General features: G+C 39.5%; 1 pseudogene; it reads right to left on the reverse strand.

The window, feature by feature from the left end:
• Positions 1 to 31,268: 31,268 nt before the first annotated feature.
• Positions 31,269 to 55,635, reverse strand: LOC129050527 (WASP homolog-associated protein with actin, membranes and microtubules-like; annotated as a pseudogene).
• Positions 55,636 to 61,727: the final 6,092 nt, after the last annotated feature.

Here is a 61,727-nt window from a genome sequence, read left to right on the forward strand (position 1 = left end):
CATTTTGTATATTCCAGAGGGTAGGGCTGCCCCTGTGTCCTACCTAGCAGAGGTTGGAGCTGGCACTTGAGAAGGAGGTTCTAATAATTATTTGTGGCTGGGAAACTTATTTATTGCTAGCATTGGACATAGGAAGGAGGCAGGGATGGGGTCGTGGCTTCCCAGTGGTGTGATCACAGATCACTGCAACTTCCAACTCTCAGGCTCAAGTGATCCTCCCGCCTCAGCCTCCCAGGTAGCTGGGAGTATAAGCATGCACTACTATGCCTGGCTAATTTTTAATTTTTTTGTAGAGAAAAGGTCTTGCTATGTTGCCTATGCTGGTCTTGAACTCCTGGCCTCAAGCGATTCTCCCATCTTGGCCTCCCAAAGCACTGGGATTACAGGCATGAGACATTGCTTCTGTCCATGAGGTTTTCTCTTTATTACTGTTTTGTTGTTGTTGTTTCATTTTGTTTCATTTTGTTTTTTGACAGAGTCTTGGTCTGTTGCCCAGGCTGGAGTGCAGTGGTGTGATCTCGGCTCACTGCAACCTCCACCCCCTGGTTCAAGCAATTCTCATGCCTCAGCCTCCCAAGTACCTGGGGTTACGGGCATGAGCCACTGCACCTGGCTAATTTTTGTAGTTTTAGTAGAAACAGAGTTTTGCCGTGTTGGCCAGATTGGTCTCCAACTCCTGCCTCAAGCAATCTGCCCTCTTCAGCCTCCCGAAGTACTGGGATTACAGGGGTGAGCCACTGCTCCTGGCTAAGATCCCATCTCTATTTAAATAAAAAAAGAAAATTCAGAATATGTGGAATATAGAACACCAAAGGCCAAAGTTATTTACCTCTCTGGGGTAATCACTGTAAACAATTTGAAATATATCCTTTCAAGTTCATACTTGCTATGCATATACATACATATACACACATACGTTGACATATTCCCTCTTCCCTGCTGTCATGCTATTAGAGTCTTCTTTTTTTTTGTAGAAATTGGACCAACTCTATGTTCTTTGCTGGCCCAAATTTCTACTATTCAGTGATGTGTTGCAAAGATGTGTTTAAGTCAATTTATGCAGCTCTTCAATATCATTTTAAAAGGTTATGATATATGATCATATGATCATATGAAGGTATTACAATTTATTCCAACAGTTCCCTTTTGCACATTTAATAATTTCCATTGATTTGCCAGGGAGAACATTCTCATGTCATGGCTAAATCCTTTTGTACAGCCATCCTTAATTATTTCCTTAAGATAAACTTTTAAATAAAGTTGCTAGATTAGTCTCATTTCTTAAAAAGTTGATTTTTGACAAAATGGGAGAAAATTTTCACAACCTACTCATCTGACAAAGGGCTAATATCCAGAATCTACAATGAACTCAAACAAATTTACAAGAAAAAAACAAACAACCCCATCAAAAAGTGAGTGAAGGATATGAACAGACACTTCTCAGAAGAAGACATTTATGCAGTCAAAAAACACATGAAAAAATGCTCATCATCACTGGCCATCTGAGAAATGCAAATCAAAACCTCAATGAGATACCATCTCACACCAGTTAGAATGGTGATCATTAAAAAGTCAGGAAACAACAGGTGCTGGAGAGGATGAAGAGAAATATGAACACTTTTACACTGTTCTTGGGACTGTAAACTAGTTCAACCCTTGTGGAAGTCAGTGTGGTGACTCCTCAGGGATCTAGAACTAGAAATACCATGTGACCCAGCCATCCCATTACTGGGTATATACCCAAAGGACTATAAATCATGCTGCTATAAAGACACATGCACACGTATGTTTATTGCGGCACTATTCACAATAGCAAAGACTTGGAACCAACCCAAATGTCTAACGATGATAGACTGGATTAAGAAAATGTGGCACATATATACCATGGGATACTATGCAGCCATAAAAAGGATGAGTTCATGTCCTTTGTAGGGACATGGATGAAACTGGAAACCATTATTCTCAGCAAAGTATCGCAAGGACGAAAAACCAAACACCGCATGTTCTCACTCATAGGTGGGAACTGAACAATGAGAACACATGGACACATGAACGGGAACATCACACACTGGGGCCTGTTGTGGGGTGGGGGGAGGGGGGAGAGATAGCCTGAGGAGATATGCCTAATGTAAATGACAAGTTAATGGGTGCAGCACACCAGCATGGCACATGTATACATATGTAACTAACCTGCACATTGTGCACATGTACCCTAAAACTTACAGTATAATAATAAAATTTTTTTAAAAAGTTTTTTTGTAGTTTATATGTAACACTGTAGTTTTATATGTACTTGCAAATAGCTATAGTACCAGTAAAAAATGTGATAAAATTAAACTCTTCCACGTATGCCAAAAATACTTTGATTTAGCACTTCATTAAGTGCATGATTACAGTCTCTATATCTTTTGATTTACCTTTCTACCTTTACAATTTTCAGCCCAGATACTTAGAGGTCACATAGTAAATTAAGGTTTTCTTTCTTTAAATAATTTCCATCTTTCTAAATTTGGTGAGTCACAGTAAGTTATTTTTGGGTTGTTGAAATCTGTGGCTTTGTTCTAAATTTGAGCCCAGAAATCATGCCACTTACAAAATATGCTTTGTCTTCCAACATCAGAGTGTCTGGTAGAAGGTGACTGTTCTTGGAATTTAAAAAATCTTAACAGGACAAGAAAAGAATCTAGACACTTTTTCTGTTTCTGATAATATGGCTGAGTAGGTAGACATACTGGATAGTCCTTGCAAAGACATATTTGAACTTGCCAAAAAAAAAAAAAAAAAAAATCCAGAGTCTCTAAGAATGAAGATGAAGTGAAAATCAGAAGGGCTACTGAGAGAATAATGGGGAAGCAGCCCCAGTTACAAGGGACGTGTGCATGTGTTCAATAAAAAGTTTCAGACGTAAAAAAAGTTGAGAAAAATAATATAATTGCCCTACAGATACACATCATCAACAATTTTTCATTCATGGCATGGACAGTTTTTTTGTTTTTGTTATTTTTTGTTGTTGTTTGTTTGTTTTTAAAGGTGGGATTTTGCTATGGTTGCCCAGGCTGGAGTGCAGTGGCGTGATCTTGGCTCACTGCAAATTCTGCCTCCCAGGTTCAAGTTATTCTCCTGCCTCAGCCTCCCGAGTAGCTGGGATTACAGGCACCCGGCACCACATCTGGCTAACTGTTGTATTTTTAGTAGAGATGATGTTTCACCACGTTGGCCAGGCTGGTCTTGAACTCCTGACCTCAAGTGATCCACCTGCCTCAGTCTCCCAAAGTGCTGGGATTACAGGCATGAGTCACCACACCTGGCCACAGCCAGTTTTGTTTCATTTATATTCCCACTTCATTTATATACAGTCCTTCTTCTTCTGAATTATTTTGAAGTAAAATCTGTACATCATATCATTTTTTAATTACCTTATATGTATCTGTAGAAGACAAGGAATTTTTAAAAATAAATATATTCACAATGCCATTAAATACCAAAAAATTAGTATTCTGAAAATAGCCACAAATCCAGAGTTCACATTTTCTTGACTTCCTCATAGGTGATTTTTCTTCTAGGTTTTCTATTTAATCAGATAACTGTTTGCTCATATTTACATTCCTTACTGAACAATGTCTAAACTTAAACTGACATAAAACGCAGATGATCTTCTGACCAAATGCTTAGCCTAAGAAAAAACTTCAAACTGCAGGACGAGTCCCTCCAAATATAGAAAGGACCAGTATTTTAATAGGTATGTTAACTAAAATGTAGCAATGTAAGGAGCAGAGCAGGAAGAACCTTTAAGTCCTAAACTTAGAAGTCAATTTCCTAGTCAGTTTTCGCGGTCCTTCCACAACAACCTCTGGCATCTGTTTTCTCTACAATGAAGGTAACAATAGTAGCTATTTCAGAGCAGGAAAAGGCTTAGAGCAGTGCTACAAGAGGGTCGTGGCTATATAAAGTTTAGCTATTTGTATATTGTAGCAAACCAACCTTTTTTTTTGTCAATAATATATTTCTTTTGGAAAACTAGCAGCCTTCTGTTTGGGGACACCTGCAGTTCCACTAAGTGAGCATTGGTGTCTGCTAACCTTTGCCTCTATTTCTCTCAATATATTGTGAAGCTGTTCCTGGATTTAGCAATTTTGTATACTTTCTTTTTCTTTATTATTATTTTCCTTTCCCTTTTCCTGAGACATGGTGCCGCTCTATTGCCCAGTTTGGACTGCAGCAGCGCCATGATGGCTCACTGCCACCTCCACCCCCACCCCTCTCCGGCTCAAGCAATCCTCCTACATCAGCCTTCAGAGTGGCTGGGACTAGCTGCGGGGTCCACCAGGCCTGGCTAATCTTTGTGATTTTTGTTTTGTTTTTCCGTTAAGGGTCTGGGTTTCAGGCCAGGTGCAGTGCCGCACGCCTGCCATCGCAACACCCCGGAAGGCCAAGGCCGGCGGATCACCCGAGGTTAGGAGCTGGAAACCAGCCCCACTAACATGGAGAAACCCCATCTCAACCAAAATAAATAAATAAATAAATAAGCCAGGCATCGTGGTTCACACCTGCAATCCCAGCCACTCAGGAGGCTGAAGCAGGAGAATCACCCTTCGCCCGGGAGGCGGAGGCCCGGGGAACCCAGATCAGGCCACTGCACTCCAGCCTGGGCAACAAGAGGGAAACTCCGCCTCAAAAACAAAACAAAACAAAAACGAACAAAACCAGGTTTCACCATGTTGCCCAGGCGGGTCTGGATCTCCTAGGCTCAAGCGATTTGCCATGCTCAGCCGTCCAAAGTCCTGGGATCACAAGCGTGAGCCATGACGCCAGGCCGATCTATTCCTGCCTGATTAAAAATTGGGCCCGGCGCGGTGGTTCACGCCTGCGATCCTAGCACCCCGGGAGGCCGAGGCCAGCGGATAACCTGAGGTCAGATTGAGGCCAGCCTGACCAACATGGAGAAACTCCATCTCTACCAAAAAAAAAAAAAAAAAATACAAAATACAAAATTAGCAGGGCATGGTGGCTCACGCCTGAAATCCCAGCCACTCCAGAGGCTGAGGCAGGAGAACCACCCAAACCTGGGAGGCCGAGGCTGCTGGGAGCCAGACCCTGCCACTGCACTGTAGCCTGGGCAACAAGAGCGAAACTCCCTCTCAAAAAAAAAAAAAAAAAAAAAGAGAGAGAGACTGGGTTTCAGCATGTTGCCCCAGCCGGCCTGGAACTCCTAGGCTCAAGCGATCGGCCACGCTGGGCCATCGGAAGTCCTGGGAATCACAAGGGTGAGCCGCCACACCAGGCGCATCTGTTCTTTTCTGATTAATAAATTGGGCCTGGCGCGGTGCCTCACTCCTGCAATCCCAGCACCCTGGGAGGCCGAGGCGGGCAGATCACCTGAGGTCAGGAGTTTGAGACCAGCGTGATCCACATGGAGAAACCCGTCTCTACCAAAAAAGAAAAAAAATAAAAAGCTGGGCATGGTGGCTCACGCCTGCAATCCCAGCACCCCGGGAGGCCGAAGCAGGCGGTTAACCTGAGGTCAGGAGTTTGAGATTGCCCTGAAGAAGGGAGAAACCCCGTCTGTACCAAAAAAAAAAAAAAAAAAAATTAGCCGGGCATGGTGGCTCACGCCTGCAATCCCAGCACCCCGGGAGGCCGAAGCAGGCGGTTAACCTGCGGTCAGGAGTTTGAGACTACCCTGACGAAGGGAGAAACCGCGTCTGTACAAAAAAAAAAAAAAAAAAATTAGCCAGGCATGGTGGCTCACACCTGCAATCCCAGCCGCTCCGGAGGCTGAGGCAGGAAAACAATCCAAACCCAAGAGGCAGAGGCCGCCGGGAGCTGAGACCGCACCACTGCACTCCAACCGGGCAACAAGAGTGAAACTGCCTCAGAAAAACAAAAAAGACCGGGTTTCACCATGTTGCCCCGGCCTGTCTGGAACTCCTAGGCTCAAGGGATTCCCCACACTATTCCTTTCTGATTTATAAATTGGGCCTTGGGCGCTGGCTCAAGCCTGCAATCCCAGCACCTCCGGATGCCCAAGGCGGGTGGATAACCTGAGGTCGGGAGTTTGAGACCAGCCTTATGAACATGGAGAAACCCCATCTCCAACAACAACAATGAAAACAAACAAAAAACAAAATGAGCTGGGCATGGTGGCTTAGGCGTGCAATCCCAGCCACTCGGGGGGCTGTGTCAGGAGAACCACCCAAACCCGGGAGGCGGAGGCCGGTTGAGCCAAGACCTCACCACTGCACTCCAGCCTGGGCAACAAGAGCGAATCTCCGCCTCAAAACAAAAAAAAGTGACCGGGTTTCACCATGTTGCCCAGGCAAGTATGGAACTCCTAGGCTCAAGCGATCTGCCGCGCTCAGCCATCCAAATTCCTGGGATCACAAGCCTGAGCCACCATGCCAGGCCGATCTATTCCTTTCTGATTAATAAACTGGGCTGGGCACGCTGGCGCACGCCTGCAATCCCAGCACCCCCGGAGGCCGAGGAGGCGGGCGGATAACCTGAGGTCAGGACTTTGAGACCAGCCTGATGAACATGGAGAAACCCTGTCTGTACCAAAAAAAAAAAAAAAAAAGAAGAGAGACCGGGTTTCACCATGTTGCCCAGGCCGGTGTAGAACTCCTAGGCTCAAGTGATCCCCCGCAATCCGCCGTCTGACATCCTGGGATCACAAACGTGAGCCACCAGCCAGGCCGATCTATTCCTTTCTGATTAATCAGTTGGGCCTTGCGCGCTGGCTCACGCCTGCAATCCCAGCAGCCCCGGAAGCCAAGGCGGGCGGATAACCTGAGGTCCTGAGTTTGAGACCAGCCTGACCAACAGGGAGAAACCCTGTGTGTACCAAAAAAAAAAAAGAAAACGAAAAAGAAAAAAGAAAATTAGCCGGGCATGGTGGCTCACACCTGCAATCTCAGCCATTAGGGAGGTTGAGGCAGAAGAACCACCCAAACCCAAGAGGTGGAGGTGGCGGGGAGCCAAGACTGCACCACTGCACTCCAGCCTGGGCAACAAGAGCTAAACTCCGCCTCAAAAAAAAAAAAAAAAAGAGACCAAGTTTCACCATGTTGCCCAGGCCTGTCTGGATCTCCTAGGCTCAAGCGATCTGCCGCGCTCCGCCATCCAAAGTCCCTGGATCACAAGCGTGAGCCACCACGCCAGGCCCATCTATTCCTCTCTGATTAATAAAGTGGGCCGGGCGTGGTGGCTCACAGCTGCAATCCTGTAGCGGGATTTTTAAGGAATTAGATAGACTCATGGGGTTTAGGAGGACATTATTAATTATTTAGGTGCACTGGCCCAGTCGGATTAACATTTAAAGGATTGAGTACTGAACCAAGAGTTATCTTTCAAGCATTATGTGGGGTGAGGGGGCAGATCTGTGCAGGGGGAAGCATATTATAGAAGCAAGAAACAAAGATACTTATTTAATTGAAACATACATTATATTATTTTTTACCATTTAAGGAAAAATATGTTTTGTGACTTGAGTTTATTTGCTTAGTGACCTTGTAGTTGCACAGTTAGGGAATTAGTCAGGCATGGTGGCTTACACTGCAATCCCAGCCATTCGGGGGGCTGTGGCAGGAGAACCACCCAAACCCGGGAGGCAGAGTTCCCGGAGCCGAGACCTCGCCACTGCATTCCAGCCTGGGCAACAAAAGCAGATCTCCCCCTTAAAAAAAAAAAATGTGACTGGGTTTCACCATGTTGTCCAGGCCGGTCTGGAACTCCTAGGCCCAACCGATCTGGCGCTTGATGTCTTTAACCTGTGATTGAAAGCATATTAAGATCTTGGGTGTATCAACAGTCCAGAGGTCAAGAAGGAAAATCCTGGGATGTGAAATATTCTGCAACAAGAAAAGCAATTGGAGAGGTGACCAAATTCACTGAAGCTGTTTTGCCCTCTTCTTTCTCCTCTCTCTGTCTCTTTCCTGGAAGTCCCCTAGTAAGAAGTAAAAGAGATAATGGCTTTGGAGTGCATGTTTTTCCTGGAATTGGAAGGAATTTTAACAAAGGAGCCTTTCACAAAGAAACCCCCCCACAACCCTGCTTTTCACTTGAAGTAGGACAAGATCGGTGCCCCCACCATCATTCTCCATGTGACCCCAGGTGGAGATGAGGGGTAGACGCTACTGATAAGCTCTTAGCAATTTCCCTATTTATGGACTCTGAAGCTCCTTAGCTTGACAACTGATGAATAAGTTTTCTTTTGTGGGATAAGAGTAGGTGAACTTTTCCCCCTGAATTCCCATCCTGGGGCCAGGGAAGAGAGCCTAGGATCCCTTCTCTTGGCCTTCACACTGTGGGAAAGAGTACCTAGAGTTAAAAGCCTGATAAATGCCCTCGAACAGCTTTGAAAATCACAAGGTCAGGAGATCAAGGCCAACCTGGCTAACACGGTGAAACCCCGTCTCTACTGAAAAAAAAAAAAAAAAAAAATTAGCGGGACATGGTGGCAGGTGCCTGTAGTCCCAGCTACTGGGGAGGCTGAGGCAGGAGAATGGTGTGAACCTGGGAGGCGGAGCTTACAGTGAGCCGAGATCATGCCACTGCACTCCAGCCTGGGTGACAGAGCAAGACTCCGTCTCAAAAAAAAAAAAAAAAAAAAAAGTGATTATTATATACTTTATTTCAAAGATGAAATGTATGACTATACAGCAAAATAAAATTGGGATAAAAAATAACCTGAAAATCAGGAAACAGGAGAAACAGTCTAAACATTTAGTTTTGTGGTCTTGCCTAATTATTTTTCTTATGGTCAATAAGGAATGATTTAAAATGACCTTATTCCTGAGCACCTGGAGACTTCTAAGAAGTTTTTAAGAATAATTTTATGTTGAAGAATCATACCACAAAATACTTCCAAGATATATGTGTTGTCATCCTAGTTACTATAAACCAGAGAAAAATGTTCTAATTACTCTTTTTAATGAATATGTACAAAAATGCTTCATTATAAATCTAGAATATAGGAATATGTTCAGTAATTGATTTTTGCAAAAAGTCTGTTATTATTATTTTTCCCTAAAGCAGGGAGAGAACTGTAGCTTCATGATCTGAGATATCAGGTAAGGAAGTCCTCCCCTATTCTTTCTTAAGGGATAAGCTCTTTATATTCCTCTCTCCAGTCTCTCAGAGATAGCATCAAATAAATCCCCTATGCTCTGTTGGCTCCATCCTCGGGGGCAAGCGCTATTTCACATCTTACTCTTAAATCACTTTTGAGAAATAGACATAGCTTCCACCAAAAAGGAGCCCTCCCAACAGACCTCTAATAACACCAAAGGGTTTCCATGTGTGCGCCCTTAAGCGAACATACACAAATGAAATGAATCTATAGATTGATAATGAAGCCAGTTTTTATAAGTGACACATGAATATCAGTCGTATTAGACACACTCCTGCTGAGTACTGTAACAAATCTCATTTTTACCACATACATGAATAGCTGTCCCATATATTCATAAAATATAAGAATTTTTTTCTTGATTAATAAACTTAATTTTTTTAGAGTAGTTTTAGGCTCACAGCAAAATTGAGTGGAAAGTAGAAGAGTTCCCATAAACTCCCTACTCCCCTTACACACACAGCTTCCCCCACTGTCAACATCCTGCACCAGAATGATGCATTTGTTATAATCGATGAACCTACACTGACACATCACTATCACCCAGGGTCCACAGTTTACATTAGGGTTCGATAAAATAATTTTTTACAAGTTAAATCCCCCAATAAACTTAACATTACTTCTCCGGGCCATACGTTTTTCTGCATCAGTACAATGGGATAAGAATATTTATTTGGAGCTGGGAGTGGTGGTGCATGCCTGTAGTCTCAGCTTCTCGGGAGGCTGAGGTAGGAGGATTGCTTAAGCCCAGGAGTTTGACACTGCAGTGAACCACGATTGTATCACTGCACTAAAGCCTGGGCAGCAGTGAGACCCTGTCTCAAACAAAATAGAACAAAGACAACAAAAAGGCAATATTTATTTGGAAGGTTTTGTGAGTATTATTTGGGATACATTATGAAAAGTGCTAGCACATTATGAATATTCAGTTATGGTTAGTTAACTTTATCATTAAGATCGTTATAACCTGTAGGAACTGACACTGCTACCCCAATCCTGTCTTTGAAGGAGCAAACCCATATGGGAGTAAAAATGACTGGCTCCCCTCCCTACCTTGAACCTGTCATCTGAGTCTACCTAATTATGAAACGAACAGGGTTTTAAGTTTTGAACCTATTCCCTGTCATGGTGGGTAGAAAATCAATCACTACACCCCTATTTATAGAACAATCAGAACAGAGGAAAAGACACGATTTTGAATTCCAGCCACACATTAATTGTGTGCCTTCAGGAAAATCACTTAAGCCTGTTAAAATTCATTTTATTCCACTGAATAATAATACATGAAAGCACTTTATATACTTGAATGAACTATGCTCATTTACAGGGTTCTGCGCGTGACATTGCATCCGTAAAACTGAGAAACCAACAAAGTGAGGGCAGAATGAAAAAAGAAAAAAACTTTCAGAATGTTCTTCCTTTCCTCAATGCCATGCAGTTTGTGCAGTCAGCTGATTGGCTGAAAATAGTCACTTTTGATGACTGATGCTTCCTGCTTATGTTTAGTTGGTTTAGGAAGCTCATTAGGGATGCTATCTTGGAGATGAGTCTGGTGGGTAGAATATCTGATGACTCTAAGGCAAATGTACTTCTTTCAGCTGGTAAATTAATTTCTCAATAGACTCAATTTGCTTTTTACCAACTGTCTGGCAATATCCGATATTTGCAATAGTCCTTCAAACACTTGCAATAAAATCTGGCTCACACATACAACCTGTTAGCGGTGAAAGAGAAACATTCATCACATTCAAAATTCTCCAAACATGAGAGCAGTTGAATGTGCTTTAAGACGGTATACATAATGATACATCTCTATTTTCCCCTTCCTCTTACAATCATTTACACAGATATATAAGAAGTAAATATGTGTTTAGAAAGTATTAGTCATCATAGATGTACCTCCAGTCATCTATTCAAATGTAATCATGGTAAAATATGCACTTGTACAATTTTATACTATCAATGAGTATAGGTAGGTGAAAATTAGTGTTGCCAGAAAAAATCCAAACCAGAAACAGAAAGTATAGAAAAATTATACGTTATGTCATTGATAAACCATTTTAAAATAATATATCATGTGTAGAATAAAAAATTCCATGAATATATACATGCAAATTATACATATATGTGAATTTAATTTTGTTAAAAGGCAATTGGCATCTGCAATTTCATGCAGTCTAAGTGAAACCCATAAAGAAATGTGTATGAAATAGAAAAGCGACAAAGCTCATAACATTTTAAAATTAGAAGTCAGATTCAAAACCCATCATGATCTATTTTAAATTTCTCTCTATAACATTTCAATTGAGACATAAAACACACTTTAATAACATGCCTCACTATTTCATTCACAGCATGACTTCCCTTTCCCCAATGCCCAAACCATGTTCCCATCTACACCCCACCCCACCCAACTCTCACCTCTTCCATTAGCATTATTACAAACATATTTTACAAATCTTATACCAAGCTTTTCCACTCTGTCTCTTTTAAATGTAGAAATATCTTGTATATAAACCCGAATACCACAAATCTTCACATTTATATTTTCTAAAGCAGTTAAACCTTTTTAGACAATTCTACCTAAAAAGCCAAATGCGCTTGACAATATGTCATGTTATGTTAAGTTGAGCAGATACAGAAGTCATTTCTGTCGGATTTCTTGTTGCTGTTTGCATTAAGTTGGAGCTTTCTGATCTCGGCTCTTGTTGTGCCAGTAATTTGAAACGTCACCTCTCTGTTGGCCTTTGGTTTATGCAATGCAGTCTGGCAATTAAAAGTCTCCACTGGGCGCGGTGGCTCACGCCTGTAATCCCAGCACTTTGGGAGGCCGAGGCGGGCGGATCACGAGGTCAGGAGATGGGAGACCATCCTGGCTAACACAGTGAAATCCAGTCTCTACTAAAAATACACAAATTAGTCCGGTGTGGCAGGCACCTGTAGTCCCAGCTACTCGCGAGGCTGAGGCAGGAGAATGGCATGAACCCGGGAGGTGCAGCTTGCAGTGAGCCGAGATCGCACCATTGCACTCCGGCCTGGGATACTGAGTGAGACTCCATCTCAAAAAAAAAAAGTCTCGTGAATTTGTACATAGAATATTGAAGTTAGAAGAGGCTTATCACTCTCTGGGCTCTAATACTGTCCAGAGGTTGTTTCTTGTTCCCATAAGAAAATCCTGTATGTCTCTCCATTACCATTCCTGATCCTTACCTCCAATTCAAAATGTGGCCAGTTCCACCTTCTAAGCCTTTATACCAAATTGACTGGGTAGGTTTATTATGAATCTGTGTCCTTGTCCAAACTCTACGTTAGACCTCCCAGGAGAGTTCAAACTAAAAACTAATGAGTAAGTGCAATATTACAATTGAAACAGGGGAGCAAACATAATTTCAAGTAGGACTCATAATAACTCTGGGACCAAAAGAGGAAGAGTGCACGCCAAATGTTCTCAATTCTGAAATGGCCCTTGTGAAATATCTATGTGAAAACACTTCAAGGACCTGAAAAAAAAAAATGGTGAAAAAGCGAACAACCTTCCTTGCAAAACAACTCCAGAGTTAATGCCAGAGCTTTCTATCAAAACATCCATGCTAAGTTCACCGGAAAGATTCAGAAGATCAATGACAGGAGTAAGGGAAAAAACAAGGACATTTTGTGAGTAGGAATGTATAATGACCCTGCAGCAGGAGAACCAGAGAGGGGAAAAAAGGAAATGGAGGGTATAAGTAAATTAATTGCCTGTAACATGTTTAATGAAATAAGTAGACGTGTGATGCAAATTTCTTAATAGTCAAACATTATGCAACATATGATGCATAAGAATTGTACTATCTCAAATTTTTCTTAATGTGAGATTTTCTCAATGCCACTTTCATTTACCTACACACACACAAATGGCACAAATCACATGTACATATACTTCCACGAAAATACATATGTGGGAGGGAGAGAAAGAGGGAGGATAACTTTAATCATGATACATTGCCAATATAAGAACTCCCTTTTGGCCGGGCGCGGTGGCTCACGCCTGTAATCCCAGCACTTTGGGAGGCCGAGGAGAGCGGATCCTGAGGTCAGGAGATGGAGACCATCCTGGCTAACACGGTGAAACCCCGTTTCTACTAAAATTACAAAAAAAAAATGAGCCGGGCGTGGTGGCGGGCGCCGGTAGTCCCAGCTACTCGGGAGGCTGAGGCAGGAGAATGGCGTGAACCCGGGAGGAGGAGCTTGCGGTGAGCCGAGATGGCGCCACTGCACTCGAGCCTGGGTGACAGAGCAAGACTCCGTCCCCCCAAAAAAGAAAAAAAAAAAAGAACTCCCTTTTTAGAAAGATCTTTTATTCAACTTACCAAAATTTTAATTGCCAACGGAACAGAAACCAGCACAAATAAGAACTTGTAACTTACCCAGGTACAAGTGAACTTCTATGACTGAAATTCAGGGGCATTCTAAGCAAGAATAATTCAATAGTAACTAATCTCATTATTTTTCATTTTTATTAAGTCATATTTATTATTCGTAGTGTGATTTCTCATCAAGGAGTTACTTAACATGCCAAAAGCCTGCATCTCTTTAACTAGGTCTTTATGCATAGGGAATGTTTAAATATCCACAAAAGTAATACATACTAACCAGTTTTCTAGATTTTAACATATATATTTGAAGATATGTTTTCCCCAAACGTACAGTTCTTTGTGGCCTGGATTGCCTCAGGAAACTGCCTCTGCCTGTTGTGGGTATCATGGCAAGTAAGGGCACTGGTAATTTACTGCTGAGAAAATGCCTAGCCGTTTGCCTACTTATGCCATGTCATCTTCCCGACACTACAGAGCACGGTAACCTCATTTCCAAAATCAAAGACAGAACAAATCTGAACAGCTACTGTTCCTGAGGCAAACAAGTGAGTAAATTCCAAAACATGCCATGGACTCACTGAAGATGAATTTCAGACAATTCTTTTTTTTTTTTTTTTTTTTTTTTGAGATGGAGTCTCGCTTTGTTGCCCAGGCTGGAGTGCAGTGGCGCGATCTCGGCTCACTGCAAGCTCCGCCTCCCGGGTTCACGCCATTCTCCTGCCTCAGCCTCCGGAGTGGCTGGGACTACAGGCGCCCACCACCACTCCCGGCTAATTTTTTTGTTTTTTTAGGAGAGACGGGGTTTCACCATGTTAGCCAGGATGGTCTCGATCTCCTGACATTGTGATCTGCCCACCTCGGCCTCCCAAAGTGCTGGGAGTACAGGCGTGAGGCCCCGCGCCCGGCCGGATTTTAGACAATTCTACATCGTCTGTTGAATCTGTCGTCTGTTGAATCAGCTTTCTATTAACCACACACTATAGAAGTGAAACCAACCTGTACTACCAAGAGTGTATTAATTTTGCATGCATTTCCTAGTAAACAATGTAGACAGTATTAATTTTTATGTTGCCAAGGTAATAGTTTTGTCCTTCAACTCATCTGCTAAATTTTGCCTCACCTGGCTCACTCAGAAGGAACAGAATTGACAGTATTAACTAGTCTCAGTTATCTCCACTGACAGAAAAAAAACGTCTATTTTCTACACGGACTGTGAGAATCAGCATTTTCTGTTATTAACTTAGATTTTTTTCTTGCCATTTCTCTTTATGATCCCAATGTATTGATGTATTTCTAACACTACAACAAGATTTGTGTCACTCAACTGCATGTGTTGTAATCATTATCTTTTAACCATTTATCTCCATGAAACTGATGTCATTGAAAGATAGAAAAGAGAAACAAAAAGCATAGAAGGGAGAGAGAGAGGGAGGAAGATTTTAGTCATGATACAATGCCAATGTAAGGGCTCCTTTTAAGAAAGATTTTTAAAAATTTCTTCATCAAAATTTCCATTGCCTCCTTGAATGAAATGTGAAGGATTGCAAATTCCTTTAAAACTTGGTTTTGGCAATGACTCTGGATTTCCTTCATTAGCCAGCTATGCAGAATTCATTTTCCAATGCTCTATTAAAAATAAAAGGCCGGGCACGGTGGCTCATGCTTGTAATCCCAGAACTTTGGGAGGCTGAGGCGGGTGGGTCACAAGGTCAGGAGATCGAGACCATCCTGGCTAACACTGTGAAACCCCGTCTCTACTAAAAATACAAAAAATTAGCCGGGTGTGGTGGCGGGCACCTGTAGCCCCAGCTACTTGGGAGGCTGAGGCAGGAGAAAGGTGTGAACCCAGGAGGCGGAGATTGCAGTGAGTCGAGATCGCACCACTGCACTCCAGCCTGGGCAACAGAGCAAGACTCCATCTCAAAAAAAAAAAAAAAAGAATGAAAGAAAATAAAATTAAAATTAAAAAGTGAAGATTCCCTTAATGTTTCCCAGTCTATTAAAGCTTTCCTTCCAAAAGGAGCTCATTCTGATCCCATTTAGTACAACACCCTCGTGTATGCCAGATGGCACAGGCATCATAGCTTCACAAACGTCATTCTGATTCTCACCTTTAAAATGAAATTCCCTTAATCTACCTTTCTTTACATAAACAACAAAATTGTAGATGAAGATATGCCAAATTAAAAGCCTCTTTTGCTAAATATTCTAGAAATAATTTGAGAAAAATGGGCACAATTTGAGACCTTAGTTGTCTTGGAAAGCGGGTAGGTGGGTATTTGACTATGATTCAGGTTGCTATTTCTCCTGTTAACTATTTAAATGTGTGACCTTAAAAGAAAATCATTCAGTCTTGTGGAGACTAATAAATGTCTCATCCAAAAAAAATGAACTTAAAATTTCTCCTATGTGTCTTATAGCTCAAAAATGTTCAATTCTGTTTCAAGCCATTCTAACATTTGGTTTATAAATAGGTATTACATCGTCAAGGCTTACTGCAGGCCTCTGTGATCTGTATTTCAATTTCATTCCTTTTTAGGCTAGATGTAATTTTGGGATTTTAAAAATGGAATTATATGTTGTTATGGGTTGAACTGTGTTTTTCCCGAAAATATATGCAAATGCCCTAACCCCCAATACTTTAGAATGTGACCTTATATAGAAAGAGTCTTTACAGAGGTTATCTAGTTAAAATGGAGTCATTAGGGTGGGTACTAATCCAATATTACTAGTGTTCTTATAAAAAGGGGAAAATTGAACACAAGAGGAACATGCACAGAGGGAAGATGATATGCAGACACTATATGGAAGACTGGGCTGACACATCTGTAAACTCAGAAATACCAGTGATTTCCAACAAACCACCAGAACCTGGGAGAGATGCAAGAGACATGGACAGCCTCCCTCATATCCTTCTGGAGGAAACTACCTTGACTACATCTTGTTTTCAGACTTCTAGCTTCCCCAACTGTGACACAATAAATGTTAGTTGTTTTAAGCCACCCAGTTTGTGGTACCTTGGAGAGCAGCTCCTACAAATGAATACATTGTTATAGACTAAAAAGTGCATAAATCATAAGTGTACAATTTTTATAATCTTTCAATATGGACTGAGTCATGTGACTACCATAAACAAGAGCCCCTCAGAAGCCTCTTTCATGCCTCATTAATTTTCTTCTACCAAATATAACACTCTTCTGACTTCCTCTACAATAGATTCATTTTTCCTGAGGAAATTTATATGAATGCAGGCATATTTGTGACACCACAGATGTAGCAGCAGTTCTTTAACTGCTGTATTTTATTCCACTCTATCAATGATCCATAAAATATTTTTACATTCTGCTCTTGGTGGACAATTGAACTGTTTTGAGTGTCTGCATATAAAAATAATATTGTAATGAAAGTCTTTTGGTGTAAAAAATTCCCAGTCGTATCTGTTGGGTATATACTTAAATGTGGAATGGTTGGGTCATAGATAGGTATCTGTAACACCAAACTGTGTTTTATTAATCCACTTATTTTTCTTTTAAATACTAATGTATAATTTACACATAACAGAGTGTACAGATCTTAAGTATACACCTTATTGAATTTTCACATAGCTTCATACACGTGGAACAACTCAGATAAAAAATATCTTACAGGCCGGGCGTGGTGGCTCATGCCTGTAATTCCAGCACTTTGGGAGGCCGAGGCGGGTGGATCACCTGAGTTTAGAAGTTCAAGACCAGCTTGGCCAATGTGATGAAACCCCGTCTCTACTAAAAATGCAAAAATTAGCTGGGTGTGGTGGCGGGCACCTGTAATCCCAGCTACTCGGGAGGCTGAGATAGAAGAATTACTTGAACCCAGGAGACGGAGGTTGCAGTGAGCTGAGATTGCGCCACTGCACTCCAGCCTGGGTGACAAGAGAGAGACTCCATCTCAAAAAAAAAAAAGAAAAAACTTACAAATACCCCATAAACCTTTTTCTTGCCATCTCAGTCAATAACCACAACCCAAAAAAAGATAACTCCTATACTGACCTCTATTTATATAGATTCATTCCATTAATGAATTAATGTTAATAGGCTGTTAATGAGCTTCATAAAAATAGTATCATGCAGTATATATGCTCCTGCGTATGGCTGATTTTATTCAACATTAGGTTTTAAACATTTATGAGATTCTTGTATATACCTATAGTTCATACCTTATAATTTTAATAGGGGTATTCCATTTTATGAATATATAACTTTTTGTGTTATTGGATGATTCATCTGTTTCTAATTTTGGGCTACTATAAATAATGCTAATTGAATATCTTATACATATCTTTTGTTAGACTGAAGTACTCATTGATCTTGAGTATATATACCCAGGAGTGGAATTGCTGGGTCAAACGGTACACAAACATTTAACTGTAGTAGATATTGCCAAAAGAATTTTCAAGATGGTTGTTCAGATTTACATTTACACAACAGTCTATAAGAGTGGTAGTTATTCCACATCTTCTGAAACAATCTTCTATATTAAAATTCTGGATTTAATCTTTAAAATCCTGGATTTAATATTTTTATATTTGTACTATCTTTTTTTATTCTTATTTCCTTTTTTTGGCTTTTATTTTATTTTATTTATTTATTTATTTGAGACAGAGTCTCACTCTGTTGCCCCCGCTGGAGTGCAGTGGTGCCATCTCAGCTCACTGCAGCCTCTGCCTCTTGGGTTCAAGTGATTCTCCTGCCTCAGCCTCCTGAGTAGCTGAGATTACAGGCATGTGCCACCACGCCTGGCTAATTTTTGTATTTTTAGTAGAGATGGGGTTTCACCATGTTGGTCAGGCTGCTCTGGAACTCTGACCTTGTGATCCACCCGCCTCAGACTCCCAAAGTGCTGGGATTACAGTCAGGAGCCACTTCACCCAGCCTTTTTCCCATTTTTAGAATAATTATTTATTTTTCATTTTATTAAAATACTTGTAATTCCTTTTTAGTACTTTAGTTACCCTACAAAATATAATATTTATTCTAGACTATTGTGGACTATCTTAAGTACCTTGGTTATCCTAGAAGATATAATATTTATTCTCGACTATTGTGGACTACTATTTCTGAAGTATGTTCGTACTTTTTCCACTTCTCCAACAATATAAGGACCTTAGAACAGTTCAACACTATTTAGCTACTCCCACTCTTTGTCATATATTTTATTCAACATTTAAACTTTGTAAAAGACAAGTTAATTATATTTATCCTTACTTCTCAGGTTTATTTTCATGGTGAATGTTCCTTATAAATTACTTTTCTTTAATATCTTTCAGATTTTTGTATCAATGATTACTGGCTTCCTACAAAAAAATTAAAGTGTTCTTTTTTTTGTATTATTTCCTGAAAATACTTGTGTAAGACTAGTCCAATTAGTTCCTTAAGTTTTGGTAAGGAGTCACCAGGTAATCCACATGTGATTGGAATTTTGTGTGTGTGTGTGTAAAATGTGTTAATCATAAATATAGTTTCTATAATACATAGAGAACTTACTCAGATCTTTAGAACTTCTTGTGCCAATATTTTAAGGCTTTTATTTCAGTTAATTTCATTGCTTCCTCTAATTGTATGCTTCTCTCTGGGATAATTTTTTTCTTAGCTGAAGAACTTTCCTTAGTATTTCTGTAGTTCAGTTCTCCTAGGCAAACATTCTCTCAACAATTACTTGTCTGAATATATTTTACTGCGCTTCACTTTTATGTGTTTTTTCACTGGTTATTACATTTTAGACTGGCAAATTTGCCCCTCAGCATGTTAAAATGCCATTTCATTGTCTCCAGCCTCTATTGTTTTTGTTGGAATACTTATTTTTGCTCTTTTACTTACTTTTGAGACTTTCGTTTTGGTTCAGCAGCTTATAATCTGGATAGGTAAAGTTTTATTTGTATTATGTTTCTTAGGTTTTGTTAAGTTTCTTGCAAGTAGGTTGATATTCTTTATCAATTTTACAAAATTTTTGACCAACAGCTCTTCCAATATTGCTTCTTCTCCATTCTCTCTCACTTGTCTTTATGTCCAATTCAGTTATAGTAGATGTTTTGACTGTGCCTCATGTCTTTTTTGTTCTGCTTTTTTAAATCTCATCAGTTGAGATTATTTCTATAGATCAATTTATATTTCTATGAATCTCTTTTCAGGTTGTTTTACTACATTTATTCTAAAGTAAACCTATTCAGTGACATAAATTCAATTATTATGTTTCTGTTTTAGAATATCTGTGCGACTTTTTATAGATATTTAAATCTTTGCTGCAATCTCCATCATTTCATCCAGTTTGCCTACTTTTATTATATTAGCAATGGTCATTCAAAATTTGTCTGCTAAATTCTGAACTGTGAATCAGTGGAGCTGTGCTTATTGTGCACTTGTGTTTTGATTAATAAAATTTTTGCCACTTCACATATCTAGACATTTTTTGTATCATGCTGGACATTGTGTATACAAGAATAATAAAGTATTCTGATAATAATAGTTTTAGAATGTATTCCCACTTTTCTCTATTAAGCAGATAGTATTGGGAGAAAGTCATTACCAATATAATCAGATATTGGAGCAGTCAGGATTCAGTTTTAGTTTCAGTAAGACTGGCATCTTTGGCTTATCTCTGTTTCTGAAGTATGTTCCTTTTGAGCTTTTGATTGAGAGCTGGTTGGAACTACTCATTAGTCTCAAAAAATGCTGTTGGAGATTAAATTTTAATTTCAGGGGTATTGGGCCTAGCCCTTTACCAATGCACCCTATTCAGATTCAAAATCTTAGAAATGTGTTGAACAAGGGAGTTAGCCATGCTTTTGAGGCAGGCTGTCTTCTTTGCAATGAGTTTGTCTCCCAGTTGCTGTGATACTCTTGAAGATTTTATTCTGTCTTTTGAAATCTTCTGGAATAACCCATCATTCTTGCATATAACACAATAATGCAATCAATATGCCTCAGGGAAAATATCTTTTGTGTGCCACTGCTTATTTTACCCCTAATCTACATCTGGGCCAGGCCCAATCCTCAGCCTTCACCCATAATTATAAAAGACACTCAGAGAAACGGTCAGTTCACGTTGGAAGCTTCACTAATCCATACATTTTTGTGGACCTATTTTGACCTATGCAACTTTCTTGGCATTCACTTTAAGTGCTTTATGCCTAATCAAATGGCCTTTCTTCAATATTTTTTCCAAAGCATCTCAATATTTATAAAATTATACATCACATGCAGTTTTTAAAGAACTAAAGAGATCCTTCAAACGTACATATAGAATAAAAAGTCATGTTATCTTTGTTTGCATGCTCATCTTGGGAAGGAATATACTACTCAAGATTACTTTTTTTTTTTTTTTTGAGATGGGGTCTCACTCTGTCACCAGGCTGGAGTGCAGTGGCACGATCTCAGCTCACTGCAACCTCTGCCTCCTGGGTTCAAGAGATTCACCTGCCTCAGCCTCTTGAGTAGCTGGGATTACAGGCACATGCCACCGCGTCCAACTATTTTTCTATTTTTAGTAGAGATGGGGTTTCACCATGTTGGCTAGGAAGGTCTCGATCTCCTGACCTCGTAATCTGCCTGCCTCGGCCTCCCAAAGTGATTGGATTACAGGCATGAACCACTGCGCCAGGATTGCTTCTTAAATTAAAAGCATGCTGGAATTGGTTCAACAAGGATTTAAGACGGCTGTTCTAAACAGGTTTTGCTAATGATATTCCGAGTCGTCTGACACAGTAATGAAAGTAAAAAGTTCTTGTTGGTATAATAATGATTCTGAGATATTAGTAATGCATATTATTGAGAAGCTGCCCTACAGGTATTTAGAAACCCTGGACAAGGGAGAAGCAGTAGATTTCAACCAACATATTCTGAGGAAGCAGCTTCAAATGTGACAGCATATCTTGTGTTTAGGTCAGTTGGTCTAAGGTAACTCATGTGTAAATCATAAAGCTTTAGAGATGGTCTTGGGGAGAAATGTGTAATAACATAGGTGTCAGGAAAACTACTATGAACCACTCTGTATAAAAGGTGCTGGGAGAGTAATTTACTTTGGCCTGTAAGGCTCAGGTTAACAGAGGGAAGAACAGCAAACAAACCCTGAGAACCATATAGGAGTGAATGACAGACAGGGATACTAGCATCTATTATCAAAGGACCCAGAGGAAATGGGAAAGAATAGAGAAGAGCTGAGTAAGTCAGTGTTCAGTAGGTTTTAAAAGAAGGTAACTATCAAAGGAGAGGAATATTGATCTCACAAACATCCTTTCACCTGGAGAGTAAAGATGGCATCAGAAGGAGCACAGGCAAATGGAAATCTTGGTCCCTCTAGCATTGTCTTATTTCTTCACAAAGTAAAATTTTGTTGAAGACTCAGATCAGCCCAATAATTTCCTGGCCTGGTGTACATTGTGAAAGATAATATTTCACAGTGTTCTATGGGTGTATTTGTGCTTTTTTCTTTAAAAATACAAAAAAAAGTTTTTAATTTTCACATGAGTAATTCATCATCATTATAAAATTTAAGCTAATATAGAAAACTTTGTGATTAAATAAAAACTTTACACATTTCAATGCTAAACATCCCTCATAGGGCTTTTATCACTGTTTACCCACCATTTGTTCATGTCCCTGCACCAGGCATGTGCCCTTAGACAGTTGAAACCTACTTAGATGTATCTGCTATTCTAGACCTATATCTGGTGTTTAGATGCTTAGTTCGGCTCTTCTAATTCAAGGAATATTAATCTTTAATGCATTGAATCCTGAGTACCATTATGTAAGTTTCTGCTTCTTGAACCCTATTTAGGAGACCCCTATTTAGTTCTATCAGGAGAGAATTTAAACAACAAAAGGAACCTGGTGATGTTTTTAAATCATTGATTTTTTTAAACCCCATATAATTTCAATTCATACTAAAAAAGTTAATATTCTAATTTATACATTAAGTACCAGTATCTTTTGATACATATATACAAGAGGCAGCATGAAAACCAGTGTTTACTTTTGGTGCAAACTGGCTTCCTTTTAGGGCTGCTCTCACCTGCTTTCACTCATGCATTCATCCAAGTGTTCGGTATCATACTGATTTTTAGCTGTTCCCTCCAGCTTTCCTAGAAGTATGCAATCACCGCTCCCTTCCATTATAATTCTTTCTCAAGCAATACTACTTTTCCTTCTGAGTAACTTATCCTTTCTAACCATTAGGAAAAAAATATGACCAGTTGATTAAACCACTTAAGAGTTGAGTGGAAAGGCTTATTCCTCCAAAATTGCACTTAAATATTAATGGAGGAGACTGTGAATTCACAGCCATCTAAGCACCACGACGGCCTCCTCTTCTATATTGTACCTTGCATTTAAGCAGTTTTCATCACATACACACAAATGCACACAGACGCATACCCACACGCACACTCCAACTTTTCCTTTCCATTTTTATTGTTAGTATCCTACTTGTTTAAGGCAGTAACACCCCATATGTTTTAATGAGTTTTTTTTCTTTCTCTCTACTCAAATCCATTTTATGATGTAGACCAGGGATTGAGAAGTGTTTCCTGTCCAGGGACAGATAGTAAATATTTTTGGCTTTGCAGGTGGCACAGTCTCTGTCAAAGCCATAGACATTATGTAATGAATGAGGATGGCTATATTCCAATAAAACTTTGTTTACATGAATGAGCTGCAGACTAGATTTGGCCCATCGGCAGTAGTTTGTTGAGGCTGGATCTACATAAACCCTACTGATTGCAGATTTTCTCACATTACTTATTACTTAAAAATAAAATCAATCATCTCATTTCTTCAACAAACTTAAATAACTTGTCCTAAGTGCAAGACATCTATTTAATTGTCCTGTGATTTCACTATAGAATAAGATGTTAAATTTAGGCTGACAATTGAGACACATTTTCCCATTGTCTTTTTCATATGCTTGCAATCTAGTGAAAATAAACTATTGACTTCTTTATATGTCTAATGAAATATTTTGCTTCCTTTCTAATGTTAATCTCTATATGTTACTATCCAAAGTCCAACTCACATATACCTTTCCTCAAATGCTAATTGGATGAATTTCTCCATTAGGAAAAATTTCACAACATTCTACTTTGCACTATACCATTTTGAGGGCATCACCATTTTGAGGGTTCATCTCGGTGTCTAGTACAGATAACATAATGTCTTACACATCACAGATGCTCAGAAAGTAATTGTTAATGCTTAAATAAAACAACTCTGCCAATGGTTTTCCTACTGACTTGAACTAAAAATCTTGTTCATTTACCGCTTCTCCCTCTCCTTTTCTCCCTTTCCCCCTGCCTTTCTCTCTCCCATCTCTCTATCCTCCTCTCACCCCCATCATTGGTAGGTCCTATAAAATCTTACTTTATAGAATCTCACATTTATCTTTTACATCATTCACACTGCTACCATCCAAATTCAGATCTTTCATACCTTTTCATTGGACTATTAAAATAGTCAAATTCCTTTCTGTCATTATCTCCATGCGAAACCATCTTTATTATTTATCTATTTATATGTAACATATCACCCCCAAACTTAGCATTTTAAAACACACATTATTTCAATTTTTGTTGGTGGGAATCCACATGTGGATTAACTGTGGCCTCTGACTCTCACTCTTTTAAAAGTCTGCAGTCACCTTAAGGCTGGACAGGGAATAATGTATTTGCAGACTCACTCACATAGTTGTTGGCTTTAGTTTTATGCCAGGTGTTGTGCTGTAAACTCCCTTGGTTCCTTGTCACGTGGGCCTCTCCACAAAGCATCACACAACATGGTAACTCTTTATCAAAGCAAGCAAGCGAGAGTGCAAGAGGGAATGCCAGCAAGAGTTGGGGGTGGCTAGCAAGGGGCAAGACATAGTTCCTTGTTACCTAACCAAGGAAGTAACACAGCATTACTTTTGTTGAATTCTGTTTCTTAGCAGCAAGGCACCAGGTCTAGCTCATACTCAAGAAGGGGAGATAATACAAGATATCGGGAGGTGGAATCAGAAACATGGGAGCTGTGTCAGAAGCCACCCATCCCACCATTCCAGATAGTTATCACTTTCTTCTATCATGTTATTTTTCTCTCCTTAGAACACGTAAATGACCTAGAGTAGCGGTCTCTACAGTTTTTTTTTATCCTGCTCTTCACTCCCAGAGTATATTAGTTGATGCAGCAGTTAGTCTCTCTTCATTATCACCAAACTCACACACAACTCGTGCATGCGGTAGATGCTCTGTGTGTGCGTAAGTCTGACTCTTCAGAATCCATGTTATTGACATGTGGGTGACTATTTTTATCCGTGAGCCATTCAATTTCCACTTTCCTCATTCTCAATGGTCAAAAGTGTTGATTGCTTTCTACTCTCTACTTATTGTCACCTGGCTTCTGTAACAATGTTCCTGCCTATACTTGTTTCCTTTTTGCAATGTCATTTTCTGCTTTCTTGTGTAATTTCAAGTAAAAAGAACTTTTTTAAAACAGTTTCTACTATGGGGTCCTCCTGAACAGTGTGACTTCTCTGCCCGAAACAGTTGTAACATCCAGCTCTTTTCAGTAATTCTTCCTAGTTGGAACTCAAAGAGCAACACAAGAGAACTAATTTTTTTTTTCATTCTGTCCAGAGTAAGATGGGAGGGCTGATAATTCTGGAAAACTATTGCAGGGATTGCTAAGATTTTATTGCATGAATACGTCTGTCTTTCTTCGGATGCCTTTTTTTTTTAAAGCACAAAGTTAACTGTAATAAGGATGGTTATTTATATTGTTTATTTATATGTACCTTTGAGATTTCAATTTTGTTAAATGAATATTTATTAAGTCCTTATGCACTAGAAAACAGAGAAACAAAACTGAAAACAAAAACCTAAATTAGGAGGATTTTTCAGTACTACTATAACTATATGCAAACTCAAAGCAGTTTTTTTGTGTTCAGTGGCGCTCTGAAATCCTCTTCTGGATACCTTGCCAAGTCCAGTATTGTGGAAGATGGCGTTATGGTCCAGATCACTGCAGAGAACATGGATTCCTTGAGGCAGGCACTGCTAGAGATGAGGGACTTCACCATCACCTGTGGGAAGGCAGACACGGAGGAACCCCAGGAGCACATCCACATCCAGTGGGTGGATGATGACAAAAACGTCAGCAAGGGTGTCCTAAGTCCTATAGATGGGAAGTCCATGGAGACTGTTAACAAATGTGAAGATATTCCATGGATCAGAATATAAAGCAAATGGAAAAGTCATCAGATGGACAGAGGTGTTTTTCCTAGAAAACGGTTCCCAGGATTTCCTAGAAATCCTAGTGCTGGGATTACAAGAAAACGGTTACCAGCACAATTGCCTCGGTGATCCTACAGATCACAGTAGATTGAGCATGTTGCCAAGGCTTTTTGCCTTGCTCCTGAAGCTTCTGAAGGAAGATGGAATGACCAAACTGGGACTACGTGTGACACTTGCCTCAGATCAGGTTGGCTATCAAGCAGGGAGCCATGGCCAGCCCCCTTCCTCACAGTACATGAATGATTTGGACAGAGCCTTGGTGCCCGTGATCCATGGAGGGGCCTGCCAGCTCAGTGAGGGCCCGGTCGTCATGGAACTCATTTTTTATATTCTGGAAGCCGGGCGCGGTGGCTCATGCCTGTAATCCCAGCACTTTGGGAGGCTGAGGCGGGTGGATCACAAGGTCAGGAGATGGAGACCATCCTGACTAACACGGTGAAATCCCGTCTCTACTAAAAAATACAAAAAATTAGTTGGGCGTGGGGGCGGGCGCCTGCAGTCTCAGCTACTCGGGAGGCTGAGGCAGGAGAATGGCGCGAACCCGGGAGGTGGAGCTTGCAGTGAGCCGAGATTGCGCCACTGCACTCCAGCCTGGGCGACTGAACAAGACACCGTCAAAAAAAAAAAAAAAAAAAAAGTTAGATTAAGCTTTTGTTAACACTATTAAATGGGGCGGGGGAAGGGTGGGAGTGGGGGTTTGGGGGATGGGTGGGAAAGGGTGGTTGCGGGGACAGATGTTTCATAATTCTAAGTCTTCTATGCATTGTCCACCAAGAAGATCTGGGCAGCTTCTCTTCCTGCACAACAGTTATGCTATCCTTACAGCTAATCCCCTTCTGTTACTGTTTAGACAGTAATTCCGCTCCTCTCTCAAGATTTACTTACGGTCATGTGCTCCGAAATGCTCAAATGGGCACAACCATCACCAAGGGTGGGATGGGAGAGCAGAGGGGAAATAAAATATGAAGCATCAGTTAAAAATAATAATACTAATAATTTGAAAAATGTTTAATGAAGACATAACTTTGTAGAAAAAGGTACACCTAAATAAGGTTATTCAAAATTAAGAATATATTTGGTAATATATGCTTTGAATTAATTTTTGATGTTTCTTATATATATATTTAAAAAGCAAATGTATGAATTTTAATCATTTTTTATTCATAGGAAATGTATAGGGGTTCATAAATTTTGTCACTATACTTCTCTGACCTTATATATTCAGTTTTGTCCCCTTGTTTACAATCTAACTGAGCTGCAAAGGTGTAACCATTAACCAGTCAAAGTGAACATTAAAAGGTCAGTGCATTATATATTTTAGCTGCTTCCCAAAAAAATGTGTAAGGCATTCAAATTTTGGCACATTTTTGCAAGTCCAAACTTGTAAAATAAATCTGTGATGACATAAATGAGACTCTGGCTCCCTGTAAAATTTGTAAAAAACATGAGAAGAAAGTTCAATTCCCTGTCTTTCCCTTTTTATTATATTTTAAAGTCAGTCTCCAAAATTCTAGTAAGTTGATATAGGAAGTACTCCAGTTATCAATGCCATAACAATCTTATAAATATTTCCCAGGCTGCAAGTTTCAAAATAAGAACTTTCTTCCTATTTACAAATTAGCACATGGACATACTTTGGAATTATTTGTGGTTATGAAATAACTTTTTATTTTTGCAAATATTTGTATCAATAACTTCTTTCCTGCCTCAGCCTCCCAAAGTAACTGGAATTACAGGTGCCCACCACCAAAACCAAAGTGTGTTTATTTATTTTTTATTTTTTTTTTATGTAGAGACAGGGTTTCTACATGTTGGCCAGGCTGGTCTCAAACTCCTGACTTCAGGTGATCCTGTCTTTCTCGGTCTCCCAAAGTGCTAGGATTACAAGCATGAGCCACCCCACCCAGCCAGTGTCAATAACTTCTATCATGACAATTATCTATTTTGGCCATCAGTTATTTGTAAATAAGTGATAAGACATTTTGCCCTCATATCTATTTGTGATCAAAGGAAAACCAGTATCAAAGAATATTTATTTTCTGCATGATCAATGTGATTGGAATATATATAGTGTCTATATTCTTTGTGTTATTAGTGTGAAAAATACTAAGCAAATTGTGTGTTTTAAATCATTTGTAAAAATTGTTTTTGTTGCCCATATATTTTAACCATCCTGAAGAGAAGGCTAAAAAAGATTTTTGCCTCTTTTTTTTTGAAATGGAGTCTTGCTCTGTCACCCAGGATGGAGCACAGTAGCGCAATCTCGGATCACTGCAGCTCCGCCTCCCAGGTTCATGACATTCTCCTGCCTCAGCCTCCTGAGTAGCTGGGACTACAGGTGCCCGCTGCCAGGCTAATTTTTTTGTATTTTTAGTAGAGGCGGGGTTTCACTGTGTTAGCCAGGATGGTCTTGATCTCCTGACCTCATGATCCACCCTCCTCGGCCTCCCAAAGCACTGGGATTACAGGCGTTAGGCCACCGCGCCCGGCCAGGTTTTTGCCTTTTTAAGAACGAATGTACGGAATAAAATTAGATGGCTAAAAATGTGGGGGTGGGGAGGGGAAGACTGGCCTATTGATTAGGAGAAGGCCAGGAGTAAAGTCTGCCGGTAACGTTAAAGATATGAAACCATAACCATTGTTACACAATTTTATCCACTGCATAACAGCAATGGATGCTGTTTCTGCGCTGAATGGAAGGTGAGGTCATAGCAAGAAAACTGCCTACAAGGCCTCGTTTACAGGGAAGTTTGGAGAAGCTGGAGAAACTCTGAGAAAAAGCATATATGATGGTTGGAATTAAACCATCTACAGAAAGTATGTTCTAAGGTGTTAGGATAAGCACCTAATTAAGCGCCAGCAGGCTGAAGCAAGCAGAGGCATAATTGGAGCTACGTGTTCACACCGCGCTGTGACTGAGAAGCTGAAGGCAGTATCTCTTCAGAAGTTTCAGGCATCCGGGCCTTTAAGAGGCCAAGAAGTCTGTGGCTGCTAAAAGCAAAAGGGCTAGCAGATTTTAAAAAATACATAAATAAATAAATAAAAATAAAAATAAAAAACATTGATTTTTAAAATCTAGAAAACGTCACTGCGAGCGCAAGGTAAATTGTCACTGCAAAGATAAAAGGCACCCTAATTTCCTAAGCTTCCTGTTCTCCACATACAATTTATTTTTTAAGATTTCTGGGCAAAAGTAATTACTGCTTGATCTGCATCTAAAACTATTTTAATTGCTGTATTTCTGTATACCATGTGATAAGTGGAACATTGCTGCTATCACTGGACGAATGTCACAGAGTCAGTAGATATGTGATTTGTTGCAAGTTGCTTCTAGCAAAGGCTGAAGTTTCTTTCTTCTCTGACCTTGATTATGATAACTGAATGAGGTAATTGGATGAAAATATCCTTACTTTCATTTCAACCTTAATTTTTTTCTTTAAAAATGTTATAAGCAAATACATTTGGCACTTTCATCACCTTTCAGCAATGTTTTCAGAAAATACACACTTTTCACTGGGCCATTATCCTATTTAAAAGGAGCCATGAATATCTTGTGAATGAGAGAAAAGGAGGTCAGGCACTAAGAAGATGTGATGACATTTGGAAGTCTGAAAGTGAATAGAATTGTCCTGACAGTCTAGCTAAGGAGAAGAGACTCACCACTCTGAGTACTCACAATGCCAACGTAGTGGCAGTTTTTCCAAAAATCACTATGGGTGATAAGAACTGGGAAGAGAAGCAGAAATCAAGAAGATTGAAAAGTTGCATATGGAAACAGCTATGTGGGTCAACCTTCCACATACTTCCCCTATCGCTTCCGTTGCCTATAGCCTTTGCCCAAAGGATAAAGTCACATAAATATTCTTGAGAACATGATTTGTCCAGAAAAGGCTCAGTGAGACATAGCTGAATGATAGTTAGATTTGACGGGTTAATTTAGCAATTACTTGTGTGACTTCTCATCAAAGAGCAGATGTGAGTTACAGCATCATCATAAATTATGGTGAACAGAGATGCAGACCTGAACCAGAACTTCCACCCAACCCCCACAAACGTGTCTCCCCACTGTGTGACTAAGTCCATTGTCTCTGGAACTGGTAGGAAAGTGTGAGTGGGATCATCAAATCAACTACAAGAAAATCGAACAAAGGATTCTGAAGAGTAGAACTGAGGTTACAACAGAAATGTATTCAATAATATGGAAAATAATTATGTCTTATCTTTTTAAAAGGAAGAAATACTAGTTTTACTTGGACATATGTGGTTGAAGGAGAGGGGCTGTGGGCATCTCTATCCTCCTCTTGAATGGCAAGGTATCAGTAACTGCTCAACAGAAGAACTAGTGGTCTTTTCAGAAACATTACTGTTGGGATTAAAAAGTATGCTAGTGGATAGGAAATAATATTACCACAATAATTTCAAGATGAATTGAAAAGGCAGATGTTGAAAGCTAAATTTCAAATTCATTTGAATATGAATTGATATTTACATAATCTGGAGTGAGGCAGAGCCTGCATAGAGCTGGACACCATAAGGGAAAGGACTATAGATTAACTAGATAAAATTTCATATCTCAAATTTTCCAAACAAAATTTTATCCTGTTTAGTAAACATCACTTAAACACAATTTTAACATTATAAATGGATCTGCACATATACATGTACAAATGTGTTATTTATGTAGAAAGAGTTAGTTAAAACAGATCAACAGCAAAACATGCATTTTTGTACATAAGTGATTAACAAGGGAGGGTAATGTGTTTCTTTTTTCAAAAATAGTCACTAGCCTGGGCACGGTGGCTCACACCTATAATCCTAGCACTTTGGGCAGAAGTGCTTGAATCCAGAAGTTTGAGATCAGCTTGGGCAACATAGCGAGACACCATCTCTACAAAAAATTTTTTTTTAAAAAGCCAGGCATGGTGGCACACACCTGTAGTCCCAGCTACTCAGGAGGCTGAAGCAGGAGGATTATGTGAGCTGGAGGTCCAGGCTGCAGTGATCAGTCATGCCACTGAATTCCAGCCTGGGTGACAGAGACTTCATCTCCAAAAACAAAAAATAGTCATTAAAAAGAAAGGCCCTGCTACAAAAGAAGAAAGGCAGTGGATTTGTCATAGAGTCTAACTTTTATGAAGAGTTTACTTACTGCTGCTTTTAAAGGGTATCTTACAGGCTGTAAATTAGCAGATGGAATAATGACTTGTACTTCCCTCTTATAAGTAATTAAAGCAGCTTATTTTTGTTCAGTGCTTTGACACCTGCATTTACTGTCTGATTAGACAACTTTTCTAGAATCTGCTATCTGCAAACCCTCTTCTCATATGCAGATCTACAACCTGTGAATATAACATTCCTGATTATATCATGACCACTCCCAGTGGGCTCTGCTGGTAGCTTGTTTTGTATAAATATAGATCCAGTGCTTTTTCCTCTTTATTCTTTTTACTGAGCGCTCTTATACATAGATGGTTGTGCAGAGATAACACACTGTCAATACAAAGATTTTCAGAATTTATTGGACAAAATGACACAAAACTAAAAATATCATTTACACATGAAATTCAAAGAAGGCATTATTTTTCCTTACAAAATTGTGGAAAAATTAATTCAGATAGTAACATAGAACTAGTTCTAAAACTAAAACGCTAGTGTGAATGTATATAGGAGATATGGTTTGACTGTGTCTCATCTTGATTTTTAGCTCCCACAATTCCCACATGTTGTGGCAGGGACACAGTGGGAGGTAACTGACTCATGGAGGTGAGTCTTTCTCATGCTGTTCCCATGAGAGTGAATGTCTCATGAGATCGGACGGTTTTATAAAGGGGAATTCCCCTGCACACATGCTCTCTCTTGCCTGCGACCATGTAAGAAGTGACTTTGCTCCTCATTCACCTTCTGCCATGATTGGGAGGCCTCCCCAGCCATGTGGAACTGTGAGTCAATTAAACCTCTTTACTTTGTAAATTACCAGTCTTGGGTATGTCTTTATTAGCAGTGTGAGAACAGAGTAATACAATAGGCAAAACGAAGGAGTTTATTTTAAACCTGCTTTAAATTATTTCGTGGTTAAAGTATTTAAAACTTTTTCTATTTTTAGGAAAACAATGAGAAAGCTAAGCACAGGTCTAACTTGTTATTCAACTAAAAATTATTTTAAAAATATTTGAGTATAGACTTCTGGCACCAGCCAAGACAAACCATGCTCACCAAGGCCTATTTTCCTTCTGATTGAAATTAAAACTCTGGACATAAAAAGCAACTATCAAGAACTCTTAAAAGTAAACAATAACAGATGGATTGAAAGCAAAATCAAAATACCAATAGTGACCTGTAACAGGGGTGGGTTTAATGGCTATTTTTTTTTCTAACCCAGGTGTGCAAAATTTCTACTCTTTTTAGCTAGAGAACCAAGAATGAAGCCTCTGTAAAATGGAGCACATGTAGAGTGTTGGGAGCAAGCCCCCCAAAATCTGGCTATAAACTGGCCATAAACAAAATCTCTGCAGCACTGTAACATGTTCATAATGGCCCTAACACCCACGCTGGAAGATTGTGAGTTTACAGGAATGAGGGCAAGGAACACCTGGCCCGCCCAGGGTGGAAAACCGCGTAAAGGCATTCTTAAGCCACACACCATAGCATGAGCGATCTGTGCCTTAAAGACATGCTCCTGCTGCAGTTAACTAGCCCAACCTATTCCTTTAATTCGGCCCATCCCTTTGTTTCCGTAAGGGATACTTTTAGTTAATTTAATATCTATATAAACAATGCTAATGACTGGCTTGCTGTTAATAAATACGTGGGTAAATCTCTGTTCAGGGCTGAGGTCTGAAGGCTGTGAGAGCCCTGATTTCCCACTTCACACCTCTATATTTCTGTGTGTATGTCTTTAATTCCTCTAGCACCGCTAGGTTAGGGTCTCGGCATAGCGAAATAATTCTTTTGTTTTTCTCTTTCTTCCCCACCCAGCCTTGCCTGGAAGCCAGCTCTGGTTCTGAAGCTGTTGTCATGATACTAGCTGTGTAGTGGCAGTAATGCACAGGCACTGAGAACTTCAAGAGAGACAATCTCTCTCATCATTACTCTTTAAAGAAAAAAAAAGGGGGTACAGACACTTATGAGAAAAGAAAAACACATGAAGACAAATATAAAAATACAATACTAAGATATCAAATCTAGCAATATTTAAAAACAATACTTTACAAACAAGTGATTTATACCATGAATGCAAGCCTGGTTCAACATTCAAAGCTCAACAGATATAAATTGCAACATTAGGTAGATGAAGAATAAATGCATCATTTCAGCAGATGCAGCAAAAGCATTTGACAAAATTCAATAGCTATTCTTTATAAAAACTCTCAGCAAAATGAGAAAAGGGAACTTAACCTGATAGAGGCCATCTACAAAACAAACAAACAAAAAACCAAAAATACCACTAAATTACCCTTAATGGTGACTCTCCGACTGATTTAAAAACTGGGTCCAAGGCAAGAAGTCAGCTCTTTTACCACTTATATTCAACTTTATACTGACAGTGCTAGCCAGATCAGTAATGTAGGGAAAAAAATCAGTAACATCCACATCAGAAAGGAAGAATTAAACCTGTTTCTATTTTCAGACAACAGTCTATGTAAAACTATTCAAAATAACCTATTAAAATGCTCAATATGTGAGTTTAGTAACGTGGTTATACACAAACTCAATAAATAAAATCAATCATATTTCTATCTATTACCAAACATTTGGAAATAGAAACATACAAAAAATTATTTAGAATGACATAAAAATAAAGTGTTTATGTATAATTTTATAAAAATATGTGCACAATTGGTATTTTTTTCCTGAATATAAGCAATTTATTCTGATTATTGATAACATTCACATTCAAACCTATAAATCTGAGAAATCACTATTCCATATGCACAGGAGGCCACAGTCAGTAGTCTAATAGTGCTGCTTACCAGAGTAGAGTAAACTTCTTTCAGAACCAGGGAACAATTCTAGATCACCCATGGTGAGAAATAAGTGCTCTTCTGTTAGGCCAGCGACACATCCGATGTGTCTTGACATCCCACGTATGGGGTGGTGTATGAAACTCTCATCTCTACTTCCTTCCCCAGTTTTAAGAGTCACCGCGTCACATAAAAGCTGCAGCATCAGCCAGGCGCGGTGGCTCACACCTGCAATCCCAACACCCTGGGAGGCCAAAGCAGGTGGATCATGAGGTCAGGAGTTCAAGACCAGCTTGGCCAACACGGTGAAACCCAGTCTCTACTAAATATACAAAAATTAGGTGGATGTGGTGGCACGTGCCTGTAATCCCAACTACTTGGGAGGCTGAGGCAGAGAATTGCTTGAACCCGGGAGGTGGAGGTTGCAGTGAGCCAAGATCGTGCCACTGCACTCCAGCCTGGGCAACAGAGTGAGACTCCACCTCAAAAAAAAAAAAAAAAAAAAAAGCCCGGGTGCAGTTGCTCACGCCTGTAATCCCAGCACTTTGGGAGGCCGAGGCAGGTGGATCATGAGGTCAGGAGATTGAGACCACCCTGGCTAACATGGTGAAACCCCGTCTCTACTAAAAAATACAAAAAATTAGCTGGGCATGGTGGCGGGTGCCCGTAGTTCCAGCCACTCGAGAGGCTAAGGCAGGAGAATGGCATGAACCCGGGAGGTGGAGCTTGCAGTGAGCCAAGATTGCACCACTGCACTCCAGCCTGGGCAACAGAGCGAGACTCCATCTCTCAAAAAAAAAAAAAAAAAAAAAAAATGCTGCAGCATCCCACAAAAGGCCCTGCTGATCTTCCGGAATGTTATGTGGCCCAACTACCAGCACCCTGTTAGTGTGCTTTTCAATAGGTCTTAGCCTCACCCACTTTATTCAAGCCTACAGTGGCGGATGCCTTTGTCAAACTTGAGCCTAACAGTCCCACTGGCCAGGGTCCTGCTCGTCGCTGTCCTCCTGAGTCAGCAGACACCCTCTTGATCCTCTGGAGTGCGGCCTTGATTCTCCTCTCAAGATCACTGTTGCATCTGTTGCTGGTTGGTTTGCTGCTGGGTTTTGGGCCAATATCAGGGTGAACTTTCTTCAGTTTGACCCCTTGCCTTATGGCAGCCAGAATGTGCTCATTGACTGAGGCACGGGGAGGACACACCACCAGCACTTCCACCTTCTGGAGAGGAGCTCTGCCGTGCCTCAAGGAGGCCAACGCTTCGTCCATAGATCCTGGACATGGAAAACTTACCAAGGAGTCACGTGGTCTCTCAGCAGGTGATTCGCACACTAGAGGAAGTGGCTGGTCATCTTTCACTGGAGCCCAGAAGCCTAAGTTCTGATGAGTTGCAGCTTGAAAGGATGAGGACAGAGCAGGCAGAGGAGGGGGTGGGGTGGTGGTGGTGGTGGAGGAGGAGGTGGTGGCAGTGGCAGTTCCTCACTGGATTTGGAATGTGTTTGATCACCAACTGGAACAAAAAGCTGGACAGGGATATTTCCATGACAGTCGACACTTGGGGCTTATCACTTTACCAGCTTCCGATAGGGGAACACCTCTAGTTTTCCTAGAGGACGGGTGAATTACTGACACCACCTGGGAAGCTGGCAAGCACGTCTGCTGGGAAAGGTCACCTGGCAGGTTTGGAGCCACAGATTCTGAGCCAGAGGTGTTTCAGACAGATTGAGCTAGGCATTTCTGAAAATGAAAAACCATGGTGAGGGAATCTGCCACAAGTGCAAACCATCAAAATGCTGCAACTTTCTAGAAATCTATAAACACATGCGTTTCTATGCACGGATGGTCTAATTCACAAAGTGGCTCCTTCTTGTTTGCACAGCCATCCTTGCTACCGAGTCCATTTTTCATGGGCTAAAAGATAAGCATTTATATCCTCTGATCAAGTATTACCTTCTCTGTAGTAAAATGAAGACACGAAAGCATATGTATAGAGGAAAATAGTCATCAATTTTTAGTATGGAAAATTAGAAATGCTAAAATACAAATAATAGGATACTAGTTGAAAAAATGACAAATCTATTCAAAATATTAAGTAGTCATAAAAAGTCATAAATAGTACAACCCCTGAAACACCTGAAAAAATCAGATGATACAGTCAGTGTTCAATGAAAACCAGATATAAAATAGTATGTATTACAATTAAAAACGAGAAAAGTTCTATGAAAAATGCCAGCACAGTGGACATCTGAGTGGCAGCTATTACAGAGCCTGTGGATATTTATTTTCTCTAACTTTTAGGCTTAGAGTTAATTTCATAATTTAAAAAATGTAAATTGAAAAAGTTCTGGTCTTTCAGGTATTCATTTGATAAAGAAAAACCTAGCCCTACAAAGAGCTAATCTTGAGAGGAGGTCCCTAAAGAAGGCGCTGATTAGCCAATAAAACATAAAATGTAATACTATGAACTCATTAAAATGAACTAGCGCTATACATATTAACATGAATATATCTCAAAAACCTAAGTTAAAGACACTGGCAAAGGATGCATTCAATATGATCCTATTAATGCAAACCTAAAACAAACACACACACACACACACACACACACACACACACACACACCATGCAATCCATGATTAACTCAAGGACTATTTCCATTTCCCTCACATTCTGCTCCTTTCAGGACAAATAGCAATGTCATGGCAACAAGCCCCCAAACTTCCCCGATGCAGACACAGCCATGCAGCTGCCGTCCTGCAGCCTTCTGTCAGAGAGCATGCCAGCAGAATTAGAATCCCAGAAACTGGGCCAGAGGGCTAAACTGCAGTGGTCATCCAGCTGATCTCCATCCAACTGATCAGGTCATCCCTGATGTTGGGGTTCCCTGAACCACTCAAGGATGCCCTCTGTGGCATCCCGGCTGCAGCATGTCACTGTGACTCTGAACTATTAAGTTTGCCTTTGTTTTTTTTGCAGAGACGGGGTCTCGCTTTGTTGCCCAGGCTGGTCTCAAACTCCTGGGTTCAAGCAATCTGCCTGCCTCAGCTTCCCAAAGTGCTGGGATTACAGACGTGAGCCACGGTGCCTGGCCAAGTTCTGCCTTATATTACACAGGCAGTCTGTCCACCCACGATAAATTAAATCCTTTACCTCGTGCAGCCCTTCAGATATTCAAAGAACTTCCTTGATCTCAACAGATATCATGTATCACAAGATTTTATTTCTAGTTTTCTCCCTCTCCTACTTCCTCCCTTCTAAATGTGCTCAAACTGGCTATGTCCCCTTCAAGGGTGGCACTTCTTGGTAAACACAGAACTCCCTTATTCTACACAGGATGCTGCTGTCCATACATCCCAAAAGCCCATGAGCTTTCATCACACAGATGGCTCATTAAGCTGAAGGAAATTGAATTCTCAAATTCTTTTACCCAAAACTTAAGCCACACAGACTTTCCTATCACCCCATGCAAGTGCATAGCTCCACATGGGCTTTTCTGCACTAGAAAACCAGTAATTTATCCAAATTTTGGGTGAACTTGTTAGCATTTAACTAATTGTTCCAGTTTCACTGGGAGGTTAGGAGGCCTGATTCTGTCATCTTAAATCTGCCTACCCCTCCCATTTTCGTATCACCCACACATGAAAAAGTAATCTTCTGTACTGCCAAACAATTCCTTGATCTGAGTGACAGCTGAGGAGACGGGCTGGCCGCCCTTGGATCCCTTCCTCCACACTAACTCCATTCTGTTCATCGAAACTCTGTGACGGCGACCCGCCAGTTCCTCTCCACCTCACTAGCTCTGCGTTCATCTGGTATTCATGCAGCTCCTTCAATTCATGCTTCCCGCTGCAGTTCAAACCCAAACCATCAGAATTTCTGTGGGTGGGGCTGGGCGTTAGTACTTAGAAGAAGCTCTCCAGGGAATCTGGATGTGTTGCCTACGCTGAGAAGCCATGTCTGGCTCTGGAGTAAGACCTGGCTTCAATGCCTGTTTAACCTTGAACTAAGTTGTGTAACCAACCATTCTGAACCTTGGTTACTCATTTGTAAAGTGGTGATGAAACTATCTCACAAGGCTGTTTCAAGAACTAAGAGTGAATGTGAAGTGCATAGCATGGTGCCTGGTATATGGAAGGCATCTGATACCTATTCCAGAATCTTTTCTGGGATAAAGTGGGTTGTTTCCTTTTTTGGGGCTACAATAAACTTGGGTCTTTGTGAAGAGGCTGGGGAATGAAAGCAGGTCTATGTTTTATAGTCGGTAAATTCAATGATATTCTTTAATAAGCCCCTATTTACTTTTTTTTTTTTTTTTTGAGGCAGAAGAGTCTCACTCTGTTGTTCAGGCTGGAGGGCAGTGGCGCAAGCTTAGCTCACTGCAACCTCTGCCTCCCAGGCTCAAATGATTCTTGTGCCTAAGCCTCCCAAGTAGCTGGGACTACAGGCATGCACCACCATGCCCGGCTAATTTTTGTATTTTTAGGAGAGCTCGGGTTTCACCATGTTGCCCAGTCTGGTCTCAAATTCATGGTCTCAAGCAATCCGCCTGCCTCAGCCTCTCAAAGTGCTGGAATTATAGGCGTGAGCCACCGTGCCGGACTCCCTATTTACATTATTTAAAAAAACCTATTTACCTTTAGATAAATGTTTGAGGTGATAGATATGCTAATTATCCTGATTTGATCATTCCACATTATATACCTGTATCAAAACATCACACTATACCTCATAAATATGTACAATTATGTGTCAATTAAAAATAAAAGCAAAAAATTATTTTTTGAATCTTCATAGCAGCTTTTTTTAATTAAACAAATTTATCTCTAATAATAAAGTCAAATAGAACAAAAATTACAGACTCAGGATCATTTTGTGGAGGAAATACAAATGTAGGCCTGGAACAGAGGACATAAAAAAATAACATTACCCTCTTAAGTATATACTTTAAAAAAAAAAAGAAAAAAGAAAGTTGTAGATATTAAAAAAAAAAACCACATTTTACTTTTAACTGGGCACTTTCACTACACTTATATCACAATGCTGCCTGGATAACATTTTAAAGAACTGTTTATTACAAATGAGAGGAAATGCCAGCTGAAGTCAAGGGAGTTGAACAGTTTTCAGTTTTCCCTGCCAATCTAAACCATCAGTGCCAGTTAGGACTACTCAGTGAGGAGTGCAGAGCAGGAACCCAAGTGTGTTGTGATGTCAAAAACAGCAGTTATTTTATGTCATGGGTTTTGAATCACTGATATTCTATTTTTGTTGTTGCTTTTTATTGATATACCAGAAATAATGTTATTTTTAAATGTTTCTTGTTCTGAATGACCTGTTCTTAATACTTTATACTTTCCTCTTTAGAGCAGTCTTCATTTATTTCCCCAGAAGTGTAGATGAGGTGATGGTTTATAGAACTTACCTCTTTAAATGCTCTCAATCGTTGGAGTGTTTGACGTTCTTGGTTGATCCATTCTTTTTTCTTTTGCTCCTTTTTATCTTGTCTCTTTTCTGTATTTAAACAAATGTATATTTGTAAATTGCTCAACATTACAAAAAATGTCTTGGCATACAATAAAAATGTCTTGACAAAGAAAGAGGCTGTACCCCAACATTACCACCCCAAGGCTGCACCCAGACTGCAGGCCTGGAGGCGAGATGGCTGACAGCTGCAGGTCCAGGGCAACGCAACTCCAGTTTCCACAAGTCTAGGCCTGCATGTCATGCTACACAAACAAAACATTTTCCTTCAGAGGACACTCACCATCTGAATACTGTGATGCTGACGAGAATATCTTATGCTTTCTTCAGCCTGTTGCAATCTGAGCCGATGATTTTCTTTGCACTGATCCTGGTGGAATAATACAAATCACCTACATGGTTTTTAATATTACCCTGGTATAGCATAAAAGGTTAAAAGAAGAAAGCACTGCATTTTGGCATAGGGTAAGGCATTCATTAATATTAGTTCTGGCGCGGCCCAATGGTACTGTCTCCTTCAGAGTCTATGATGAGAGTTGCCTGGCTGCTTATGGAAATAATTTGTTCCCAGCAGAGTGCTTTAAGAGATGAAAACAATCCTCCAACCATGAGAGGACATACAGGCAGCCCCCATTCTTAAATGGGATGTGTCCCAACAATGTTTTAATGTGATTGTTTTAAACACATTTCCCCATAACATTATAAATACTAATTACATTTCCAAGCATACCTACAAACACAGAGCAATCTAAAAAAACCTGAAAAATTGTTATCACTGTTTCACCTGTGCTTAACCACTCACTATACCAATATATAATATGCTATATGTACATAAAATCCTTAATCTATGTAAAAAATAATACAGTAATACTCACAGATAATACTAACATTTATTGAGTAGGTTTTAGCTTCAATGACAAGTACTTTTCATGCCTTATGATACTTTATCTTCACATGAAATCTGTATTATTACCACTATTTTTTTTTTTTTCTTTTGAGACTGAGTTTTGCTCTTGTTGCCCAGGCTGGAGGAGTGCAATGGCGTGATCTTGGCTCACTGCAACCTCCGCCTCCTGGGTTCAAGCGATTCTCTTGCCTCAGCCTCCTGAATAGCTGGGATTACGGGTGCCGTGCCCGGTCTGTCATCGTCTTTTAACAGAGGAGAAAACTGTGAGCCGAAAAGAGATTTAAGTAGTTTGCCTAATGTCACATGGCTACCTAAGTGGCCAGGCTGTGATCTGAACCCAAGTTAAGAGCTCACCTCAACTACCATTCTATGAACCGAGTGCCTTCCAAATTCCAACATTTCCAGAATCAGTGGAAAGAGCTCCTCTAAATGGGGTAAGGGGAGTGATTATATCTTGAGAGTGAAGGTTAATGCTCCAAGTCTGGATAAGAGAAGGCACAGGAGCATTTTATATACATATACATATACATATAACACTGCCAAGGAGGTGGAGGTATCTGTTCATCCACAGCACCATGGGAGTGCCAAAGGAGACTCCTCTTGGGGCTCATGGGTTTTCTGAAATGTGGAGCAAAGGGCAAATGCCTGTAGATCTTCAAATCCTCTGAATAACCGTTCCTAAATTCAGAAGTACAATTCTTAAACACGAACATGCAAAGAATATATTCTTCTAACAAAATTTTTTATTTTTATTTTTTATTAGAGACAGGGTCTTGTTCTATCACCCCAGCTAGAGTGCAGTGGTACAATCACAGCTCACTGAAGCCTCAACCTCCTGGCCTCAAGCGATCCTCCTGCCTCAGCCTCTTGAGTAGCTGGGACTATAGGTGCGCATCACAGAGATGAGGTCTCACTGTGTTGTCCCTGGTCTCGAACTTCTGGCCTTAAGTGATTCTCCCACCGCAACCTCCCAAAGTGCTGGGATTACAGGCATAAGCCACAGCACCTAGACAAGTTTTTTTTAAGTATTCGTATTTACATAGAAGAGTAATCAACATTTTTGTAAGCTACAAAAGTCACAATTTTCACGTTTTCTTAATTCTAACAAGAAAAGTATAGTAGGCTGGGCACAGTGGCTCATGCCTGTAATCCCAGCACTCTGGGAGGCTGAGGCAGGTGGATTGCTTGAGGTCAGGAATTCAAGACAAGTCTGACCAACATGGTGAAACCCCATCTCTACTAAAAATACAAAAATTAGCCAGGCGTGGTGGCAGGCGCCTGTAATCCCAGCTATGCAGGAGGCTAAGGCAGCAGACTCGCTTGAACCTGGGGAGGCAGAGGTTGCAGTGAGCCAAGATTGCGCCACTGCACTCCAGCCTGGGAGACAGGGCAAGACTCCGTCTCAAAACAAAAAAAAGGGAGAAAAGTATAGTAAATATGAGTAAATACATATAAAAGTCTGTATAAAAATGATATATAGAAGCTTCCTTTTCTGTCGGAAACAAATTTCTTAGTGTTATCTTTTTATGTATTCATGGATTTTTAAAAATTAAGAAAAAAATCACCAAATACAAGATCTGAAGTGAGCTGAATATTATCTGTAATTGTTTTGTGTACTCAATAATTTACAGTAAAATATATTTAGAATTGTTATAGTTGGTTATTAGAAATAGAGTTTCTACCTATTGTAGTTTTTAAAGTACCCATGGTCCAGGGGCGGTGGCTCACACCTGCAATCCCAGGACTTTGGGAGGCCAAGTGGGCAGATCACTTGAGGTCAGGAGTTCAAGACCAGCCTAGCCAACATGGCGAAACCCCGTCTCTACAAAATATACAAAAATTAGCTGGGCGTGGTGGCACGTGCCTGTAAACCCAGCTACTTGGCAGGCTAACGCATGAGAATCACTTGAACCTAGGAGGCGGAAGTTGTAGTGAGCCAAGATCGTGCCTCCGCACTCCAGCCTGGGTGACAGAGCAAGACTCTGTCTCAAAAAAATAAAAATAAAGTGCCTGTGTATGCAGTGGGCATTCAACAAATAGTTGTTGAATGAATAAATTAAAACCTTGAGATCTGCTAAATGCTTAAAACCCAAAAGAAAAAAATAATATTTTTAAGAAAAATATTTAAAATCATTTTAACTATAGCCATGGATAAGTGCATAAGCACACAAAAAATTAATCACCGTGTGGGTAAAAACCTTATTTCAATACCTCTTTATCCTTCATACAAGAATAAATCTCTGGAAGAGAAAAGAAAAGAAAGCCGCTCTGAGCGTACCTACCTTTCTACTCTGGAGAGAAGCTCTTTTGACACAGATCCTGCCCGTTTTAATAGACTCCAGCTGCTGGCACTGCCTTCTGAGTTCTTTCACTTCCGAATTCTTATCGTCCTACAGCCCCACCACAGTCAATGACTAAGTTCCTCTGGACTTTCACATGGATCATAATAGACAACTTCATCCTGTTTTTCCAAAAACGTATTAATGATTGTTTAAAACATATTTTATTATTTGTAAAACTGCACTGAATTTTTTTAAATGTAAGGAAAATAAAGATCACTTGTAATCCCACCACTGAGAATCGCTATTAACATATAAAAAATGTATGTGTATAAATGTAATATACATATACACATGTATATATACATGACTATACACATGTATGTAAGTAGCATGTGTGCATATACCTGTAAGTAGTATATGCATGTATACATACCTGTATAGACATACGTATATACACACACACACACACACATACACATACTACTTACATAGCTACACATATCAATGGAGTTCTAAAAGAACATTTTCCATGGGATGGAAATAAATTTTTAGGCCAGGTGCGGTGGCTCACACCTGTAATCCCAGCACTTTGGGAGGCCAAGGCAGGTGGCACACCTGAGGTCAGAAGTTCAAGACCAGCCTGGCCAACATGGCAAAACCCCGTCTCTACTAAAAATACAAAAACTAGTTGGGCACAGTGGCGTGTGCCTATAATCCCAGCTACTCAGGAGGCTGAGGCAGGAGAACAGCATGAACCTGGGAGGCAGAAGTTGCAGTGAGCCGAGATCGTGCCACTGCACTCCAGCCTGGGCAACAGAGCAAGACTCCATCTCCAAAAATAAAAAGAAATTAAAAAAGATAAATTTTAATGGCAGCATAGTATTCTCTAATTTAAGCAATCCATGTTGTTAGGCTGTTCCACTGTTCCATTCTTCATTTCACTGTGATGAACATCTCTGTATAGATCTTTGTGTACACTTTTTATCACTTCCTTAGCAGATAAGTATTTAAGGATCTTGATACCCATTGCCACAATGCCCTCCAGAAAGGCAACTTATATTCTATCAGCAATATATTATTAAGATGCCTTAGTGATATTTAATCTTGATTTCATATTGATTTTTTAAAAGTCATGCTTACTGTAACAAATTCAAACCCTCCTGAAGTACATTAAATAAACAGTGAAATTCTATTGCTTCTTCCCCAAACCTTCTGAGTCATTCTCAGAGGAAAAACATTATGAACAATTTGGCATGCATCCTTCCAGATTAACTTCTTTTTTTAATGTAATTTTTTTCCTAAATATGTAAAATGCTTATAACCTGAAACTACTGAAAAAAATTCTGAATACTCAGGATTAAACTAAAAGTTCAGGATCTATGTGAAGAAATTTATTAAACTCGGAGGAACTTTAGGAAAAAAGATTTAAATAAATGGAGAGAGACATACCATGTTCTTGGGTAGGAAGATTCAAAATTGCAAAGACCACTATTCTCCCCAAAGTAATCTCTAATTTGAAGCAAAATCACAGTCAAAATTCCAACGAGTTTTTGTTTTGAACTTGATTCTGAATTTCATCTGGAAGAATAAAGGAGTGAAAATAGTCAGAAAACTTGTGAAGTAATGGGAGGGTACTTGCCTTACCAGACCCTAAAATGTGCCTCCAAGACAGTCATGACAACAGTATGGAGCCAGCAGCAGAAGCCACTCACGAACCAATGGAGGAGAACAACTCAGAAACAGACCAAAGTCAATCTAATGTTTAACTGGAGAAATGTTAAACATTTAGGGAAAATGTTTTTAAAATCAGTGATTGGGACTGCTTAACAATTTGAGTGAAAGTTTCAGTTCCTACCACAATCAAAATAAATTCCACCTGGACTAAAGAATTAAATGTTTTAAAAAGTAACATCATAAACATACTGAAAGAAAACATAAGTATATATTGACATAATTTTGGGATAGGAGACTATTGCCAGACATAATACTAAAAGCAAAAGCCATAGGGGAAAAAATCGATAAACACGACTTCATAAAAATTAAATATTTCTGAAAGGCAAGAAAACGCAAATGACAAGGAGAGATTATTTGCAATACATGACAGACAATAGAGGATATTATTCTTAATGTCGAAAGGAAATATTCTAAAGAAAAACGGACAAAGACTATGAATAGGCATTTCATAAAATAAGTACAAATGGCTTGTAAACATACAAAATTTTGTTCAATATTCACTCATAATTAAATAAATGAAAATTGGAAGATTGCCATTTTCTCTGTCAAGTAAGCAAAAATGCAAAAGAATGGTATGAGTCTGGGAAACATACACACTCATATTCTGCTGATGGGAGTGTCTTTTTTCTTTTTTTTTTTGAGACAGAGTCTGCCATCTCAGCTCACTGCAATCTCGACCTCCCAGGTTCAAGCGATTCTCCTGCCTCAGCCTCCCAGGTAGCTGGGATTACAGGCGCCCACCACCACGCCCTGCTAATTTTTGTATTTTTAGTAGAGACAGGGTTTCACCACGTTGGTCAAGCTGGTCTTGAACTCCTGACCTCAAGTGATCTGCCCGCCTAGGCCTCCCAAAGTGCTGGGATTATAGGCGTGAGCCACTGTGCCCAGCCAACCATTAAGCATCTCTAGATGATGGGATTGGGATAATAATCATTTTTCTTTCTTTGTTTTGCTATGTGCTAACAATGAATATATTATTTGAATAATAAACCACTGAAGGAAAACTTTAGGAAATTTTCAGATGTTACAGTTTACAAAAAGTAATTGACAATATGGTCTGTATTTCCTTAAATTTATAAACATTGTAATCTATATACTTAAATATAAACTTTACCTTTTATAAGTCTTTTAAGAAAGTCCAACTGTGTAGTAAGCAGTATTTCTTCGTTGTTTAATATCTCAAATTTAATTTCATATAGTTCTAACTGAATTTCATAAAATTGTATTTCTAATTCATCTACAACATTTATATTTTTTTCTTGTTCTGGAAGATCTTCCATCTTATTTTCATAGAAAAAAGAAAAATAAGTTAAAATAAATAGTATATTAAAAACAAACTTTAGAAGCATTCTAGCTATTTTCTATTCCTTGTTCAGTACTAAATATAAAAGATCAAATAGGAAAGAAACATTTTTTCATTTCATCTAGTGATGCTAATACTTTATCTCATCCTTGAAACACAGAAAAACATTTAGGTTTTGAGAAACATAAATAGCAATGAGGTATTATTATGTATTGCCTATTGGTGTCCCCCCAAAATCATATGTTGACACTCTAACTCCCAATGTGATGTTATTTGGAGGTGAGTCCTTTGGAAGTAATTAGGTTCAGATTATGTCAAAAGGATAGCACCCCCATCGTGGGATTAGTGCCCTTATTAGAAGAGAAAGACAAGGATCACTTTCTTTCTCTCTAAACATACACACAGAAAAAAGGCTATATGAGCACTCAGTTAAGAAGGCAGCTGTCTACCAGACAGGAAGAGGATCCTCACCGGGCAGTGAATCTGCAGGAACCTTGATGTTGGACTTCCCAGCCTCCAGAACTGTGAGAAATACATGTCCGTTGTTCAAGTCACCCAATCTGTGATATTTAATCTTGTTATAGCAGCCTTAGCCAACTAAGACAGGTGTTTACAGTGTTTTCTGCTTTAAAGTCATAAGATTATAGGAAAAAAGTGTCTATGATCCTTCAGTGAAGTATCTCTTTGATTATTTTAAAGCTGTACTGAAAACATTGCTGGATTGATTTTCAAGTACAGTACCCACTTCAATACTGGGTTCAGTGTTACTATAAAGTGAATCCTACAATATGGTATTTTGAAACATCTTAACCAAAGGAAAACTTTATGTCTAACCTTCCATAGAAGACGGTGTTGGAATAAGTGAAGAAAAGAAGCTCCTTAATGATGCCTGGAAAGAAAAGTGCTATCTAAAAATAAAAGTGTGCTTTACCACATGGTCTCACTTATAAGTGGGAGCTAAGTAGTGTGTATACACAGACAGTGTGGAATAATAGACACTGGAGACTCAGAAGAGTAAGTGGGTGGGAGGGGGGATGAGAAATATTTAATGGGTACAATTACATTATATAGGTGATGATTACGCTAAAAGTGAAAACTTCACCACTACACAATATATCCATGGAACAAAACTGCACTTGTATCCTTTATTTATACAAAATTTTTAAAACATAAAAGTGGGGCTGGGCGTGGTGGCTCACGCCTGTAATCCCAGCACTTTGGGAGGCCAACATGGGCGGATCATGAGGTCAGGAGATCGAGACCATCCTGGCTAACACGGTGAAACCCCATCTCTGCTAAAAATACAAAAAATTAGCCGGGCATGGTGGCGGGTGCCTGTAGTCCCAGCTATTCGGGAGGCTGAGGCAGGAGAATGGCGTGAACCCGGGAGGCGGAGCTTGCAATGAGCCGAGATTGCACCACTGCAGTCCTGCCTAGGCGAAACAGCGAGACTCCGTCTCAAAAAATAAAAAAAAAATAAAAAAAAATAAAAGTGTATTTTTAAAACAAAGTTATATTTATCTTCGTCTTACCTTTCCCTGAATTTCAGCTCTTTTGTGATTTAAACAACTCTTTCGCTCTCATGAGTTGCAGAGTCTCCTGAGCTAGCATTAGCTTAAGTTTTTCCAACCTGGGAATTGCTGTGGCCCAGGCAGCCTGGCCAAATCTCTTCACATCCTGTTCCATTTCTTTCTGCATTCCTGTTGGATTATAAAGATAAAATATAATTACACCTCATTAAAAAGGGAAACATTGATCATGAGCTAATCCTTTTTTTATTGCCTCCATACTACCTACAGAACATCTTTTTTAAAAGAAATTTTGTTTTATTAACTTTTTTATTATTATAAAAATAATACGTGGTCATTAATATAAAATTTTAGGTACTCAATTTTTAAAAGGACAATAAGAAGTCATGATCTCACCTAGTTGAGGCAACTGCTTCTTATATTTTGGCACACTTGCTTCCATATCGTTTCTATGTCTAGCTAGACAGACAGGCTCATATGGATAGTTTGACCAAAAAACCAGGATCATCATTCTGCTTTATATCTTGTTGATTCTGCACAATATATCAGAAACTCTTGCCACTCATAAAAAAACATCAAGAATCATGCTTAATAGCTATGTAGTTTTCTCTTTTATGAATGTACCATAACTTAACAAACTGACAGACATTAAGTTGTGTCCTACTTGGTGTTTTTATAAAAAATTATTTAAGACTGAAAAAGAGTCCTTCACCCAGCCCACAAGCCCCTGCACAGTCTGATCCCTGCCTGTCTTGCCAGCATTTTCCCTCATACCACATTGTCCTGCACTCTCTGCGATCCAGCCCCGCAGGTTTTCTGTAAGCTCCTATTTGCCAACTTCCCTCAAGCCAGGGGACCTTTGCCAGTGCTATTCCTTCTGCCTGGAACACTCCTCACTTTTTCTATTCTCTCAACTTCCATTTACCCTTCAGATATTGGGGCAAGCGCCACTTCTCAGAGGCCTTCAGTGACCACCCTGATCAAGCCCAATTTCTCTCTCACAGACCCTCAGAGCCCCATGTCTCTCTTCTTTGTGCCATTTATTGTCACTGCCATTTTCCATGTGCTTCAGTGAATAGATAATTAAGATTTCTCTCTCTTCACCAGACTGTACAATGTCTCTTAATGCTTGACACTGAAATCTCGCCACTTAGAAAACACAGTGCCTAGTGCGTTAAGAGGGACTCAAATGGTATTTGAATAAAATGACAATCAATTACACGTATCTGCATATAGCATTTTTTAGATTATCACCTGCTAATGCTTTTACTGTCTCCTTAAAATAATTCACTGTGATATCTTGAATAGAGACGACAGCTGCTTCAGCCCATCTGGTCCATTCCTCAGCTTCTTTCTCCAGGGCAACTACCCTTCTAGGACCTAGGTCATCCCCATCCAAGGACTTCTACAGACAGAAGGGAAAATTATCTTAGTAAAAGCTAATAGTTATATAGAACCATTAGGAAATTGAAAGGAAATTGGTCACATGGATTAATTTAACTACACTACTACTCAATTAAATTTTCATTCATTCAGCAGTCCCTTACTGCATATGAATAAGGCTCTAAGCTGAGCACCACCTGGAAGACAAAAGGACACTCTGGGGCATAAAGGGGGGGGAAAAAACTTACTTTCACTTCATATGCCTAGAATAACTTTTTCTAGAGAGGAATGTTGTCAACTTATGCTTCTCTCTATTAATAATAATACACAATTGTTTAAATGAGTCATCTGTGTTGTCAAGCACTCAGCATAGGGCCTGGAACACAGCACTTAAGTGTTAGCTGTTGTTATCATTTCTTTCAGGGATATGTAATATAATCACCTGAAAGACAGTATCTGTATATTCATGCTTATAACATGTACTGGTATTGGACTGAATGTTTGGATCCCCCCAAAATGCATATGTTGAAGCCTAAATCCCCAGTGTGATGGTATTTGAAGATGGGGCCTTTGGGAGGTAATTAGGTCATGAGGGTGGAACCCTCAAGAATGGGATGAATGCCCTTATAAAAAGAAGAGGAGACACAGGATCTCTCTCTCTGCTCTTCACCATGTGAAGACACAGCAAGACAGTCATCTACAAATTAAAAAACTGGCCATCACAAGACACTGGATCTGCCAGCACCTTGATCTTAGACTAACCAGCCTCCAGAACTGTGAGAAAAAAAGTTTTGTTGTTTATAAGCCCCTAATCTATGGTACTTTATTATAACAGCCTGAACTAAGACATGTACTGCTATGTCATCCAATATGCAATTTTTCTTCTACAAAGCATAAGAAATACGTACAAGTTAGCCAACAAGGAATTACAAGTCAAAACCATAATGAGATACCACTTCACACCCACTAGGATGGCTGTAACCAAAGAGACACACAATTACAAGTGTTGGTGATAATGTGGACAAATTGGAACCCTCATTTACTGCTTTTGGGAGTATAAAATGGTGCACCCACTTTGGAAAACCATCTGGCAGTCTTTCAAAAGGTTAAACATTGAGTAATCATAGGACCCAGCAATCCTACTTCTCAGTACGTACACAAGAGCAATGAAAACATATGTCTACACAGAAACTTACACACAAACATTCAAAGCAGAATTATTCATGATAGCCAGAAAGTGGAAACAACCCAAATGTCCATCAACTGATGAATAAAATGCAATATATTCATACAATGAATATTACTGAGCAATAAAAAGAAATGAAATCCTGATATTTGCTACAACATGGATTAGCCTTGCAAACACTGTGCTGAGTGAAAGGACCACATATTGAATAATGCTGTTGCTATGTCCAGAGCAGGGAAATCCACAGAGACAGAAAGCAGACTGGTGGTTGCCCAGGGTTGGGAGTGACTAATGGGTACAGAGTTTCTTTTGGGGGTGAAAATGTCCTGAAATTACATAGTAATGATCATTGTGCAACTTTCAATATACTAAAAATCACTGAATTGTACATTTTTTATATATATTTTATATATATACATATATACGTATATGTATTTTATATATATACATATATACGTATATGTATTTTATATATACGTATATACGTATATGTATTTTCTATATACACATATATACGTATATATGTATTTTCTATATACACATATATACGTATATGTATTTTATATATACATATATACGTATATGTATTTTATATATACACATATATACGTATATGTATTTTATATATACACATATATACGTATATGTATTTTATATATACACATATATACGTATATGTATTTTATATATACACATATATACGTATATGTATTTTATATATACACATATATACGTATATGTATTTTATATATATATACGTATATACATAAAATCTGTGAATGGTATCTTAAAACAGCTGTTACTTAAAGAAAGGAAAAATACAGACCGGGTGCGGTGGCTCATGCCTGTAATCCCAGCACTTTGGGAGCCTGAGGCGGGCAGATCACCTGAGGTCAGGAGTTCGAGACCAGCCTGACCAACATGAAGAAACCCCGTCTCTACTAAAAAAATACAAAATTAGCCGGGCTGGGCATGGTGGCACATGCCTGTAATCCCAGCTACTCAGGAGGCTGAGGCAGGAGAATCGCTTGAATCCAGGAGGCAGAGGTTGCAGTGAGCTGAGATCATGCCATTGCACTCCAGCCTGGGCAACAAGAGCGAAACTCCATGTCAAAAAAAAAAAAAAAAAAAAGAAGAAGAAAGCAAAATATATGCAAGAAGTAGACTCTCCAAATAATAGACTTTCAAAATAATGAACAGAACAACTTTATCCACAGGTTAGAGTGGCATGAGTTTCACCTAAATGTGACACTATTTTTATAGTACAATCATCTGGCAGGGGTCATGAGATTATATGTGGAAAGATGGCCCAGTGCAGGGGGCAGAAATCAAGAGACCTCTTAGGTGTCTTCTGATTCCCGTTGTTGAGACCCAAGGCAAGCTATTTAACAACTCTGGACTCTAGATTCATTTGTAACACTGGAATAAGAATGCCTTTTCTGAATGGTGTCACAAAGTTGTTTGATGGCTCAATGAAGCAAGAGCAATAACTGTATTTACTAAAATTTAAGTTACTGAATTACAATCTAGGGTCCTGCTATTTAAATTTTCATCCTATTTTAAGAAATCTGCATGAGTCCTTAGAGGAAAACAGCTGAAGCAAATAAACATCACATCAAAAACAATTCATCAGGCTGGGCGCAGTGGCTCACGCTTGTAATCCCAGCACTTTGGGAGGCTGAGACGGGTGGCTCACTTGAGGTCAGGAGTTCGAGACCAGTCTGGCCGACATGGTGAAACCCCGTCTCTACTAAAAATACAAAAATTAGCAGGGTGTGGTGGTGCACACCTGTAATCCCAGCTACTCAGGAGGCTGAGGCAGAAGAGTCACTTGAACCTGGAGGAGGTTGCAGTGAGCCAAGATTGTGCCACTGCACTCTAACCTGGCTGACAAAAAGAGACCCTATCTCAAAAAAAAAAAAAAAAAAAAAAAATTCATCGCCAGAAAAAACATTTAAGTCTTTAAAATTTGTAGGAATCTTAAGCTATCAAGCTAACCTATGTAAATGTCTTCATTTTCTATCAATTTTAAATATAAATTCAATATTTAAACATAAGGGTGAAGTAGGCATAGTGGCTTACACCTGTAATGCTACGCTTTGGGAGGCCGAGGTGGGCAGACTGCTTGAGCTCAGGAGTTAGAGACCAGCTTGAGCAACATGGCAAAACCTCATCTCTATCAATAAATAAGTAAATAAACATAAGAGTAAACCCAAACAAAGTACAGAGATTGAACATTAAGTGTAAATACAGAAATAATATATGATAAATAGTAACTTTGATAAAATAAAAATTAAAAAAAATACCAAAATATCAAGCTTACATAAAGTTGCAACTTCTCGCATAGCCCTAAATGGCCGCAATAAGTACTGGAAGAACACGGTTGCCACGGTAACCAATTCCTGGTACGCTTCATCTTCCTCTTGGTAAACTTTCATTAATGCTACCATGGTGTTGGCTTTTCCGTGTCCTTGAATAACCTAGAGAGCAAATGTGAATAAAGCTCAAGTCAGGACAGTGTAATACATACCCAACAAACAAAACTAAACAAAGGAACCCTTCATGTTCTCAACTTTCAATACATCAATTTAAAATATTGATTAAATATGAAAATGTTACCATCCTCCATCAAAAATGTCCAATAAAACAAGAATTGTTACATAAATTATGATATATCCATGGCAGAATATTATTACTATAGTCATTCAGCACTGTGCTTCTGAAGATTGTTTAATAATATGGAGACTTTTGGCCAGGCACCGTGGCTCACGCCTGTAATTCCAGCACTTTGGGAGGCCGAGGCGGGTGGATCGCTTGAGGTCAGGACTTCGAGACCAGCCTGACCAACATGGAGAAACCCTGTCTGTACTAAAAATACAAAATGAGTTGGGCGTGGTGGCGCATGCCTGTAATCCCAGCTACTGGGGAGGCTGAGGCAGCAGAATCGCTTGAACCCGGGAGGCGGAGGTTGCGGTGAGCTGAGATAGTGCCATTGCACTCCAGCCTGGGCAACAAGAATGAAACTCCGTTTCAAAAAAAAAAAAAAAAGAGACTTTTATAATTAAATGGAGAGGCAGAGTACAAAATTTAATCTCAACTATGCACTAAGTATGCAGTGAAAAGGACTCAAAAGAACACTTGAGATTGTGGATATTTTTTCATTTGACTTTTCTGACTGTAAAGGTTTTGTGAGGCTGTATTCCTTTTTAAAAGCTCATCAGGGCCAGGCGTGGTGGCTCATGCCTATAACCCCAGCACTTTGGGAGGCCACAGCAGGCGGATCACGAGGTCAGGAGAACGAGACCATCCTGGCTAACACAGTGAAACCCTGTGTATACTAACAATACAAAAAAATAGCCGGGTGTGGTTGCAGGGGCCTGCAGTCCCAGCTACCGGGGAGGCTGAGGCAGGAGAATGGCGTGAACCCAGGGGACGGAGCTTGCAGTGAGCCGAGATGGCACCACTGCACTCCAGCCTGGGCGACAGTACAAGACTCTGTCTCAAAAAAAAAAAAAAACACACACACACACACACACACACAAACCTCATAAAACATCACAGAGCTGTCTCCAAGTACTTTAGCATGTTGATTCTCTTAATGCCCCAGGTTAATATTCCCATGAAGTCCTTAGCAGTCAACTCATTTACAGAGCCTCAGCTGTGCTTCCAGTCTCTGCTGGTTATTGCTTGTGCTGCAAGGCAGAAAACAAACTGAACAGTGTATGTAATCTAGGTGGACTGATTTGGTTGGAAATTATTTTACTCCCACAAGAAGAGAAATAAAATCAAATAATATAGATGTTTTTCAACCAATACATTCTTAAATTCTTCTATTTCCATCCTTCTGCTTAAGGATAAAGTGATCTACTTTCAGCTGTATTTTTTATCCAGGTAATAATATTATGGTTTTTTTTAAGTGAAAGCCTCACTGAACAATATTAAAACACACACGCAAAAGTAAACTTAAGGCAAGTGATACATTTCAGCCTTATTTCTTAAACTATTCAGAAAAATTCCAGAGTTAAAATATTCAGCTTCATTTTATATATCCTAGCAATGCTAGCAATTGGTCTAATTCTAGAATCAATTGCTTTTCTATTCTAAATATAAAGTAAATATTAAAATTATATATTTGGACATGTTTTGAATTTTAGCTTCCCCCTCAACCCCTCATTTTTGAGTTCCAGATAAACATGTGAACTACACTAATGTGAACAGCTAGCTCAACAGAATGAACGACATTCATGCTACAGGACCCCAGAGTGAACTGAAATTTGGGAAAACTAACTTTTCTGATAGTAACTACAGTAAAATGCATCATATAAATGTTCAATTTTAAGGAGAAACCGCCTATCTCTGTGAGAAACCAAGTGTTTAAAAAACAAGTCTGATACAAAATGATACCATTTTTGAAACTCCCGTGTGGGTTCCTCATATCCTAAGGTGAAAATGAAGCTCAAAAGCTGACTGGCCTGAAACTCCCCTGTGGTTTCCTCACATTCTAAAGTGAAATCAACACGTTAAGTGGGTGTGTACACATTTACACATAAAGCTCACAGTACAAAAATGACCCCACTAACAAGCTCCTTTAATAAAACTATTTTAATTTAGAAAGCTTATTGTATATTTAGCTTAGGCTGAATTCTTCTTTTCACCTCCTCTTCCTCAAAAGAATGCACAGAAAAATATCATTCAGGTTAATAAGAGCAGTGAGCCGAGACTCCAGCCTGGCTCTCCTTATAGTAAACTGTGGGTGTGGATTTAGAAGGCATATTTTCTCCTAAACCCTTCTATGAACACGTACTTCCCCGTCCCCTTAGGTTCAGTAAGTTTACCACTCAAATAATTCCTCTCTCAAACTACCTCTTTCCAGCTTAAAAGGGCACTAATGCGGTTATTCTAAACTCATGAATAAAGTTCACTTTCTACCGGCTTTCCATTTGACCAAGTCTATATTACTTAAAACAAAACACCCTACCTCCTAAAAGCCATTTCTTCCTTTAAACCATTTTATCCCACTTGCGACGTCCCCTCATACACAGACGTGGAATTGTTTACATGTAGTCCGTGTTATTCTTTCCTACATGGATGGGTTGTTTTGAGTTTTGCTTGCAGTATTTCTGGCATTTCCCGTTACAACATCCTGCTCTGCCTGCATCTTCAGGGCAAAGGTTGGGGGCCTAGCCCAGCTCCCAGCTGCAAGTACACTGGGCTCTAACTTCGCTTGTCCTCTCTGCAGGCCCTCCCGGAGCTCCCCCCACCCTCCCCGGTTTCCCGCAGCGGTCCCGCGCAGGTGAGGGCACCGGGGAGCCCTTGGCCTTCTCCGCCCGCCGGCGCCTCCCGTCACCCGTCAGCCAGGGCTCTCGGCGCGGGGGGAGCCTCCCACAGGGTCCCAGGTAACCGAAGCCCGGACTCACGCCAGCGGCCCGGACTCGCTTACCTGACGCAGCCGCGCGTCCGCCTCGACCCATCACGCGCGCAAGCCCTGCTCCCGGAACTCGCGCGGGCTCTCGCAGTCGGCCGCGCGGCCCTTAGCCGGGAAGAGCGCGTCGCGCACGGTGGCGCCGCCGCAGCCGTGTGCCGCCGCGCCCAGGTAGCGCTCCAGCTGCCCGCAAAGCTCTTGCAGCGCCTCCTCGCAGGGGCCCGCGGGCGCCGGCCAGAGCAGCGCCCACAGCCGGAGCCCCAGACCCCAGGCCCCGCCTCCCATGTCCAGCTCCGGCGGCAGCCGCAGGAAGCAGCGTTCCAGAGGCGGCCACGGCGCCGCTAGCTGCCGGCGCGCGCCACGGAACCCCGCGGCCGAGAGCCGGCCGGCCCAGCTGGGCGGGGACACGGCGGCCTCGGGCTTGGGCTCCAGCCCCAGCCGGGCCCCCTCGTGCCGCTGCCGCTGTTGCGCGGTTGCGGTCGTGACAAGTCACAGCGAACTTGCCCTCCGCGCCGTTCCAAGCCATCGGGAAGCGCAGCCGGTGCCTCTCGGGACCGGCGAAGAGGCCCTCCCGGACCGGCGCCGAGCCCTCCAGGCTGTCGGGCTGCTCGTCCTCTATGGTCGTAGGCGGCAGCGGCCCTAGGGCTCGGCGGGCGCGGGCCTGACCTCGTCGCATGGCCTGTCAGAGGACAGTCCCAGCTGAAGCATTTTTCGCTCCACAATAGGTATTTTAACAATATGAATGAAAAAAAAAAAAACTCAGCTGTTTTGATAGAAATAACAAACATGCCTAGGAATCATCTTCCTTGAAGGGAGAGGAGGGTCTTGTTGAACTTGAAAAAACTAAATAAAGTTGATACGTAAGGACACCCTTTTCTTTACCCTTACCTATTCTCTTAACAACTTTAATTCATTTCTGACAGTCACCCACTGAAAAACGGTCCAACTTAAAAAAAAAAACTGATCATAAAGGTGAGAAAAATTGTGATGTGTTCTGTCCTAATCCAAGATATCTAAACCAATTTTACTGATAGAGAAAATATATTAAGTGAATGATGTAAATACATTAATATAGGTAACAACTCTTTGAAAGTAAAGTTTGCACATAATATGAAATACAGAGAGAATTACTGTAGTCTCGAAGGAGAGAACCCTTGCTGGGGAGTGGTAGTGAAAAAGGTGTACGAGCAAGTCATCTGTTGCACGGGGATGGGAGGAGATTTTTATGCAGGCGTTCAATATCAGAGTCAGAGGTTTTAATGATTTTTATTTTTTATCTTGAGAGTTAGAGACTAGAAGATCTAAAATAGGAAATTTTTGGCATATCCATAGATAGAATGGAAACTCTTGGCCAAAAATAACGTGCTCCAAGTCATGAAAAATAGCACACATGCACAATTAACTACGGAGTTACACAAGATGATGCCTTTTCATTCGATTTTATTTGAACTCTTATTCTCTATCTTTTACGCTTTGTATCCTTTTAACTCTTCCACTTTTTCCTCATCCTATGAGGTACTTTAAACATTTTATTCAATAACTCGAGGCAATTTTTACAATTCTGTTCACATATAAAATTGTCATAAGCATGTTTTGTGAGTGAAAAATTCTAATTTGTAATGCATATCAAGTGAAAAGCCTCAGTTCAGCACTTGTCATATCCAAAATCTGTGTTATATAATAAGGTAAAAGAAATATTTTCACACATGTAACTCAAATGAGATTCTTACTTACATTTTTCTTTTTCTTTTTTTTTTTTTTGAGACAGAGTCTCACTCTGTTGCCCAGGCTGGAGTGCAATGGCGCAATCTCGGCTCACTGCAAGCTCTGCCTCGTGGGTTCATGCCATTCTCCTGCCTCAGCCTCCCAGGTAGCTGGGACTACAAGTGCCCGCCACCACGCCCAGCTAAGTTTTTGTATTTTTAGTAGAGACGGGGTTTCACAGTGTTAGCCAGGATGGTATCGATCCCTGACCTCGTGATCCACTCGCCTCGGCCTCCCAAAGTGCTGGGATTACAGGCCTGAGCCACCACGCCTGGCCTACATTTTTCAAAATTTAACTCAATCTTTTATTTTTAAAAATGTGCATATACTGCCTGTTCAAGTACTTAATCTTTTTATTATTTGAAATTGGAGGTCCATCTTTTTAGATTGTTAGGGGGTCTTCACATATTTGAATGAGTTATTAAGTTGATACAACCATTTTGAAAAAATAATGATTATCTACTACATTTAAACACATAATTTATGACCAGCAGTTTCAACAGAAACACCTGGATGTTCATCAGGATAGAATGGATTGGAAAGCTCCGTATTTATTCAACAGGGTGCTACACAAAACACAAAGGAATGAATCACTGGTCCATAACATAAATAGGTTTCACAAATGTAATTTTGAGTGAAATAAGCCAGAAAAAAATAAATACCGTATGCTTCCATTTATATGAAGACAAAGATAGGCAATATTAATCTATGGTAACATGTGAGAGTGACTTCTTTTCTCAGCATCAGCTGAGAGCCTGAAAAATATTTTTCTGGGGTGCTAAAAAAGTGCCAGATCTTAAAAATATTTGTACAAAAGATAATAATATTTGTTTTTTATATAAATAGGTACAAAATACAAATATGTACAAAAATATATAAATATGTTAAACAAGATTACTATTTATAATTTATACTTCAATATAATTTTTTTCACTTTTGTTGACATTAGTAAACCATCACACTTAATAAACAGCCATTTGGAATGGTTCTTGATTTAGGTATTTCCTTGATTAAGTACCAAGTAGGAACATACCTTCATTCTAAAATATAAAGAATATGATTCCATGAAAGTTTCCATGAAAACTATCTTGCATTCTAAAATATTTTTAAAAGTACTTATTTTCAAAGTTCAGTTTCCTATTTTAAACAAAAGTTGAGCTAAATTACATATAAGCTAGTCCCCAAAATATTCAGTAAATATCAAATGAAGGTGTGAAAGTCAAAGATTTCAATTTTTTTACTAATTTGTAGTGCTCTATTATTTTGCTTAATAAACAATTTTATGCTAGAAATAAGCAGATTTCTCTATTCACATTATCTTTAGCAAGAGCACTTAAATAAATACCATTGATTACTTGCAAAATACAGACTGTAGATTCAGAGCTCAAAACTAAAGCTCTGAGGATGTAATTCAATTAAAACAACCCATAGTTGTGAATTCACCTCACCAGTGCCCCTAAGACAATAAGCTCTTTCTCACATCAAAGTGAATTATTTTAATTCGCTTTGGATGTTAGGAATATCCTAACTCCTTTGTAATTAAAACAAAAACAAAACTTCTGATGCTGCTTTATACCTTAACAATCATGAGGTCTATAAAAATATGAACACAGAAGTTTGGGTCAGTTCGATGACTGAACTAAAACATTATTTCCCAACATGTCCATGTTTTACAAGATGATGGGGTTGTTATCTGTGATGTCATTGCAAAGATCTTGATGGGTCCAAAACACTCTAAGCATCACATAAGCCATGTTATACCTGTCGCCCCAAATTTACCAAACCATTTGGATTAAAACTCTCAGTAAGGACCTCCGAGGCACAAAGATCTATGAGTAACTCCTTAACCCCTTTTCTCTTACTCTTCAGGTACAATTTCAAATTTTCACCTTTCCCTTTCTGCACTGACCTTGGGAAAGTCACTTTATCTCTGTGATCTAATTTTCCACATCAAAAATGTATCTATACTTGGCATAGAGAGTTATGAGCATAAAATAATAACATATATGGGAGATTTCTGTGAATACCAATTGTACAGGTGGATTTTTAAATAATAGATTTAGGGCCGGGCACAGTGGCTCACACCTGTAATACCATCACTTTGGGAGGCCGAAGCGGGTGGATCACCTGAGGTCAGGAGTTTGAGACCAGCCCGACCAACAAGGTGAAACACCGTCTCTACTAAAAATATAAAAATTAGCCAGGTGTGGTGGCGGGCACCTGTAGTCCCAGCTACTCAGGAGGGTGAGACAGGAGAATTGCTTGAACCCACAAGGCGGAGGTTGCAGTAGGCCGAGATCACGCCACTGCACTCCAGCCTGGGCGATGAAGTGAGACACCATGTAAAAAACAAACAAACAAACAAAGAAATAAATAAAATATATTTAGGAAAACTATTATAAGAAAAAAATTGAAAGCATTAAGAACTCTATTATAGACTGAACAAAAAAAGGAGAATTGGTACCACAACTTGGTAAGTTTATTTTAATAAGCCCAATTTCTATTAGTCCCTCAGTGTTTCTTCTTGCTCCGTGAATGTATATTCCTTGCCTCTATCTTATCCCATTTTTTCTATTGTTAATGCACAGAGTTATCACAAGTTCTATTCTCAATGCCTATTGCATCAGGCAATAGATGACTCCGGTTCCCAACTCAGAAAAACCTCATTTTTAAGAAATGTTTGAGCTTTGACTTTGATCTCATTCAGAATATTTTGGTTCAAAAGTGGTTTTTTTGTTTTGTTTTGTTTTGTTTTGTTTTGTTTTTTGAGACAGAGCCTCGCTTTGTTGCCCAGGCTGGAGTGCAATGGCGCGATCTTGGCTCACTGCAAACTCTGCTTCCCGGGTTCACACCATTCTCCTGCATCAGCCTCCCTAGTAGCTGGAACTACAGGCGCCCATCACCACGCCCAGCTAATTTTTCTTTGTATTTTTAGTAGAGATGGGGTTTCACCGTGTTAGCCAGGATGGTCTCAATCTCCTGATCTCGTGATCTGCCTGTCTCTGCATCCCACAGTGCTGGGATTACAGGCGTGAGCCACCACACCTGGCCCAAAAGTCTTATGTTTGTGTAAATAAGAAAAGCACCTTTGAAAACTACATCTACAAATGGGAATATGGAATAAAAAGGACAAACCAAAGGTTATGGAACAAAATAAAACATGAAGAAAGAGAAATAGAAACACAATATTACTATATACAATATAGTAATGTATTTTAAAATATGAAAAACGCTAGCAAAAAAAGCAATATGTAAACAAAAGAATTGGAGTAAAATAATAGAATTTGAAACAGCACAATCTGCTGAAAATATACAAAAGACAAATTAGGATATTTCTGAGCTCACTGTTTATAATATTAGAACATGTATATAAAAAGGAAAAGTGACTTTAAAATGTCTGGGGGCCAAGCAATATATAGTTTGTTACATTTTATTTACAAACAGTTTCTTTGACTAGGGAATCAATTTAAATTTTCTGTTTTGGAAGTAATATAAATATATATTTTAGACTTTTTGCTGAAAAGTTTCTTAAATATTTACAACTTTAGGATAATCAGTGTACATTTCAACATATAATGTCCTAAAAATCAAACAGCTACCAAACATTGAAGTTCTGCCTTATATAAATCATTTGCATAAAAACTGGTCATTAAAAACAGTATCTAATGAACATTTTGGCCCCAATATTAATTAAAACTCAAATGATAGCATTATGAGCTAAAGATTAATTTCAATGACATGTCATCAACCATTTTGACATAATCGACTTATAATAATCTAAAACTGACTATTTTTATGACATATTTGGCCTAAATGAAGAGAAAAAAGCTTTGACTCATTCTTAATTACTCTTTCTAACCAATTGATGGCCAATAACTGAAATCAATTTCAAACCGTTTTTTGTTATTTTAATCTTTTAAACATGTTTTACTTTCAGTGATTCATTTTCTAACATTCATAGCCAAAGCCCAGGCTCTACCCATCTTTGTCTACCTTAATGACTTTGTCAATTGTTGGCATACACTGGGTCTTAAAAACTTGTGTTTCTTCCGAATTAATGAAGTAGAATTGCTCTTATAGGGTTTCATATACCATTACCTCCAAAAGAGTACATTAGAAGTATTAGAAAATACTGATATTTATAAACAGATATTTATCTTATGATTCCAAAAGCTAGAGCTGTTTTATTTTCTGTAAAACTAAGAATAACTTCTTGATAACATAGCTTCACAAAAAGAAAATCCAACACATTTGCATAAATAATTCTCTGAAATAACTATGTGAGTTTGTGTCTTTTTATATACATGTAGGTATACATATACTTACACATACATATATATGTAACATAAAGGATATGAACATTAGGACTGTTTAATGTCTATTTGTCTTGGAAAGAAAAATATACTTAAAAATATTTCTCAATTGGAATTTGTAATCGTACCGACTTAACTGATAAACTTGGCGACTGCTTTTATGTTGTCTCCTTCCATAAATTTTTCAAAATACTAATTCAACAAAGAAAAAGCTCTAATGTTCATTGGAAATAATTTATAGACTTTTTTAGAGCAGAGAAAAATTAAGAAAAACTTTGAAATGGTCTCAAAAAATTACTAAATATTTTCAATGGAAAACTAAATGTTAGTTTAGCTGATTGTATGGGGTTTCTGAACCTTTCACTTTTTGTTTGTTTTACCTATTTCACAACTGTGTAAATTGCAAATAACTCTTGTCCATGAAAATGCAAATTATCCACTGTAGATATATTTGACCGTCACCCTATGGATATTGGCTAATTTTGCCTTTATTAAGCAAATTCATTTCAGCATGAATGTCTGCCTATATATTCTCTGCTCTTTGTATTCTCCTTTGAACCAGTCAAAACATCCTGTGGCACTCTTATTTATTAATCAGTTAAATAAAATCATGAACATATATCCACTTTACATTTGTAGGAGAACCATTATTTTTCTTTTCTTTAAAAAATTAATTATCCTTTGACATTGG

Source organism: Pongo abelii, chromosome 16, assembly GCF_028885655.2.
Source record: "Pongo abelii isolate AG06213 chromosome 16, NHGRI_mPonAbe1-v2.0_pri, whole genome shotgun sequence".
NCBI lineage: Eukaryota > Metazoa > Chordata > Mammalia > Primates > Hominidae > Pongo > Pongo abelii.